The 71,771-nt window shown below is 49.2% G+C and overlaps 3 long non-coding RNA genes across 4 annotated transcripts; all 3 read right to left on the reverse strand.

The window, feature by feature from the left end:
- Positions 1 to 4,895: 4,895 nt before the first annotated feature.
- LOC119088098 lies at positions 4,896 to 25,701 on the reverse strand. 2 transcript variants are annotated; one of them, XR_005091686.1, is made up of 4 exons: positions 25,463 to 25,701; positions 6,199 to 6,276; positions 5,156 to 5,197; positions 4,896 to 4,973 (listed from the first exon to the last, which is right to left on the reverse strand). It is a non-coding gene; the product is annotated as an uncharacterized LOC119088098 (long non-coding RNA). The 2 variants fall into 2 exon arrangements; XR_005091687.1 differs by lacking the exon at positions 25,463 to 25,701 and adding an exon at positions 11,420 to 11,468.
- LOC119088099 lies at positions 16,088 to 19,252 on the reverse strand. The gene is made up of 3 exons (XR_005091688.1): positions 18,483 to 19,252; positions 16,676 to 16,923; positions 16,088 to 16,292 (listed from the first exon to the last, which is right to left on the reverse strand). It is a non-coding gene; the product is annotated as an uncharacterized LOC119088099 (long non-coding RNA).
- Positions 25,702 to 28,519: 2,818 nt separating the features above from the next.
- On the reverse strand, positions 28,520 to 30,855 carry LOC119087975. The gene is made up of 2 exons (XR_005091522.1): positions 30,258 to 30,855; positions 28,520 to 28,719 (listed from the first exon to the last, which is right to left on the reverse strand). It is a non-coding gene; the product is annotated as an uncharacterized LOC119087975 (long non-coding RNA).
- Between the last annotated feature and the right edge of the window lie 40,916 nt (positions 30,856 to 71,771).

Below are 71,771 nucleotides of genomic sequence, written 5' to 3' on the forward strand. Positions count from 1 at the left end.
GCACGCCTTTAATCCCAGCACTCAGGAGGCAGAGGCAGGCAGATCTCTGTGAGTTCGAGGTCAGTATAGTCTACAGAGCTAGTTCTAGAACAGCTAGGGCTGTTACACAGAGAAACCCTGTCATGAAAAAAAGAAAAAGAAAAGAAAAGAGAGAAAAAAAGAAAAGAAAGGAAAGAGAATCACTGTAGGGAAGTGGCCAGGGTTGGTTATCCCCAAAGCAGGGGACAGAGCCTCCATGGGTTCCTCAGACCGCGGTGACAAGCTGCTCACTGACTTGGTCGATTGTCTATAGGACTGTCATTTCCCCACGAAAAGCCCCGGTGCCTTCCAGGAACTGCACGGAGCGCCTGTTTCCACTTCCCTTTGCCGCCAACACTGCAGCCCGGCTTATCTGATGTGAGCCGCGGTTCTCTTGCAGGCAAATGGGATCCCATGTATAGCCAGTTGACTTCTCCCTGCTGTTGACTTGCTGAAGAGACACAACGGGCAAAGCGACAGGCTGCAGAAGGGTTAACACTGGCTTTAGCCTGTAGTGAAGGGATCCCAGGTGAAGACACAGAGGAGGGGAGGACCCAGGCTCCCCCTACTTCTGTGAGCCACCCTGGAAGTCGGTACAAGAAGCCAAAAGGACCAGCAAGCTATCAGGATGTTCCGTGTGGCCTTGAAAGAACAGTCACTATCAACTGGACTGGAATGCTTCTGACGCCTTCAGGGTTGAATGGCCCCAGAGACTTCCCAACACCACCCTTTTAATATTTATCGAATTGACATACTCACTGTATGTATTTATGCTGTACCTGTGTACACAGTGTAATGATTACACCAGGGCAATGGGCCTACCTATCACACAAAATATTTATCATTTCTGTGCAAAGGACCCTTCAAAAACCCTCTTTTTTAGCTATTTTGAAATGCTCAACACATTGTTTTCAACCATGACCACTCTACCACGCTATACCAACTGTACCCCAGCCTGATTAACCACCCTCCCCCCACCCTGACTCCACCCCCATTTTCCCAGCCCATAATAAGGACCATTCTATTCTCTATTTCCTTGAGCTCAGCTTTTCAGCTCCAACATGTGAGAAGATGCAGTATTCCTGACTCTAATCTTTTAGATTGAATGGATAATATGCCAGTCTGCTAAGCAGGCTATTACAAAAATATCTGAAACTGGAGAGCTTAAACAACACGAGGAACTTATTCTTCATAGTCTGAGACTCCAAGCCCAAGAGCACAATGCTGGCTGATGCTATTCCTAGCAAAGGCTCTCTCCCCGGTTTGCAGAAGAGCACCTGGTTGTGTGTCCTTGTGTCTTGGCCTGCTCCTTGGGTGAGGACCTACATGTGCAGGATGGGGCTTCTGTCCTGGGAGCCCTTCACTGCCACCCGAGGATCCTGAGGGCCTGGCCCAGGCTCCCCACCCTCCCATGTGAATGCCATTCAGGTTTTTTTTTTTTTTTTTTTTTTTGTTCATTGTTGCCCGCTGGACAACGGGGAGTGTTTTCTTTGGAAAGCCCAGCGATCCGGCACGCTGCCCTTCCTCTGTACTGAACAAGTGTTGTTTAATGGGCGGCCTCGATTGTTTTGGAGATAGGCGCCTTTTCGAAAGAGGAGGAGGCTGTGAGCCTTGATTACTTTGGCCGCCTTCCTTTATTTTTTCTGGAAACCCCGCTCCATGTGTGAAGATGGTAGGCTTCACGGACCTGTAACAAACAACCATTCAGCGTGCAAGACCCTGGCCCTGGGCAGTCTAGTAAGGCTTCATCTCAGGGTCCTGAGGGGGCCCAGAGAGGGAGAGGGGGAGGCAGCCGGGCCTGGGAAAGCTGAGCTTGCGGGCTGTTTGGGGGCCTGCAGACAGGGGTCTGTAAATTCCAAACACAGTCCACAGGCCTTTGGCTTTCCTCGGGCCCCTTCCTTCCTGTCCCTCAGCCTGACCCTCCCCTCCTGGCAGGCCCTTCCTGTTTCGGGGAAGGTCAGCTTGTGGTGGAAGAATGGCCATTGTTCCTCCCTCCCCTGGTCCCTGCTCACATCCGGTCCCTAGTCTCTAAGTTCCCCTTCAGAACAGCCAGACTTTCCTTCTCCTGCAACCTGAGAGACTAGGGCATTTCCTGCCTGGCCACCCTGGTTCCCACCCTCCACTGCCCGAAGGCCTACCAGGCCATCAGACTCCCTGCTCTCTGCATCCCACAACCCTAACCTGTGACTTAACGTGGCGGCTCGGGTGTCTTCTCTCCTCATCTCCATGCTCCACCCGTTCCAGGATATGTTTACCTGGGACCCCATGTGAAAAGACACAGGGTGAAGTCTGTCACCAACACCCTCATCCTTCCAGCCGGGCGTCATCCTGTTCACAGACCAGAGATGCCTCATCTGTGGCCTGGGGGCTCTCTCCCATGACTTTTGGGCCAAGCAAGCTCCAGGCCTTTCCGGCTGGGTGCTTTCGATTCCACCTACTTGCTCCCGGCTGCTTCTGCCTGGGGGAACCCTTTCTTTTGGCTCCATACACTACGGACAGATCCAGGTCCCCTCCACACTACCGGGACATCCTCTCTTGGTACTCTCTTGGCTGCTCAGCACTCTCCCTCCACTCATTTCTGCCACTGGCCACGCATCCACAACTCACAAAGAGCCAGGGTCCTCTCCAGAGTAGTCAGAGTGACCAGAGTCCCAGGAGCTATCTCTGAACCCCTCCCCCATTCCACAATTTATTCAGAAATAGTCCCCCTGAGCCGCTCATTTAGGAGGTATTCACCCGTGGATCTGTGTGAGTCCCTTCACATATTGGGGTCTGGCTAGCTGACACCATCTCCCCATGATGGAGTGACCCTGGAAGATTGAAGAAACCGGGCAGGAGTCACAGGGGGCACCTGAAGCTGGGGACAAGATTTATTTGTGGCAGATCAGTGAGTCCCCTCTGCTGCTATTAGGGGCACACACATGGTTACATATGCCATCTATGTACCCACAGAGGTCAGGATGGCAGGTCTGCATTCAGCTTTCTGCCCGGTCTTGTGGGTGCTGGACCCACCCGAGACAACACTCAGCAGGGATGACACCCAACTCGGCCGCACCGTGAACCTTCACCAGTTACACACATACGTCAACTTTCCCTCTGGCCCAAGGTCTAACAGAAACATAGTCTCTCCGGCGGCAGCGAGGATTAAGTCGAAAGATGTGTTGACTGTCCACAGAGCAGCTGGCAGGTGCTCACCAGGAGCACCGAGGCCGGTCACCGTCGTTTGTCCTCCGTGGCGTGACAGTGCACACAGATGTACTGTGAACACAGCCACTTCCAAGTCCAAAGTGCCCCATTGCTATTATTAGCAATGTGACTAGCTGCAGAGCCAGGAAAAGTGACCTGGCTCAGAGGACTTCAACCTCTGAACAAATGGCGTCATCTCTCTGAGTTCCTGAATCCACTGCCACTAGATTGGGACATTCTCTTCAAGAGCCAACTCCAGAGTCAGATTGTAGGGAGTTGTGCAATCAGTGAAGTTCACTGGAAGGGATGAGTTGCATCTTCTGCACATTGACCCTCAAGTTCCTGGAAGCCAAAAGAGATGAACGTTCTGTTCTTCCCCCCTCCCCCACCCCACACCCTTCTGTCCTCTGTCCTTCAATCAAACGGTGTGTATGCATGTTCCCAGGGGACCTGGCCAGGACGCTAGTTAGCGCTCACATGTCCCTAGAGCACACACACATATATCTTGGGGGCGCTTTCCTTTGAAAACCTTATGCATGACTATTCCCTGTCAGATCTACAGAAGCCAGAAGCCTAGGGGGGAAAAAACAAACAAACAAAAACAAAGCAAAACAAAACAAAAAAAAAAAATTGGCTGGAACAAATGAACCAGTGTCCTCTGAGAGGGGCCATGGTCCAAGGCAGGGAGGGAATGGGGACCATCCTTCCATTACCTTTGGAAGATGCTGATGCATAGCTAGAGATGCTTCTCTGTAGGTCCTGGGCAAAGTGGGCCGGATACACACAAACCTGCACCAGATGTAGGGTTCACAGGACCAGGGTGGGCAGCAGTAACAGCCCAAAGGTGGCATTTGTCAAACAGGGGTGGGTGGAGGAGAGAAGGTCTGGGGAACAGCTCTGTGATGAAGGCCACTCGGGACTGTTGTGACTTGTGGCTTCCTCAGTAAAATATGTTTGAAAAATGGAGCTGCACTTTCAAAATGGCCCCACTTCATCCCCTCTAGTTCCTCTCCTTTGGCTAAAACCTTTGTCAGCTTAGCTTTCTGCCCCCTAAATGAGAAACTAGCCTGATTTTTTTTTACTTTGTTTTGAGGCTCTGCTGTGCCTACATCCACTTGCCAAAGCCTCTGATGATAAACTTCATCAAAACAGCATGCATGTGTTACAACCTCTGTCCTAGAAACAGGCATTCACTAGGGCCTGCGTGTGTTTGCAGAAGGGTTTCCAAACTTGACCTGTGTTCCCAAAGCTGAGATCACCATGGAGAGCTGTTACTACATTTCTGTCCCGCCTCAGGCGATACACAGAGGCCAGAACGTTGTGTGCTTGGGAGCTCTGCCATCCCGAGGCTCCTTTTGCCCTTACGATCGATGCACCCCCAAAATATGTGGTCACTGGACACCAGAAAACACAACATCCTTGTGCATTACTGCTTGAGAGAAAATAAGAAGCCGGGGAGGGTCACTGCTGAGATCTGCCTCTAGTCCCTATCCACAGAGCCCTTCCTCTGTCAGAGGACTGACCGGGCACTTTCTGTTGCAGGTGACCTTCAAGTGTCCTTGCCTTCCTGCCACACCTGCACCATTTACCAGCCTAAGATGGCTTCCTTGGCCTCATTTAATTCTCTAGTCCACCTTTGTATGAATCTATTTTCCATTGTTATAACAAATTACCAGAGCCAAGGTTCTTTATTTTTTAAAAAAGAAAAAGTTTATTTCACACAGTGTTGCAAGTTGAAGAACATGGTGCCAGCTCTGGAAAAGGCTTCCCTGAATGTGTCAGATCACAGCAGATGGCATCATGGGAAGATCACGGGGAAGACAGACAGAAAGAAGTGGGAGAGGGACAAGTCTTTCTCTTTTATTTAAAAACTGTTTCTCAAGAACCAAGCAGGTTCTCAGGAGAAGTACTCCATCTCCTCCCCCAGGCGAGACCTCCACTGACCACTCACCTCCCATTAGGTCAGGTCTGCAGACTTGGGTGGTGACCTAGACTGGGGTGAGGGAGAGAAGACTGTAAGAACTGTGGAGTTAGGAAGGGGGTGGATAACTGAAAAACAAACTTCTAATGCATGAACTTATGTGGACACCTTCCGGCCATCATCAGACCAAAGCACCCCGCCATGCTTGGCTTTTCTGTACTGTCCACTTTGTTCCCTAGCCTACACTCTTCAATGGCTCTCCATGTGAGCCTCATCTTCATCCTCTTCTTCTCTCCCCGGCCCACCCTGCTCTGTGTGTCAGGGTTGGGAGGGGTGCTGGCCTTCTTTAATTCAAGCCTCTGTCCACAGCTAGAAGATCACTTGGCCCCTGATGCTGAGGCTCACTGTGAGTCACACCAGGCCTAGGCAGAGCAAAATGAGCAAGAAATGCATTCCCGCCCTGCAAAAGCTCAGAGGGAAAATCTAGGCGGTGAAAACATGGACCAAATGCGGCCATCATCTGTTTTTGTACACAAAGTTTCACTGGAACACAGGCACGCCATCCACCCATGGCTATGTCACCACACAGGGGACACACTGAACAGCTGGGACCAGGCATGTGATCTGCAGATCAGGAAACATTTACCACGTGGTCCTGTGCAAAAACAGTCTGTAACAAGTCTTTCTCTGTCTCACCAGCCAGCTCCCAAATAATGACATGGAGACTTATTAATTATGAAAGCTCCGTCTATAGCTTAGGCTTGTTCCTTACTAGTTCTTATACCTTAAATTAACCCATTTCTGTTAATCTACGCGCTGCCATGTAGCTCGTGACTGTTACCTCTCCTGCATGTCTTTGCTGGTTCTGCATCTCCTGGCATCTCTCTCCTGTGTCTTGATTTCTCTTCCTACTTCCTCTCTGCCTATACCTCCTGCCTAGTGATTGGCCATTCAGCTCTTTATTAAACCAATCACAGTAATAGGTTTTCACACAGTGTACAAATATCCCATAACAACCATCTGTCTGCTCTGCCCCGGTTAGGGAGCCCCAAAAGATGGGTCCTTTTTCCTACCTGTGTCCCGGGTACTGCCACCCACGCATCCTCAGCAGACAAACCCTCAAGGCCCGGAAGTGCCTGAAGCCAGGTTCTCTGGAGGGCAAACACAAGGAACCTTAAGAAGAGAGTGGAGCTGGGCTGAAATTCAGTTGGTAGAGTGTTTGCCTAGCATGCTTGAAGCCCTGGGTTTCACCCCCAGCCTTGCATAAACCAGGTATGGTGGCTCATGCTTCCAATCCCAGCACTCAGGAGGTAAATGCAGGAACATGGGAAGTTCAAGGTCATCCTTGGTTACATAGCGAAGCCAGCCTGGGCTACCTGAGACCATGTCTCAAATGAACAACAACAAAAAAAAAAAATTGGAATGAGGCAGGTTGCATGGTGTCTGCACTATCCTGACAGCATGGGACTCTGTTGCTGTCTTACCTTGTATCAAAACTTCCATCAGAAACAGCATCACCTTCCCCTGGACCGTGAAAGCCTCCTGTGTTGGCAGTGGTCAGCATTGTCTCAAGATGAACAGGATAGCCCTAGACAGTCACTCAGCTGTGCAGGACACAGGCTCATACCTTCCAGAACTCTGCCTGATGGCCTCATTCCCCTCCAAGCCCATGCCATGTCCCACCTGCCCCTCTCTAAAACAAGGCAATCGCTCCCAGGACTACACGCACATTGAGCCCAACCACACTCCGCTTCACTGGCGGTTTTCATTGTTCCCACAAGGGACGTGACTGGTCTCTTGGCAGAGAAGAAGCGGCAGGGAAGGCAAAGAGGCCTTCAGGCTCGGTGCCTTCCTGCTCCTCAGAAAGTTGTTGGTTTCCACTGTACTTCTTATGTTCGTGAAGGCTCCTTAAAAACCAAAGCCTGCACTGAGAACCCCCTGCCCACCCCAGCCGTGACACAGGAGCAGGGATGTACCTGTATCTGCTTGACCTCTGAATGATACTTCTGTGCTGCCCTGGTGCGCTTCTCCTGGACCCCTCTGCAAATGCCTCTCCACCCCAGAGAAGTCACCCACCTGCAGCCTCCCCTGGCCAGGGTCACTCTGCACAGACAACCCCTTCCCACGCACCCCAGTCTGACCCTTCTGCTGTCTCCAGATGCCCTAGGGTCACCTGTCCATCGGCTGACATCACCCCCCAAGTCCCACTCAAGCTACTCAGCAGGGTCCTCCAAGCCTCCTGTGTCTGTTGCTATCTGGTCAACCTCCATCCAACTGACTCAGGGCCTCGATGACTCTGAGACGTCTGTGGGTCCATCTGTTCACCTTCAGAATACCTCCTCCCACAAGAGGGGATTGTTTATCCATTGCCAGTGGGAATGTGGAATTGTCCAGCCGCTATGAAAGTCAGTGTGGAGGTTTCTCGAAAGCCAAGAAACAGGTCTACCGTATGTCCAGTCACTCTCGAAGACTCACCCAGAGAGCTCTAAGTTAACACATCACAGAGACATCTGCACATCCATGTTTACTGCATTACAGCTTCACAATGGCTAAGCTATGGCGCCAACTTAGACATCCAACAACAGAGGAATGAGTAAGAAAAATGTCGTATAGACACAAGAGACCTTTTTTTTCAGCCATGAAGAAGAGCAAAGTCATATCATTTGTGGAGAAAGTGATGAAACCTGGCACAATAGAATAAAGTCAGTCTCTGAAACGCAGATACTATTTTTTCCTCTCATATGTGATTGCTACATCTTATATAACCACATCAAATCGTGTATGTATATATTAAATGACAGTAGATATGCAATTGTCTTGTGGAACAGAGGGTACTAATGAGGGAGGAGCTAATGAAGGGAAAACAGGGGAGCAGGGTGAGGCAGAATATGCCCAACATGTCATATGGAGCTGCAAGAAAATTTAAGATAATTAAACAGGAGGCTGGAGAGACAGCTCAGTGGTTAAGAGCACTGGTTGCTCTTGCAGAGGACCCGGGTTCAGTTCCCAGCACCACATGGTGGCTCACAACTGTAACTCCAGTTCCAGGGGATCTTACACCCTCTTCTGGCCTCCACAGACACTGTGTGCATGTGATACACAGTCATGCATGCAGGCAAAACACTCACACACACAACATACAATAAATAAATATTCTAATAAACAAACAGAAAAACGTCTTCCCATTCAGACCTCTTCTTTCCCATGCCCAGTGTCGTCCCCCCCCCCGTCCCTCCCCCATGCCAGGCTCTGTCCCAGCATCTGTCCCTGTCCTCCCATGCCTCACGTGCCCTCTTCTTCCTTCTGGAAGGTAGCTCCACCTTACTGAGCCCATCACCACCTCTGGACCATGCCCTGCCTGGCCTTCCAGGACTCTACCTACCCAATCACCTTCCAGCCTTCCTTTTTGTCACGCTCCACCAGGAAGCCTGGATGCCCGCAGACTGTCCCCACCACTGTGAACGTTTCTCTCCACACCTCCATGCCAGCTCTACTCCACTCGCCTGTCCCTCTAATCTGCCCAGTCAGCACCTCATCTCAGCCAATTCCAGGCCAGGTCCTGTTGTCACCTTTCCAGACTCACCAACAAGGCTCTCTGCCCCCCGCATCCTGTCAGCCCATCGCTCTGTACACTACCGTGATGACATCTTCATGCATAAAGATGTGGCCGTTTCCTGGACTTCTGGTACCCATCCCCAAAGCCTCCCTGCCAGCTCACATGCTAACTCAGAACAAGTTTCTCTTCCTTCCAAACACTACCTCTCCGATTAGTGTCACACTAGATGTGCACATATGTCAAGCTTGGGGTGAATGTGACCTCCAGAATGGAGAATGCCAACCTGCCTGGATCTTGCCCCCCAAGATTTAAGTGACAGCATTGTTTTCTACATCAGCTCTCCAGGAGGCCATGGGCCTGGCATTTGTACTATAGGCTGTTGCCCTGACTCTGAGCCAGTCAGCTGCCTCTCTGTGCGTCCCTCCCCCTCTCCGGGCCACTTTCTTCATCTGCAAAAGAGGAAGAGTGGTACTACCTCAGCAGCCAGTTTCTGTGAAACATGTGATGTGGCAGAGATGTGTCTCACAGATGTGACCATTGGTGTCCCTTCTGCTGTGGGTTGAATTTGAGAGTTTCTTCCAAATGCCTGTATTGAGAATCAAACCCCCAAGGTGATGGGAGGAAGATGAGGCCTTTGGGCATGATCAGATCATGAGGGTGAGGCCCTAATAAATGAGGTGAGTGTCCTCATGAAAGGAGTCCTGGGAGAGAGGAAATGGGGAGGAGCCCACTCCATTTCCGCCACGTGGGGCCACAGCTAGACAGGTTACCATATAGAAGAGGCCCTCACAGAACTAATCTGTGCTGACACATTGGTCCTTAGATGTTTAGTTTCCAAAACTGTGGGAAATAATGTCTTTTCTTCACACTTCGAGATCCCCAGCACTTCGTTACAATTGGGCTGAGACTGTCCTCCTGCTTGAACAGGGACGGGCGAAATTGAAAACTCGGGAGATTGGTAAGAGCCAACCTTTAATACACTACATTACCAGGTGCTAGATTGGGGGTTCCCACAGCTCTTTGGGTATCTAGCAAATGGTTCTTCCCTAGTGTCTTGCCGGGTGATTGATGTCTCATGTTCTCACATAGCATGACTCTCTAGCCCGACCCCCACAGTACATGAGACTATAGTGGCTCCAGGCCAGAGTCTGCTGCTGTGCCTACCTGCTCCTTCCACACAGTTTCATGTGAAAAGAGCCAAGAGTCAGGATGCTGACTCAGAGCTATTCCAGCTCCCACTGGGGGGAAGGAAGTGTCCCACGCATATCAGGTCCCAGGGGTTGGGGCATGATCTCAAAGCGTGACTCCAGCAGTCCACGCTGTTCCTCCAATCACAGTCCTCTTTCAGGCAGGACTTCCTCCTCAAGGTCCTCTGCTCCTGTGTTTGTGCCAGCAGAGTGGGGGTGACAGCATCCTACTCTCCTTTGAGGTGGCTTTCGCATCAGTGGGCTGAGACCCCTGGTAGACAGCCAGAAGGAAGAAACAGGAGAACCCTACAAGCTTGCAGGTCAGCTAGCTTAGTATATGCAGCACCAAGGAGCCCCTGTTTCAAACACTGACACCCAAAGTTGTGCTATGACCTCCACAAGAGCACCATGGCATGAAGCCCACCCACATACACACATGTATTAAGATAAAGAGAAAGAATGAAAGAGAGAGGGGAAGAGAGGAGAGCCCCCTTCCTCCGTCTGTCTGTCTGTCTGTCTGTCTCTCTCTCTCTCTCTCTCTCTCTCTCACACACACACACATACACACACACACACACACACATATGCACGCACAGAACTGTCACCTCTTAGAGAAGCTTGTGTTCATTAACATTAACCCTCAACTAAATGGAATCGCATGCGAGTTGAGTCAGTCTTGGCAACTAAACCCTGCTTTGGACAATAGGAAACAGAAGGTTATGTGCGCATGGCGTCCAAAAGGAGTTCCAAAGAGGAAGAATGAGTCCTGAGACTCCCACACACCTAGAGAGCAGGAGCCAGCCTTTAAAATCTGGGCCTCCTGGCCACTGAGCCAGACCCACCACCCTTAACCAATGATCATCCCCGGGTCTCTCAAAGCTAGCGATATGTTCCCACCACTTCTGTTTTTAACTCATGAAACCAAATGATGGTTTTGAAGTCTCCCCCTCTACAGCAGGGCTGTGTAAGAAGGTGCCAGAGTGTGAGGAACACGAAAGCCTCCTTGGGACTCGTGCTCTCGCCCGCAGTGGCCTAAGGCTGGCTTCGATGTTCTGATCTTCACTCTACATTGCATAGCTTGCATGCACAGGGGAACATTGGCTGGGGACAAGAAGGGCAACACCCTGGATGGTGAGCCCAACAGGGCACGAGTGCTCCCGAAAAGTCCTCTCAGGGCTGTCTTCACTAGGACCCGAATTTCTAGGACTTTACAGAAGTAAGGAGGCCGGGTGCAGTGAAGCAGGCCTGTAATCCTAGTACTGGAGAAGCAGAGGCAGGAGGATCACAAGTTTGAGGCTAGCCTGGGGCTATCTGAGAGCCCCAGGCTAGCCAGAGCTGCATACTGCCACCCTGTCTCAAAGCTAACCAAAACATAAAACTAAAAGACAATGGGTGTACATTGATAGTTATACATGAATTTGACTTTTTTCTTATTAGTAAAATTTGTAAAAATGCAATTATCATAATGTAGTTTTTGAAAAAAACAAAAATCTCTTGACTACTGGGAACAAAATACCAAAAATTATTATGAAGGCATGGTAGTTCTCATACCTGTAATCCAATACTCTGAGAGCTGCCACAAACAGTTCAGAGTAGACCTGTCTCAAAAAAAAAAAAAAAGGTTACAACAGGCCAGTTTACGTGTAAGATATAAAGATTCTTAATGCCAGGAAAATAAAAGATATGCCTGGTTTTCTTTTATTATGAAATTAAAAAGTATCATGTACACTGAAAATCACATTTTTATGTAGTTGTAATGTGTATCAGATTAGTAAATTGTCACGTGCTGTTTGGGCTCACTGAGGAGCTACCTCGGGAAGCAGGGTAGACACCTCCCCGTTTCAGACCCAAGTGTATTTGTCTCAAAGTGTCCTCTGAGGCCCTTGTCTAGATAGAACTGGTCCCCCTCACTCTGTGAGAGAAGAGATCAACAAAACAGCCCCCAGAGGGAAAACACTGCGTCCTTGAGAACTGCCAGGAAGAAGGCATTCTCAGTGAAGGTAACTCATCCCACACTATACAAACGCCCACAGTGGGAAGGAGAAGTCGGAAGCTCAGCCATCAAGAGGAAGTGTGTCCAGGGATCTAGCTGTCGGCCTCAACTTCTCTAGTTTGTTTCTGCTGGATTTGTTGAGCTTTAAATCAGAGGATGTTTTCCTGCCTATTTATCTCCCTAACTATTGATTGAGGCTAGGCATTTTAATCAGCTCTTGGAAGGCAGAGGCAAGAGGATCTCTGTGAGTTCAAGTCCAGCCCGGTCTACATATCAAGTTCCAGAACAGCCAGAGCTACATAATAGGGAAGTCTGTCTCAAAAAAAAAACAAACAAAAAGCCCCCAAAACAAAAATAGCAACAACAACAAAAACTATTGGTGGCTAGTTATTGCTTTTCTTTGTTTTTCTATCTACTTAATAAGCTCATTCATTCAAAACCGAAAGCATGGCTACTGTAGACGATTCTCTAGACCCTACAGATCAGTCATGCTTCAGCTTAGTAGAATGTGTCATTCAAATAAGGGAAAAGCCAAAGGTTGTGAATATTCTAGAGATTTCACAGAAAGAAACTCTCAGGGAAAAAAACATAATCTAGAAACGCTATTTTACTCAAAATCACTTTTTTATTGAAACAGGGTCTCATGCAGTTCAGGTTGACTTCAAACTCACTGTGTAGGTCAGGATGACCTTGAACTCTTGCCCCTTTCAGGTGCTGGGACTGTTGCCACACCCTGCTCAAAATCATACCTAAAAAGGAAAGCATGACTCTGGTTCCTGGGAAGTTTTAAGAGACGTTAGATGAGGCTGGGGCTGTAGTCCTATGATGAGGACTGCCTAGTGTACACCATGCCTTGGCTTTGCTATCCAGTGCCACATGGAAGATTACATGGAGGCTCTCCCTAAAAGTAGGAGAAATTGACCTCAGGAACACTCATCAGATCCAGGTCCCAGTCTTAGCTTCTCCAATGCCAATTTGTGTTTTTGTATGTATGTATATATGTATGTATGTATATATATATATGTATGTATGTGTACGTGCATGTGGAAGGCAAAAGACAACCTTGAGTGTCATTCCTCAGGTTCTATCCTCCCATACTTTTTTTTGAGGCAGGGTCTCTCACTGATCTACCTATAAGCTAGAATGGCCACTGACATCAGTGATCTCTGTTTACATCCTTTTTTACAAGGGTTCTAGGGCTCAAACTTAGGTCCTTGTGCTTGCAAGACAAGTATTCAACTAACTGAGTGATTCTCCCAGTCCTACCTTTTAATTTCTTCTTTAATAGTCTTATTTTGGGGTGGGTGGGAGGCTTTCTCAAGACAGGGTTTCTCTGTGTAACAGTCCTGGCTGTCTTGAAACTCTTTGTAGACCAGGCTGGTCTCAACTCACAGAGCTCTGCCTGCCTCTGCCTCCCAAGTGCTGGGATTAAAGACCACCATACCCTGCTGAATAGTCCTATTTTTAAGGATTGATACTACTTAACTTCTATTTTTCCTTCAAAATTTTCCAAAGACGGAAAAAGGAAATCATTGTTTTTATTACAGTAGGACTTGCTCTACATCATTAGCATGGCATGCATCTATTAGACCCTTTTATAGATCCCAGCTACTGGTGAGGTCTTGGGGCTCTTATTTTTCCTACACCTTGAGACAGTTTTGCTATTTCATCTTGGATTAATTATATCATGGTTATTGCTGATTAGACTAAAGGACAGAATGGCAGAATGACTTAGACTTGGATGCAATAGGGAACTACAGCACCACGACCACATTATTTTTTATTTCCTTATTGCCTGGGCAGAAGTGGGGCTTCATCATTAAGTGGTGTGAATGAAGACTGGCAAGTCCATCCCCACCTTTAGCTTAGATGATGTAGACAGTCATTCAGAACTTTGTTTTTAGTCTACTGTGGTAAAGACAAAAAAAAAAAGTAGAAGATGTTTCAAAGTCTTAGATGAATCAGAAAATTGATTCAACGAGACAGCATGCCTCTATACCTACTCCAAAATAATATTTTGAGTTCTCGAAACTCTTCAATGGGATGCTACTTCATGTATTCATTCCTCGCCTCCATCCATTCTTCCCCGAAAGGACTTTCCTAATGGAGGACAGTGGAGAAGTAGGGAAAGAGGAAACATACTGTGGATGCCAGACACTGTCTTCCAAGAGAACTAGGAAGTGGGTGAGCCAAGGTATGGCCAGGTGGTCTGCGCTCAGCTGAGAGCAGAAAATGAATAACCAAATTGCCAGAGCACCAGCCGAACGTATTCAGCTGTGTCTGATGGGCCAAGAGGGAGACAAGCGCTTGGCATGTCCATGCTAGCAGACAGGTGTGCTGAGCCTGCTGCCTGCTCGGAGAAGGGCTGCTTTCCAGCTGAGAGCCGCTAGTTTTTCAGGACAACAACAGCCAGCATCCCCCACCTTTAAGAGCAAAGAGGAGGAAGTAGGTCAAAGCAGAAAATGAGTGCAGGGGTGTAGACCAGATGGCTGCCCGGAACCCAAGAGACTGTTCAGTAAAGATCAGGAGAAGTAAAGGGATGAAGCAGTTGCCTAGATAAATTAAGCAAAAATAAAAAGAGGTGATGGTAGCTGGTGACCCAGGACAGTTAGTTGTCTACACCATTAAACTACTAGACAGTTAACCAGATGGCCCACCTTGTGAGAAAGCAACAGCAAGCTAAGGCTGAGTGGGTTTAGAAGTTCATGATTACTTCTCCCTTCTTAGCAGCCCTTGGCTATGAAGTCAAGCTATTCAACCAGACAAAAAGAAAGCAGGAGTATCAAGTCAGTGGCCACTTGTAATCAGTAGGCATTAAACAGGACAAGATTGACTAGACTTGATCTTTTCCTTAGTGAATCCAGTGTTGGCATTGGACATGGAGTTAAGAAAATGATGCTGTATTCATTTATTCATTTGATCGCTAATCTGTGAGTACTTGGGGCTATATTGATTAACTAGAACTGAGCCTTGCTCTTAAGGAACTTACATTCTGAAACAACATTTTCATTAATGAGTTGGACATGGTGGATCATGCCTGAAATCCCAGTACTCAGGAGACTGAAGAAAACAAAATATAACAATTACTGTGAACTTGAGGCTAGCCTGTGCCATATAGAAGACACTATCTCCAATATGTATTATATATATTTGTAAATCTTTTACTCCCATCAATAAACTAGAGAGTTAGTAAGTGTTGCTCCCACTTTATGGCTAAGAAAAACCAAATTCAAGATATGTAAACATTGTGCGTAGTGTCCTAGACAGAACCTACATTTGACCCACGTCTCTCACTACTGAAATACACGTTTCTAAAATATACCCTTTTTTAAGGTTTTGTTTTGTTTGTTTTTTAGAAAGGAGACATTTGAATGAGTCCTGCAAAGTCTATGGGAATGAAGAAACAGAGATGAAAGGAAAAGGACCTAGTATGAGAGACAAAACAGATGCAGGGATGCAGTATGATATTCTGGAGGGGGGGTTACAAGAAAGAGGAAGTTTGTGGGTGGAAACTATGAACTCAACTTTAAGAATAATTTTGAATGGCTTCTAGGACACACGGAAGAAATAAACAGTGGTCACTGAGAAACGCAAACGTGGAACCCTACTGAGTGGCCTTAGCCAGAAAGCTGGTTCTGGGTATCAACAGGAGTGATGGGAATCACCATCAGAGGGCAAGGAGTCCATAAAGAGAAATGGGAAGAGAGGCCAAAAGGAGGCCAAGGAACTTCGGGAAGCCCCCCTCTTTAGGAAAGAAGCAGAAAGTGAAATGGAATGAATGAGTAGTCGGGTGGCCCTACAGTCTCAAACTTCCCAACAATTCAGAAAGAGAGAGGTAAAGCTACTGCAAAGTCTTCAAAAGACTGGACAGGAAATGGACCAAGAGAAGCCTGTTGTAGAGCTGGGAGTGGCTTAGATAGAGCCCCAGGTTCAATCCCCAGCACCTCATAAACCAGGCATGGTGGAGAATGCCTGTAATCCCAATACTTGGAAGGTAGAGGCAGAAGGATCAGAATTTCAAGGTCATCCTCAGCTACATAAGGAGCTTGAAGGCCACCCTGAGCTACATGAGACCCTGTTCTGTTCTGTTTTGTTTTTTAAAGGCCTGTGTGGGCAAGTAGGGTGGTTCTCACACCCTTTAAAGCCAAGTGTGTGCTTGAGTAATGGAAACAGCAAGGCTGGCTTGCCCGGTCAGATATGCTGGCAATTAAGGCAGGAAAGAGGAGGAGCCAGGAGAAAGTTTTTATGGAACGTTCCGGGCTGGGCTGCATAATTTCAAACATTATAAACCTCTTCCTGCGTCTCTATTTTTTCCATCCGCACGCCCTCTTCACACTTCTCCAGTGATGTGTAAACTTGTCCTGGCCAAGCTAATCCATCAAGACAGGGACACTTAGAAGCACTGGTCTAAGCAGGCTTGTCACTGTGGATCTGGAGGGAGAGAAAGAAACACAGAAGTTGATAAACTGTTCTAGCAAGAACTTTCACCAAAAATAGCACCATCTAGGTCAGTGATTGCAAAAGGTGGAAGGCCGTAGAGTTAAAAAAAAAAAAAAAGGTGGTTGTGTTTGTATAGAAGACAGCTGAATGTGTTTGTAGGGACGGTTCTAGTGTCCAGGGATAAATGGAAGATGATTTACAATTCCAGATGCCCAGGGATAAAGAACATTTCTTAGTCACAAAAGGTCAATGTAACATTATAAACTTGAACAGATTTACCTTGAAAATATAAAAAAACAAATAGCAATGAATCTACCTATAGATAACCCCACAGTCACAGCGGGAGACACTGGCATATCTCTTTCAATACATACCATGACACACAGTCAAGTCAGCGTGACATGAAGGATTCCAAGATGGCGAGCAGCCAGAAGCTAGTGGGCCGTCGAGGCTCCCAAGCGGCGCTTAGGAGTAAACTGCAAGGAATATCTATTTGTATCCATATTTTGATGGCAGAACAATATAGAAAATCAAGGGCATTTTCCTCTTGAGTCAGGGTGGTGATGTCTGCTGGGAGGACAGACGGGATCCTTGGGGAGGACAGTCCTCATTCTCGACCCCGCTGAGAAGGACATGAGTAGTCATTATCTTGAGAGAGATCTTGGAGGAGGAAAAGAAGGAAACCAAGGCACAGAGCTGGCCTCAGTCTTTTAAATCACACATGAGGCAAGGCCTCCTGGAGAGACAAAGAACTTGAGAGCCCTGGGCAAGCTATAGAATGAGAAACATGGCAGGCTACAAGTCAACTAGAGGTGGGAGATGATTGCAGGGGAAAAAAAATCCAACTTACCCAGGGCACAAACTAAAATGTCTGGAAGGAAGGATCAGGTCAGACACTCCACCTGTGAGGTAGTTTAGAGGGTGAGGAGGGATAAGCCCATTCATCAGTAGTATCTGATCCCCAGTCCCAAAGTCTAGACAGTCATATTGGATGTAGTGATGGTGCAGCGTGGACAGTGTTCCGTGCAGGGGCAGCTGCCTCTTCGTTCCAGCCAATGAACACCCCAGGCAAGCAATTACGCAGTGGTGCTGGAAGGCAAGCTAACAATCTGGGCCTTTAAAAATGATTTTTGGGGGGTGGGGTGGCTGGAGGGGGGAAGAGAAGGGGATCTGTGGTTGGTATGTAAAATGAATAAAAAAAATTCTTAATAAAGAAAAAATAAATAAATAAAAGTAATTTTCTGTTTCTTAAATGTTAAAAACTACATCAAATTATTATAAATATGCTTCAGGGAAATTGAGGCCCACTCTATGGCCCAGGTGAGTTTTGTGGTGTGAGTATGCTAGCTAGATAAGATAATAGGACTGAGGTAGAATGTGTCCCCTTAGACGGGACCTTCTCGGCAGCCACACCAGCACTCAGTATCAAATTTGGGGTGTGGCAGAGGAAAAGAGGGTCCATAACTATAGGAGAGATGACCCCAAAGTCTAGAAGGGCCTAAGGACCCAAGGACTTTCTATGGAAATACAGAGAAGCCGAGAGAGACAGAAAAGATAAGATAGAAAGTTGGGGACTGGTAAGATGACTCAGCCAGCAAAGGTGCCTGCTGCTGAACCAGATGACCTGAGTTCAATCCTTGGGACTCAGATAGTAGGTGGAGAGAACTGATTCCTACAGTTGTCCTTACACACACACACACACACACACACACACACACACACACACACACACACACGGTGCACATGGCATATACACAAATAGATAAATGTAATAAAAGTTGAAGGAAAAGAAAGAAGAGAAAGAGGAAGAAGAGGAGGAAGAAGGAAAAGAAGAGAAGAAAGATGAAGAGAGGAAGAGGAGGAGAGAATGAGAAAGAGGAGAAGGAGGAACAAGAGGAAATCGAGGATGAAAAGTCTGAAGAATGAGTTTCAGAACGCAGGGTCTCCAGAAATAAGCCATTCTTTATTACCACTGGTCTTTACTTTCATCCTTGTTCTTTCTCTCTCTCTCTCTCTCTCTCTCTCTCTCTCTCTCTCTCTCTCTCTCTCTAGCCTTCTGCAAGGAGCTTCAAGTGTGAGTCAGGCAAAGCTACCCTAGGGCCCTGGAGCCATGCTGCTCACGCATGCTTGCCCCAGTGGCCTCAAAAGTACCAAGCTCATCCATTGTGTCTTTCTGGGTACCTTGGTGGTGAAGTCAAGCCCAGCAGGTCATGGCCAGCACAGGGCCTGTATTCCATCTGCTGGGCCCCATATGGCCACCTTCCAAGAAGTAGGTGCTGGAGCTGAGGAAGCAGAGAGAAGTGTGAGAGAGGCTGGTCAACAGTGGAGCAGCTGGAGGGAGGCAGGCTGGGGAACAAACAGCAGACCTCAGGGAAATTGGGCTTTGGCTGAACAAAGTTCAGCCTTGTTTTCTCGGAAAGCAGAGCTGGGGTGAGCCACCCCCAAAGAACAGGCAAAAGAGCAACCCAGCTGAATATTGGCTTCCAAGCTTCCCAGGCACGACAGGCTTGGCCACCCAAATGTGACCAGGGTTGCTGTTGCTGTGCGCCTCAGGGAAGAAGAGAGGCAGCAGCAGCTCTGGGTGAACGAGAAGAAGGACGGGCAATCAAACCAAGACTGAGCTGGGAAACGGCTCAGTGGATAAAGTGTTCGCCATAAAAGCATGAGGAGCTAAGTTCTGTTCCCCGAGATCAGCATGGTGGTGTGTGTCAGTAACAGCCCCAGCAGGGAGAGAGTAGGCGAACCCCGAGAACTCAAGGGCCAACCCATGTAGCCCGTCCAGGAACTTCAGATACAGCAAGACACCCTGTTTCAAAAACCGAGGTGGAGATCCTGACAAATGGCTGAATAAAGACCCGGGAAGCCTGACAATCTGAGCCTGATTCCTGGGGCCCACATGGTGGGAGAGGGCTGATTTCCATAGCCTGATTGGCAGTTCCCCCACCTCACCCCCCAAGAGGCTCTGGGGTCCCTCTGCTTTCCTCTCCCGTGCTGGGATTACAGGTTGTGTTCTACTGCGGCTAGTTTCTTATGTGAGTACTGGAGACCCAAACTCAGGTCCTCATGTTTTCCCAGCAAGGGCTTTACCCACTCAGCTGCCAGCCGTGGCCCCGGCCCCCGGGGCCATCTATTTTCAAGTGCTGTGTGGAGTAGGCTCAGCAGATGAAAACTCCAATGAGATGGGACAGCGTGGCCTGTTCCCCATTGGGTGCGCACAGCCCACCTCCACAGCTGCCTCCGTTACTAGCCCAGGCCTTAAACTCCACAGCTTCCCCTCCCCCAGGCCCTAAATCACTCCCAGACCCTTTGTTCTTCTCCACAGCTGCTCAGCAAATTCCTTGATTTGAAATTATGATCACAGGTTGGAGAGCTACTTAAAATAATTTTGCCAAATGCTCCGTCTCTGCATTGATGAATATAATGGAGGAGAAATTTCAAGAGGGAAAAAAATTTAAGAATTCACTTTGTTCAGGGGAAAAAAAAAAAAAAAGGAAAGTCACAGCTTACAGCACAGTATTAGCTTACATCTAAGGATTCTTTCCCCTAGGAAGTTGACTGTATGCTGCCCTTCAGTGAGCCAGCGAGCCCTGTGCCAGCCCAGGTGAGAGAGGGAGCTGCTGGTGGTGAGAAATCCTGCTTGCAGATTCAGGGAGCAAGGGTCGGGGGTGGGTTGGGTTTGTTTAAGCATGAGTCAGAGGAGCTGGGGGTCGATCCCAGGTCTCCGATTTCCAATTTCCTGTGTAAGCCACTGAACACAGAGTGCCCCGTCCCAGCAGGTTTTTATGCTACCGCTCCATGGAACAAAGGCAGATACTGTATGAGGCCACACGCATAAATAACCCAGTCAGGCCGCCGCTTCCTTCTCTAAGGGAGACATCTGTGGAATCCGGAATCTGCAAGAAACCGAACTCTAAGGGAGGCAGGGGGGAAAAGCCGACCACTGTCTGGCTTCTTGGTCATCAGAGGCCTTAAGCATTGCTATTCCATAGGAGACCTGGGCCCTTGGCCAGCCCCAGCCGGCCTGTGGTCAGGGGCTAGCTATTCCTTCAGGACAGCCCTGCAGCTCAGGATCCAGGCTAGAGAGCACAAGGGACTGACCACGAGTCAGAACAAGGCTCCTCTGTCACTCCACATTCTCCTTCAGCAGGCTGGCCCCGAGAAGGACCTTCCTCCCATTTTCCTGGGATTTCCTCAAGGCTTGGGACTAGAGAAGAATTTGGGAGGCATAAACCCCGAGGGAGGGAGGGTGGCTCCACACCTAAGTAGCTCCCTGGGAGTGAGGAGGCCCTTGGTAGAGTGAGCCTCAGGGTTTGGCCAGCCTCTAGCAGGATCCAGGAACCAATAAGGGGCACGTGTCTGCTGGTCACCTTCCACAGATATTGCACTAGGAAGCTCTGTCTGCTACAGCACACAGGGAAGCCCCACCCTCTGAGAAGGGCATTGTCTCTAAAGGGTCTGGAGTGGCATACTTTGACGCTTCTCATAGAGTCAGGCAGGGTTGTGCTGAATACACTAAGCTGGTCCACTGAGTCTGGGAGGGGGACCCTGTGCACCCCCTAACATAGCAGCTGAAATGACCCCTGCTACCTCCCTCAGTAGGCATCACCCAGAAATTCCAGGGCCTTTGAGGTGCAGTGACAACGGACATCAGGGCTGAATGAGTCTGCAACTCTTCTCTTCTGCTTCCAAAGCAGAAAAGGTCCTTGGCCCTTGTCTGAGCCTCTGTTTTCTCGTCTGTTGAATGGGCACAGCTCTATTCCCCTCACTAGTTGAGCTGGAGAACGAGACAAATCTGCCTCGTGGGTAAGCAGCAGTCTGCAGGACAATGGCCCTGGAAGAGGCCAAAGAATACCGGGGTAGGGGTGGTGTGGGCAGAAGAGATGCTCTGAGGGTCTGGATGGGAGAAGACAGCATCTTTCTATGCCGGGGTCTGTTGGTCCTAGTTTACAGGGCTGTCTGCTACAGGTCTACTAACCTGTTTTCCTCCCAGGGGACCTGATCTCAGGCTCCACTCCAAACCCACTCCCCCTCCCTCTTCCTCTTTCCCAGGGGACTCTTTGACCCCTGGGACCCTTGAGTACCTGTCCCCTCCAGTCACCGCTGCCGGAGACAGGAAACAGCTCCGATTCCTTTGTCTCTGGGTCTTTGCTCTGTTTCCCCGCGTGCCCTGAGAGGGGCGGAAGGGCCAGCTGCCCAGAGGAGGAGATTTTATCACTAACACTGTTTGGAATTACTACTGGTTGGCAGTTTAAAGTGTAAAATGCAGCATGGCCTCGCGCCGGGGTTGTGACAGTCTTCTAAACTCTGGGGGACAGCACGCTTCTCATGGGCACGTAAGGCAGACCCAGCATGCCCACTTCTGTGGTTCACCTAGGTGATCCTCCCCGTCTCCTCTTATGCCCTAGGCACAGGAGGTGATTGATTCTGTCGCTCATGTCTCTGTGGGTCACCCTTAGGGTATGGCGAGGGTCCACCGGCCTCTGCTTTCCTCCGCTTTCCTCTCACAGTTTGTTCCGTCTTTGTGGATGACTGGATCTGATGAGGAAGTGCTGTCAGCAGAAGAGCAAGGAAAGCCTTAGCCAACACCCCCGCCCGGGAGCCAGTCCCAAGTCCTTTCCCTGCGGGGTGTGAGGCCAGGGAGCTCAGACCTGTCACCCTAGCTATTCCAGAAGAGCTGAGGTAAGAGGATGATGAGTTCAAAGCCAGCTTGGTCCATTTAACAAGATAAGGTATTGTCTCAGGTTTCTCAAAAATAAAAAATAAAAATAATAGCAAAAGGGGGGCCAGGGATACTTTTAATGTTTAGAGCATGTTCTAGCAAGTTCCCAGGTCCTGGATTTAATCAATCCCCAGTAATACACACAGACACAGACACAGACAGACGAACAGACAAACACACACACACACACACACACACACACACACACACACACACACAGTTCTTTGACTCTGGTTCTTTGTTTGTTTGTTTGTTTGTTTGTTCATTTTTCAAGACAGGGTTTCTCTGTGTAGCTTTCTGCCTTTCCTGGAACCCACTCTGTAGCCCAGGCTAGCCTCGAACTCACAGAGATCCACCTGCCTCTGCCTCCCAAGTGCTGGGATTAAAGGCGTGCACCACCACCGCCCGGCTTTGACTCTGGTTCTAGAAGGAAGACTCTGGAGAAATTTCTGGAAAGAAAAGACAGAGGCTCTATTCCACACCACGTGGTGACTTGTGACAGCAATCTTGATGGCGTGCTGCCCCTGGGTTTGTTGCACACCACATTCACCTCTCATCTGTTCCCTTCTGGGATCCCAAAGCAGCCTAGGAGCTTGGTTGGTTTATCTACTCTTATTTCACAGCTGAGGAAGCTGAGGCCAGAGGTGTCTGAAGTCAGAGTCATTCATCTCCCACCCTCCACAGCAGTGACCACTGTGCCCTGTGCCAGTCAGGATGCCCTTCTGCCGAGGATGCCGCCACACCTGGTTGATGGAGAACCCCCACCTGCTCCAACACCGGGAGACCAGCCAGCCCTTTGAAAGCAAGCCCGGATCCAAACTCAGGGTTAGTTAATGATAAAGCTGAATAACGTAAGGACCGGCCTGCCCTCCCACTTTATCAACATGTGACTTAGATTTGAGTGCCAAGCTAACCCTCTCCAGAGCCACATCCTTGGCGGTGACTTATTAAAGAGTAAATCAAAGTTTGCTGGACGAGAAGAGTCAATACCCACACTCCGCATGCCAGGCTGGTCCTGAGCCCACTTCCCGGTTCCACTGTTGACTTGGGCTGTAATCCTAGATAAGTGAATACACTCACTGCCCTGGGCCCAAAGGGCAAGCCTGGGGAGAGAGGCCAGGACTAAGCCTGCCCCCACCCCTTACACACACACACACACACACACACACACACACACACACACCCCTGGCAAGATGCCGGCTCTCGTGGCTTGCTTCAGAGGGGGAAACCTCAGACAAAAGGAAGGCAGGTACGGAGCTCCACATAGAGCGTCTCGTCCTTGTGTCTGTGACTGTGAAGAAGTGGGTCAGCCGCATGTCGCATCCCCAATAGGGACTCTACCATCCTTTGGCTCCAAGCTCACCCATAATTAGCGGGACCGAGGAGAGGAGCGCTGCACTTTGGGCCTCAGATGGCAGGGCGGAGGAATCAGAGCAAAGTTGACCAGAGTCAACTGTAATCACACAGTGAGCATTTTCAAAGAAACAAATAAAAATAGCCAGAAGTGGGTCGTCAGCACTTACAGGAAGGTTGGAGGCAGGAAACTGGGACAGACTTCAGTCCTGCGTGGAGGGGCAGAAGTTGTGTTGCGGGAGTGTGGACTTGTGCTATCTTTGGGTTCCCACCCCTGCCACCGCTGTCCCCTTCTGGGGACACAGGGCCTCAGTTCCAGTACTCTCAGTCCCAAAACCTCTTCCCTGAGGCTGAAGACAAGAGGTGCCTAAAAAGAATTTACCAGGATCCAGGCATGGTAGCACATGCCTGTAACCCAGAGGTGATACAGGAGGATCAGGAGTTCGAGGTCTTCCTCAGGTACATAGCAAGCTCCAGAACAGCTTGGCTATGTAAGACCTTGTCTTAAGAAAAGAAAAAGAAATAAAGGAAGAAGAAAGGGAGGGAGGGAGGGAGGGAGGGAGGGAGGAGGGAGGGAGGGAGGGAGGGAGGGAGGAAAAAGGAAATTAACTCACAGGAGAAGCTGGTAGGAAGAAATACAGCAAGAGATTGCTTGTAGTCTCGGGTATGGCACTTACTGTCAACAGACAGAAAACAGAAGAGTCACATCCTGAGTGATCGACCTGGGTCCCAGCAGGTAGATCTCTTCAGAGCACTGTTTGTACCAAGTGCCATGAAGTACACATATTCGTGCATGCACACACATACAGGCTCCCAGTACATGCTTCTGTCATTGCTTCTCAGATCTGTGGCATCCAGGGCACTACACACACAGGAAGCATGCAAGAATGCATAGATGCATACGATGCACACATAGGACACACACACACAAAGCACATGCATATGGCACACCTTCCCACATGTTCTGAATACTTGCTCATATGTGCATACGAGGGTACCCAGTGGGCACACACAGTCACAGAAGTAGGCGTAGTATCTATTCACACATGTAACTGCATTCACACATTGTAACCACATGAAGCCCATGTATACATACCCAGCACAGTTGGGACTCTGTATCTGAAAGTTCTTCAGCCACAGAGTTAATCAACTTTAAATGGGAGAAGATTTGTGTCTTTATTATAAGCTTTTTTTTCCCTTCCTGCACTCCCTAAAAGGATACAGAAAAATAGCCATTACTTGGCATTTACACTGTCAGGCATGGTAAGTCCAGAGGTGATTGGTGTGCAAAGGGATATGACTGTGATATGTAAATACATCATTTTATACTGGAGACAAAAATCTGCAGATCCCAGAACTGGTCTCCCATGGGTCCCAGGAAGCCCTGAACTCCTGAACTCGTACATTGTGCATCATGGGCCCTGTGTGCACACACAGTAGGCCTGCATCTCTCTTGCTCTCTCTGTCACCTTAAGACTTTGGCAGCTGTCAACTTTCATTCTTGGCAGGGTTGCACTTCCTGGTGGCCTTTGTGACGCGCTTGGGTCAGATTTATCAGGCTTATGTGGGAGGGGCATGCAATCGTCCCAGGTCTGGGTTTCAGGTTCCAGGTCCCCAGGACCAGCACAGAGGAGCTGGCAACGTGGCATGTTTTGGTGAGAGTTAGGCATGCTTGCTAATTTCCTGGAGTCTTGAAATACACACTGCTTCCAAATGTTGTCTTTCAAAGAAGTTCTGGAGCAATGCCCAGGGACTTAAAGAACACATATGTGCATGAAAACAAGCATGTTCAACATGTGGGGCAAAGCACACAGGCACCATGAACATAGAGGATTTGGAGTATAGACATGCTCCCTGCCATTCTGCCCTTCCACCCTGTCTCTTCTTCACGCAGGAAAGAGAGGCAGTCACCCAGAGGAGGGTCACAGGGCCTCTCTAGTTCAAGAACTCAGAAGCAGCCTCTCTTTGGGGGTTAACTGAGCTGCAGAATGTTTGGGGTGCTCAACCAGGCCCACACCTCCACCCAGCAGAGCCTTCCCTGCTGTGGTGAGTGAGTTACAGCACAGGAATAGGGTCTGTTTCCACTTACCCCAGAACTTGAGAGCTCCTGGAGCGTTTACCCTCAGAGCCTCCCATAGGCAGAGACGGTGAAGATTCCAGAAGGAAATGATGGACTCTCCCTGCGCTCTCAGCCTCTGCCCCCAACGGTGGTGTGTGGAGGTGTCGGGCGGAGTGTGTCTTTAAAATATTACATCGTTTACAAAGATTTACTTGTTTATATGTCTAGCCTGAAGGGCAGATTAACCAAACGCAGATCCATGGTGGGAGGTGGGGGCGGGCGGGGGGAGAAGTGTCTACAAGAATTTGTGTTCTTGTCTTCAAGTTTGGGTTTTCAGAGGGTGGGATTTGGGGGGAGTGAAGAGGAAGCCGCTCAGGCCAGATAAACTTAAAACCGTAAGCAAAATTCCCTTTTAGCTTTTCAAAAAATGACAAAGTCACACCAGAGAGGAAATGAAAAGGGAAATTTTTAGACTTCTCATCTGTCCAGAAAGCCCCGGCTCTGTTTCAGAACCCAGTAGGGTAACTGTCAGGCCTGTGGTCACACAGCAATCCCAGGAGGCCTTGCGTCAGCAGCCATTATATCAATAAGGAAATACAATCGCCAAACCACAGCCCCGCTTTTTTTTTTTTTTTTTTTTTTTTTTCCCTAAGCCCACATGTTGCTTTAGGAGGGTTTTAAAACAAGAGACTTTCCTGTTGTCGAAACCTGTGAACCCACAGCTCTTCCAGGTTACTTACGTTATCCCACCTCTTACAGCCACCACAGAGTGGATTTCAAAACTTTCTCCTCCCCCTCCCCTGGCTGACAGGGCATTTGACTCCCCGGAACCCTTATTTACCAAACTGTGCGGCTCACTGCTGACACAGGAGGAAAACACTAGTTGCACATTAAGCTCCGCAGCGAAGCAACCTCGCCAGATGCTGTCCTGATGCGTTTATCCACTGACCTGAAGGGGGACGGCCACAGGAAAGAGAATTCTGCAGAAATGGCCCTGGGTGGTCATGGCAACGTTGTTCAGCACAACCAGGCTATTTTTCCACGCACATGCACACGCTCGCTTGCAAATGTAAGATATCACAGGAGGCCGTTGTTTATCATAGGATGTGCAATCAATCTGCTGGAAATTTTTAACTACAACCTACAGGCAGCCTCAACCACTTTATGAGGGTGCTTGTCTGAATTGCTGGAAAGGGCCAAGTAGGAAAGCGTAGGTGGAAGGCTCTGCAGGGGCAGGGGCGGGCAAACGAAGTCAGCTCTCCAGGACAGCTCCTTTGTGCTGCAAGATTTGTTTTTCCCTTGAGCCCATAGGAAGATGCAGATGAAAGACAGCATTGTGGAACCATGAGCCAAATCCACAGAGAAACATCCCTCTTTTCTGCTCAGCTCAGCAAAGAATGGCTGTACCAGATTTGATAGCCATCTTCCAACTTAACTTCTGGCCTGGACAGGGGCCACTTGACACAGTTCAAGCAACGCCTGTAGACTTTATCCGTGATCCCTCGCCTTGCCTGAAGCATCCGCCCCTGCAAGTCAGGCCTGAAGTTAACAGAGGCCTTCTGGAAGGAAACTCATTCACTTCCGTGGCCAGTTGCACTGAGGATAACTGAGGGTGAACTTTACTTTGCAGCCACAGCCAGTGATCTTCCTGCCCGCTTCAGTCCCCACGCTGCAGTCTTGAATCCACCCGACACTTAGCTAACCTCACACTTTCAGCCTTTTTGGGTTAGAATCAACACTTAGCTCATCAGAAAAACACACATCTTCCAAAAGAGAATCTGCTCTCAGCTTGAGCACATGGGTGTTTTGTTTGTTTTCTTTTATTTATATATTTATTTATTTTTCTACGTCCCAATAAATCTGCCAGTGCTGAAATGTTGGGACAGATACTCTGAAGCCACTGTGTGGGTATGTTTTCCTTTTTTCACGTTTGAGGGCTGACTTTTTCAAAGCAACTCTGATCCTCTTTCTTAGGAATTGTGGGACATGAATGGGGCCATACCCCATACCAAAAAAAAAAAAAAAACAAAAACAAAAACGGTCAGAAGTAAATCGATCCCAGATTATGATCAGCCTATTGCGTCATAGTGTAATGCACCCTTAGGGGAAATTTTTTTTTTCCCTACTAATAATTCCAGAGAATTCTAGACTTCCCACACAGGCCCAGTAGACATTTTTAATCTTAGTACTACTCCATGACAAATGACCTGCTGTCCTGTATGGAAAGGATTCTGTCCTTCCACCATGTCTTTGAGATAACAACCTTGGGAAAGCCATTACATCAGAATGAATACAAAGTAAATGTGGGGTTGCTTTTCGGCCCTTCCCATGTGGTTGTCAGACTCCAAGGCCTGAGTCGTCCTGCCTGACTAAGGCTGAGTTTGCTGGACAGATGCTCAAACCCTCTTTTGCTTTGGCTGTGTAGACCACAGCTGTCTCCTCACCAAGGGGACAACTTTGATTCTTCCCTTGAATGCCACCACCAAGGACACTTACCCACCAGGCATGCCTCTAGGCCTGTGGGGCTACACACACTCTGCCTTCCTAGGCTGGCCAGCTGCATAGGACATAGGACATAGTGTCATAGGACACTAGGGAATGCGTGCTTCTCTGGAAACACAGAGCATGAAGCAGGTTTTCCCATCGCTTCCGGAAGTTCTCCGCCGAGGGTTGTTACCAACCCTGTTGACTAAGATCACAAAACAAGAGGAAAAGGTGTGTGTAGAGGGGGTAATTCCAAGGCCTTTCCTTAGGCTTGTATCCACAAACATGAGTTACCTCATGGAGTTATAGTGAGTTCTCTCATGATATAAAATGCTCTCTCAATTGAGGCAGTGGTGGTGTACGCCTTTAATCCCAGCACTCAGGAGGCAGAGCCAGGCAGATCTCTCTGAGTTTGAGGCCAGCCTGGTCTACAGAGCAAGTTCCAGGACAGGCTCCAGGCTCCAAAAGAAAGAAAAGAAAAGAAAAAGAAACAACAACAAAAAAAGAAACATTCTCTTAATTTACTTTATTTAGAAAAAATATATATATCCTAACAGGAACTTTCTGCTACTTTGGGATATTTATAAAGTTTACCTGGAAGAATTGTTTTTTAAATTTTAATTTAATTTAATTTTTTTTGATTGGGGCGGCAAATGTGCCAAAAGGCATGGGAGAACAGAGGTCATCTTTCAGGAGTCGTTTCTCTCATCCCACCGTGTGTGAGGCTTATGCTCAGGTTTGCAGGCTCAGCGGCAATTGTCTTCATTCACTGACCCATCTTGCCAGCTTTTTTTTGTTGGTTTCTGTTATGTTAAAAAAAAAAAAAAAAAAAAAAAAGCATAAAAGTGTTTGCAGATATTCTTCTTGAAAGCATGGCCTCCATTGCTTTGCAAGATGAGTCTTTGCAAACTCGTTTTAAGTTTTCAATATGGAAATTTTCGAGTCTGTCAAAAGAAAGAAACACAGTACAGCCTCACAGCTGAGATCTTCTCTCCGTGGCTCAGATGAACAGCCTCAGAACTTCTCCAAATCTGCTTTCTGTTTTCCTTCTCACATTTGTCTCTGTTTTGAAATTGTTTTAAGAGAACTCCATGTGGAAGAAGACATTTTTAAGGAGACGGCAAGGTAACTCGGTGGGTAAAGACGCTTGCCACCAAACTCGACTGCTTGAGTCTGATCCACAAGAACCACGTGGTGAATGGGCCGAACCTATTCCCACCAGGTGCTCTCTGACCTCCACACATAGGATCCACGTGTGATGAGATCAGAGGGCCATGCTGACCTGGCCCCACCCTTCGATGGCCCTGGGAAAGCTGGCCCTGCCCCTCATTGGACACTGCAGCAAGAGAGATGGTGAAACTCACGGGAGAGCTGCCTCTGCCTGCCCCCCATGCGCCGCCCCACACCACACCACACCACACCATGAGAGGGCCCCACCCCTCACCCGAATGACCTGCCACCCAGGCCCACATCCAGGGCATTGGGTTGGCCCACCCTAACATCTACCCCATCTATGCCTTGCTGGAGCCCGTGAAGGAAGGACACTGGCAGGATTTCCCTGACTCGGAGCAGCCATGAGATATCTGAGAAGAGTTTCCGTGAGGGTCCAGTGGTGATGATGTGCCAGAGGCCTTGAACCAGACCAAGAAATGACCCATGGCAGCGAACATTTTCACGGAAAGCTGATAGGACAAAAGGGTAGACTGTGTAACACACCACGGCTCCCAAAGCCACTAAGACGAATGAAGAGGTGTTGGAGAGGTGGGAAAGATGGAGGATCGAAGAGGGTTTTTGTTGTTGTTGTTGTTTGGGGTTTTTTATTATGGGGGGGGTACTTGGAGATAAGTGGAATCGGGGTACATGATGTCAAATTCCCAAAGAATCAATAAAGAAATAATGCTTTAAAAAAAAAAAAAAAGCAGTATACTCTCTCAACTGGTGATCCATTTCTACACTCTTGATTTAAAAAAAAAAAATAAAGAAAGAAAACCCCTAGATATGATGGTTAATTTTCCATCGTCACCTTGACTTGGTTTTAGAACCACCTCAGAGACACATCTCTTCGTGTATCTATGGGGTGTTTCCAGAGATGTTCAGCTGGAAGGGAACCCACTCTAAGTGTGGGTGGTCCCACCCAAATGGGTTGGGAGTCCTCAGAAAGAATAAAAAGGAAAAAGTTAGCTGGGCCCCAGCATTCCTCTCTCTCTGCTCTCTCTCAATACAAGCATCCACCTCACGCTGCTCCTGCCGAAGCTGGAACCACAGTCACCACCCCACCCTTCCCATCGTGACGGACTGTACCCCTTACACCGTGAGCCAAGACAAACCCTTCCTTCCGTACCTTTCTTCGATCAGGACCTTCTTTTGCAGCAACAAGAAAAGAACTCACCAGGTCCCATGCCATTTTATGCCTTCACACTTGTCCATACAACCTTAACACAAGGGAGCATTTCCTGGGGCAGCCACACCCCACAAAGGTCCCTTTCAAAAGCAGTGCAGGAAGATGCCACTGTGGAAATCCCAAAGAGAGCGTGGCTTGTGAGGGCTGAGACAACCCTTCTTGCTGCCACAATGCACAGCCCCCCAAAAGTGCTACATCTCAAAGACTGTGGGCAGAAGTATGAAGATGTGGTCTGGAAGACTGTGCTAGGTCATTTAAAAGGAAGCTGGAAAGATTGGGGACTCACTTGTGGCAGAGTATTTGCCTGGCACATAAGAGACCCTGCATTTGGTCCCTTAACAGCATACATACAAGGAGCTAGAGTAATAGAGGGTCTGAATAACAAGTGGAAACTGAGGCAGTGTTTCTAAATAAGCATGTTTGTACATGTAAGTCTAAACATACGTGTAAAATACACTTGATAATAAGAAATTGGACTATGTCACTTACATCATTAAAAATGCATACATTCAGGGGTCACTGAGATGACTCAGTGGGTAAAGGGCTAACTGCCATGCTGGAAGACCTGTCTGATCCCTGAGACCCACCTAGCAGAGGAGAGCTGACTCCTGAAAGTTGTTCTCTGATCTCCACACAGGAGCTGTGGCACACAAACACAGACATACATACACACACACACACACACACACACACACACACACACACACACACACACACGCACACACGCACGAATAAAACTTTTTAAAGTTTATATATTCATGTTAGCCCAAAAACAGACAGGGCTTTCCTAACTACCCATTGGGAAACGGGACATTGCCTCATATGTGGGGTTTCACGCGGCACCTTCAGCCCCTGCCTACTGGCCCCAGCCAAGACTGCTCTTCCTACCCAACAAGAAACTCTTGTGAGGGGTCCACTAGACGCCAGGCAGATAGCTGGTCCTGCGAGTAGACATCCTTAGGCACCTGTGAACTTCAGGAAGGACACACCACCCGCCTAGTGTTTCTCAGGGGAGAAATCTGGGGTTGGAAGAAAGTAAATTCTCTTCCCAAGGAGATAAAGACAGAGCACAATCTGGGCTGATCTTGCCAGGTGCCCCTGCAGCCCTCTCACTCCCCCTCCCCCAGAGGAACTGCTTAGCTCTGTCCTCTATCATGTGGCAACAGCAGCTTCTATTATGTACCTCAATTAAGGAGCACCGAGAGGCTGGAGAACGGCTTAGTACCTCCACAATTGTACACAGCCATTGTTCTGTTTCAGCATGGCCAAATGGTGTCCCTGGCTGGAGCAATTTAGTGATAAACAATAGTTGACACTGTCAGTAGGGTCTCTAAGCCTGCCGAGAACAAAACCACCTGAGGTACTTGCAAAAAAAGGGGGGAGGGGATGGGGGGGGCGGCTGAGCTGTGGGACCAATGAATGCCCTTGAGTCCAATCATGGGCTTGGTGCAGTCTGACAGGAACATCTAACATCTTTCTGGTCAAAATTCCTATCCCCACTTGACAGCTGTTCTCACCACCTCCTCTAATATCAGCCCAACCATAAAACAAGGGGAAGACGCACAGCAGATCCATGCCTACCCAGAGAAGGTGATCTAACGCATGCAGGTTGGGACCCCTTATAAAAGTGGAGAAATAAAATAAAATCCTTGTTGCTCCGTTTAGCCGCAGCACGGGTCTCGGTGTTGCCCGGTGACCCCCAGCAAGTCCTGTAGCTTTACTGCACGGTCTTTATCATTCAGATGTGCTGTTTGAAGGCCACAGCACGGGGAGCCAAATGGCATTGTGCAATTAAGGTGGAAAGCATCACATAAATGCGGCTGAGGCCAAGGCTTAAATAGCCACATATGGTTTCACCAAACGTACTCTGGATCATCAGCCAGCAGTAAAAACACACAGGAGGGAGATGGTCTGGCTGGAAATGAACTGCAAATTGATAAACATGTAGTTGTTAATGCTGTGTTTATTATTTTTTACTGGGATAAAAATTAACTTGTGCAGCCTTGGCCAGCCAGCAGCTTGAACTCTACCATCTGGGTGGCGGAGTAAGCTTGTTTCTGGAGCTCCAGGTTATAAGTTACTATCGCCAGACTGTATTTGTGAACAGGCCCTGTATGTCCAGACAGGAGAACTGAGGGAGGCCTCAGCTAAGCACCATAGAACCTGCCAGGGCAGCAAAGAGGACTCCCAGAAGGGAGCCACTCTTGGTATACTCCGCGTTCTGAATTGGCACATGAATGTGTGTATGTCAGTGTATGGGGAGACCAGAGGCCAACCTCGGCTGTCACTCCTCAGGCACCATCCACCTTGTTTTTTTGAGACAGGGTCTCTCCCTGATCATAGCTCACCAGTTAGGCTAGGCCAGCTGGCCAGCAAGCCCCAGCGATCTGCCTGTCTCCAGCTCCCGAGCACCGGGATTACAAGCACAAGTCCCTACATCTACCTTTTTAAATGTCGGTTCTGGGTTCCTGATCTCAGGCTCTCAAGCTTGTGAGAGCAGCACTTGACCAACTCAGCCCTCTCCCCAAGACTCATTCCACATTTCAAGTCGAGAAAAGGGCTGCCAGCTCCCCGGAAAATCACCTTTACCCTGTGAAAACAGCCAGGCTGCAACATGGTCCCTTCAAGAGGCAAAGAAAAGATTGCAAGGGATGCACCGTGGAGGGTATGGGAGAGGATGCAGAGATCATGAGGGCACTGGGGGCAAGCCTAAGCGAGCACAGCCAGTCACATGACAACCCCAGCAGCTGCCCCAGCTGCAGAGCCGACCTCTCTGTCCCCAGAGGCCCTTTTCCATCAGCTGGATCAATAACTACAGTGCCCTACACAAGCAGGGACTGAATTATGACTCGTGGAAATCCCCCCTGTTCAGGGAACCAGGTAGCTTTCAAACTCCCAACAATTAATGTCCCCCTTGGTCAAAGGAGAATGGGGGTGGGGGGGCAGGCCTGTTCAGCAGGCAAAGCTGTGGGTTTCCAAACAGGCTGTTTGGTTTCTAGTAAATTAGGAGTGGGTGGTGGAGGGACCAGTAATGTTACCCTGTAGAATGCGGTCTTCTTTGACGTCAGCGAGATGTTTCTCTCCCTTTCTCCTCGGGCCCTCCTTTCTCTCTCCTTTCCCTTCCTGCGTCCCTTCCCTCCTCCCAGCCTCTTTCCACCAGCTCAGAGTTTTGCAACACAGCCCCCAAGCTCAGAAGATCCCCTACATTGACAACAGAGCGGTGCAGAACGCAGACTGTAGTGGGAGGCAAGCAAGCCAGAAAGGCAAAAAATAAAAATAAAAAAGTTCAGTGACTCAGAGCAGGAAACAGGACATGCTGCTGGGAGGAGGCGGTCACCACCACAGGCTGTACATTCCTGCTTCGCTTGGCCAGGTCAGCCATCCCCTCCGAGGGAGCATTCCTCTGTGGCAAGCACACACTCTGGTCTCAGGCAGTCCTGAAATAGTATCTTGAAGAACATGTGCTCTGTTCTGTGGCCACTCAGCCTGGCACCCGGCCTGGTTTCCTGGCTCCTCCTGTTTCTGCCACCAAGATATGTTCTCTGCTCATCAAAGACAGTAACAGCTGCCCCTCATGGCAGTCCAGAACCAGTGAGAGTAGGACCGATAGTCTAGCCAAGCACCTGAGGCCCAGCCCAGAAATGCTATTGTTTTCATGTAAATTACACATGTGTGCACTCATACACATACATATATGCACACATATACATATATACATACATGCCTGCACTCACACACATGTACACATGCATGATTGCTTCAACGGAGACACGCTGCAGGTATTGAAGTGGGCCACTTCCTGGTGGCGAATCTTAGCAAGGTTACTTGGTCTCTGGAGTAAAATGACTGTGTGACGTTTTTCTGCAAGCAGCTTCTTTGAAGTTGGATTATATACGTACACCACACACACACACACACACACACACACACACACACACACACACATGAGTATGATGTGGGTCTTTGAAGGCAGAATATATATGGTGTGAAGGTAGAAGTGAGACTATATGGGGAAGGAGATCCTGAAGGAGATGGAGGGGAAGAAGAAAACAGGGTAAAGGGTAGTGAGGTGGAGAAAAATAAAATATCACACATCTTCTCTCATATACAGAACTAGATTTAGCTATAGTCACATATATACACAGCATGAAAGCAGGATGCCTTATTTAGAGGGAGGGGGAGGGGACCAGTGAAGGAGGAATCAGGACAGGGTAGTAGGGGAGACAAATACAGAATAGATGTGTGAAAACGTCATCATGAGATCCATTATTTCATAGACTAAAAGATAATGTAAATTTCTTTAAATATTTAGTTTTAAAGAAGGACAGCTGTATGGGACGAGACATTGACCCCATGGGTTTGTCCTGCTAGTTACAAATGAGGTCCCGAGTGGGGGAGGGGACAAAAGCAGAGACCAGGCCTGGATGTGCTGCTGGTCCCTCATCCATCCTCTGAGCTGGAAAGCAAGGGCATTGGAGGACTCAGAACAGGGAGACTTTGTAAGCCAGTGTCCCAAACACTACAGGCACGAGGTCATGGGAAAAGACACATGCACAGAAAGAAGATGAAGATCTATTCCAAAATTAGATGGGGAACATGACGAAACGTGTGTGCATATGCCCTTGGTCTCGGGGACCCGGGACTGCATGGAATTGTCACGGCAAGATAAAGCCATTCAGTAAGAGCTCAGGCCAAACTCACATCGAAGAGGTATTTCATATAGGGGATAAATGGCTGGCTGGCTGGCTGGCTGGCTGGCTGATGGGCAGCTGAACAAAGAAGAATGGATTGTTCTAGAAAACAAAGAAAGTAAACGTGGCTCTAAGCTTTCTGGAGGGGCTGGACAGGTTGGGAAACAAAAAGTGTGAATTAACAATGGAGAACAATCTAGACCCTGCGTCGTGAGGGGGGTGGAAGTGGCTGTGTCTACCCAAGGCAAATCTGTACGCCTTCCACGTGGGTACAGTGGGCTCTTATGTGGTCCTGGGCCAGAGTCCCACCCCGGCTGTCATATCACCCGTTGGCCACTGTTGAGAGAGCATGACTACCGTCACCTACAATGTAAAGACGCCAGGAGGACCGTAAGAGGCAGAGATCTGGTGCAAGAAGTTAAAGCCAGCCTTCTCCCTTCCTTAACTGGAAAAGAGGGGACGCAGAAGGGAGCTAGGATGAGAAGAAAGGGTGGCCACACGCTTTGAGGGTTGGTCTACCACCTGTGTTCACCCCATGCCATACCGCCTGGGAGCTCTGAGTCCCTGGGGCACCCATGGATGTTTCAACCTGACAGCAGAGGAGGAGGTGTCCTGGCAGAAGGCAACCTGCTGGAGGTTCTGATTTCATCACTGTACCCTCATGGGGCCGTCTTCCTCACTGGGGACACATCTAACTGTTCTAGGACCACTCCAGAGGCACTTCACATTCTGCCAGGTTGCTCTATGGAGCTCTTTTGCTTCCTTCCAAATACAGTTGCTGTGTTTTTTCTCTAAATTGAACCATTCCATCTTGGAGGGGAGCTAAGACTCAAAAAGTAAATGAAGCCTTCAAGGATCCAGAAAAAACAAACAAACAAAAAAAAAAAAAAAAAAACCAAACAACTTACAAGTCTCATGAAGCTCCTAAAACTTACAAGATCCACAAGACTCCTCCCAAAGGTTCTATGAGCAGGAACATTTACTAGGGGGGAAGAGACTCTCTCACCAGCCAAGCAAGTGGTATGGGAAGTTCCAGAGATAGAGTTTTTGGGAACTATGACCCACACTGGGATGGATTTCCAGTGCTGTAGCTGCCTTCAAGTCATCTATGACCCTATAAGTAACTCTTCCACACTTGCTCATTGCTTCACTAAATTACTTTGGTCTGTCATTAGTACCCTACCCAGGGTGAATTTGTTCACATCTCTCCAGCAAAAGTTAGCATAGCATACTGATGTCCTGACCCACAGATGTGTGCTGGGCAGCATGTTCCTGCCAAGGCACATGTTCCCAACTCAAGTCTCATGTTAGACATTTTCCTGAGGGAGGCAGTGAATGAGAGGAGGACACAGTGAGGGACCCAAGCAGAGACCCTGGATGGACAGCCTGTTCCTCAAATCACCAGGACAGAAGGAATCTTGATTCTTCCCACATCCCACGCAGCTCAACACACTGACTCTGCCCACTCACGCATCCCAGTAAGAATATGGACTCTCAGCAGAGTCACGAAATCCACCCTGAGCTTCACAGACATGCCAGTCCCTGAGGAAGGGGACAGATGCGCAGCTGCTGCAGGCGTTCACGTGAGGGTTCCACAAAGCTGTCCACTAACAGCACAAGCACCAGCCTGTGTATTTGTGATAAGGTAGAGATGAAAAGCAGATGTTTTCACGGTCACCCGACCCGGCTCATTGTCAACCTCCCCTCATACAGAGCCATGACCGCCAGTGTCTCCACAAAGCAAAAACCAAGGACAGCCCACGCATGCAGAGCTATATGGCTCTGGTCCTAGATGGAAAGAGTTGGGACGCTGAGCTTGTCCTCTGTCCAGTGAGGGTGATCATAGCTCTCTGACAGGCCAAGGCAGCACATGGGGAGCTCACGGCTTGGCGCAGACCCTCAATAACTGGAGTCCATTTTTTATCGCTAACAGCCATGGTGTTCTCTGCAGTTTGGTCCTGAATCACTAACTATACTCACTGAACAGATTTTATGAGCCAAGTATATTGTGTACGTGTGCTCTCTACCCACACTGACCCTCAAGGTGGGTGTTAGGGTCTCCACTTCACAAATGAAAAGCCTGAAACTCAAAGCAGGTAAGCAGTGTGCCCAAAGTCACACAGGCAACTGGTGACAAAGAGACGCTCATGGTAAAGTTAAGACAGTCTGCTTCCTAAAAAGACAGGTCAGCATAAGCAGAGGAAGGTGTATACTGCAGAGGACACAAAGTGACTGTGCCCTGGCTGCCCGTGTGTGTGTGTGTGTGTGTGTGTGTGTGTGTGTGTGTGTGTGTGTGTTCACCTTCAGCCTGGAACTGTGCTCTTGGCTAGCACATTCATCTACCCAAGGCCCACAATCAAAACCCATCTACTAAAATGCTCTTTTCTTGAGGGATGTGATGACATGTCATTAACCCCAGCACTCAGAAGACGGAGGCGAGTGGATCTTTATGAGTCTGAAGTCAGCTTGGTCTGCATGGAGAGTTCCTGGCCAGAAGAGGACATAACCCAGGGCCAGTCCAGGCGTGAGCACTGTGATTCATGTTTAAGTTACTTCAAAGAAAAAGTTCAACCAGCAGCCAAGGCCATCGGAAAGCACCAGCAGATCTGTCTGGGTAATGACAAATTCATTTTGAGTCATTGCACAGGGGGAGCCAGGGGCTGTGGAGGCAGCTCCGTTGGTGAAGCGATTGTCTTGCATATTTGAGGACCTGAGTTTGACTCCCGGAGTTCACATTTAAAGAGCCAAGTGCGGCATGCTTGCAATCCCGGGGCCGGGGAGGCAAAGCTGGCAGACCCCTGGGGCTCGCTGGTTAGCCGGGCTTGCACACCAGCACACGAACGCACACCAGCACACGAACGCACACCAACACACGAACGCACACCAGCACACGAACGCACACCAGCACACGAACGCACACCAGCACACGAACGCACACCAGCACACGAACGCACACCAGCACACGAACGCACACCAGCACACGAACGCACACCAGCACAAGAACGCACACCAGCACACGAACGCACACCAGCACACGAACGCACACCAGCACACGAACGCACACCAGCACACGAACGCACACCAGCACACGAACGCACACCAGCACACGAATGCACACGAGCACACGAACGCACACCAGCACACGAACGCACACCAGCACACAAATTCACACCAACACACGAACGCACACCAGCACACGAACGCACACCAACACACGAATTCACACCAACACACGAACGCACACCAACACACAAACGCACACCAGCACACGAACGCACACCAGCACACGAACGCACACCAGCACACGAACACACACCAGCACACAAACGCACACCAGCACACGAACGCACACCAGCACACGAACACACACCAGCACACGAACGCACACCAACACACGAACGCACACCAACACACGGACGCACACCAACACACAAATGCACACACACTCATGAAAAGGAAAGGAAGGGAGGGAGGGGAGAAAGGGAAGAAGGAAGGAGGGCGTGAGGGAAGACAGGAAAGCAGGAAGAGGCATGCGTCCATGAGGCAGGAGGCCTTCCTCTCCTTTCTCTGAGGTAAGATGGAAAGCCCAAAAGCCTTCACTGAAGAGAAAGAAGTCAGCCCAGGTGGACCCCCAGTGATCGTAGTGGAGCTGCAATCGAAATGGCCTTTGGGAATTGTGCCTTCTGATGTGCAGGCTCGGGGTGGCCATCAATGCTGCTTTGAGTTATATCTTTCGAGAACTCTCTGCTCTCTGAATGGAGACGCCCCATGGCTTTCCCTTCTTGGCAGAGCCATGTCTGTGAAAGTCAGTATCTTAGAAACCAGATACCATCATTAGAGCAGACCCAACTTCCCATCAGATAATCAGCTGTGAGTCACACACAAGTCACCCAGCCCCTGGAAGGAAGCGAGACCATGGGGTGGTGTTGACTGGTGGCGGGATCCTAGCAAATGCAGAGCATTTCCTGACCGCTGGTCATGTTCACATGCAGCACCTTCCAGACCACTGCTGAGGCTCTCTCGGAATGGTTTCTAAGCATCATTGTTTACAGGAACCCGGCCCATAGCAACCCCGGCAAGTGGACTGGTTGTCTTTAAGGCTGACTCCTGCCAAACAACAAAGCCTTTCAGTGAAGAGTTACTTCCCTGAGTCTTCTTCAGACAGGGAAAGCTTGTGTGACACCAACATTAAATGAAGAAGTGCCACCAGACCTCGAGAAAACCATGCTTAGTAGGAGGGGAAAGGGACTGTGCTGTGCAAACCCCACCCCAAGCACGCACACTGAGGCTGCTCACAGCCCCACTGACAGGCCTGTCCCTCTGGGAACCCAGAACTACACAGGCCAGGACTGCTTAGTCAACTGAGCGCCTGGGATCTCAGTTCCCTTTAAAATCAATGAGCTAAGCTAGTGTTGCAGAAGGAGCCCCTGAGAAGTTACCATCATGACCGAAGAAGGGTGTGATGAAACTATCTGGAGTCCAAGGTTGTAGATAGTACGGAAGGAAAAAGCCTATCAGGACTTCCATAGTAAGCAGGCTTCCAACTGGGTCAGCCTCTTCACAGGCAAGGCAGGTCTGAAGTTGAAAAGTGTCCACAGAGACGGCCCCATGATGAAATGACCTCACGGTTCCCATAGACAGAGAGACCGGAGCTGTACACCAAGGGGCAACTTCACGACACAAAGCGTTGTTTTGACATGGCCCTTATGTGTGCACTCTGCCAACGGCAGCGTGGTGCAGCTGAGGCTCCTTTCCTGGACTTCCGGGCAACATACACACTTGGTCCCTCTGAGGGGCCATGCGTATCTTCTGGCTCTGTACATGTCTGCCTGTGAGCTGAGGAACTTGTGGGGAGAAGACAGAAAGGCCCCCAACTCTGCTTAAGAGTTTGCATCTTATTCCAGAACTTCTGTGGGGTGTCCTCAGTGGGGAGCCTTGGGTTTCATTTCCTACCCACCTCCTAGTTTCTGCTTTCCGTTGGGGATGGGGTGAGGAGAAGCTAACAAAGGAGGGGCTTGGGAGGAGAGCGGAAAAAGGAAGATCGGCCTATTTCTGTTCCACTTGCCCTGTGCTTCTCTTGTCTCTAAATGTTCTAGAACACCTGACACCCGGTCACATGTTGGTGACCTGTTGAGAGATGATGCCCTGAACTCTTCTCTCTTTTTAAGTATTGATTTTGTTTGTGTGTGTGTGTGTGTGTGTGTGTGTCTGTCTGTCTGTGTCTGTCTGTCTGTCTGTCTGTGTATGTGTATGTGTGTGTGTGTGTGTCTGTCTGTCTGTGTATGTGTGTGTGTGTGTGTGTGTGCGTGTGTGTATACACATGAGTGCAGGTGCCCAAAGAAGCATCAGATCTCCCCAAAGCTGAAAAAGTTACAGGCTCTTGTGAGCAGCCTGTCATCCGGTGCTGGGAATTGAACTCGGATCCTCTGCAAGAGCAGTGCTTGCTCTTAGCTGCTGAGTCAGCTTCTCCAGCCCAGTCTCTTCTTTCAAAGACACCAGTTGGATTGCACGGGGGCTCCCTCCAATGACCCCATTTTACCTTGATCACCTATTTCAAGACCCAGTAAGGCCACACTCTGAGGTCCTGGGGTCAGGACTTGCACCCCTACAAAAGAAAAGCAGGAAGACAAGTTCTTAATCGTGTGCAGAGCCCCTACTCCAGGTTTAGGTCTGTGCTGGGCAGCAGAGACAAAATGAGCGGCCAGCCCTCACCGTGACTGAGGAAGGGAGGGACAGCGATGGAGGGGGTACACGACAAGCCGGATGGGTCGATCCCGAAAGCCTTGAAGCTGCTTCCCCGCTTGAGAGAGCTCAGCACGCTCGACACGTAGGAGCCAGGCATGGCAGTGCACACTTGCAATCCCAGCACTAAGAGGTGGAGGCAGGAGGATAGGAGTTGAAGGTCAGCTTTGGCTATTTCTTGTGTTTGAGGCCTTGTTTAAACACACACACACACACACACACACACACACACACACACACACACACACACACATCATGGATTCCTGGTCGCTCAAAGCCACAGAGCAGAACTGAAATCTCCCACACACTCCGTGCCAGGTAACCATGCAGGCAGAGCTGCCAGCCACAGGCCACACACAGCTGCTGAGGGTGAGAGCAGAGCGCCATCCCTGGGATGCTGTCACCTCCTGAAACAAGAGTGAAAGTCACCACATCCTCAACTCCATCGCCTCAAGCAGTCCCTGAACCATGCCCCAAACTGCGCCCCTCAGCGAAGAAGCCCCTGAGGGGAACAGAAAGTCCGACGCCGGTCCCTCCACTACCTGTGCCTCAGACATGCCTCAGACAACCGAGTGACATCACCCAGCTATATGCACTGGGAGTTCTTACTTAATCTTCAAAGAGAGTTCCAAACTGGTGTCTGGTGACTCAGTGGAGGTCAGAGTTCCTCTGACATCAGGCATACCCAGCAGGGGCAGGCCTGGTGGCGATTGCCAGCTCTCAGTGACCATGTGCAAATGCAAACTTTCTGGCGGTGGTGGCGCACGCCTTTAATCCACAAATGCAAACTTGGCTCCTTCCCGCCCAGTGCCTCTCTCAGGCTCCACACACACCCTGGCCATGAGACGGTTTCCCGATCGCCACCAGTCACCATGCAAGCACATATACACATGGGTGCTGCCTTTTATTGTTTTCCAGAACATCCTCTCTCAAATCCAAACATTGCCACATCACTACCACCTCTTGGTGAGGCTGCCCTTTATGACCCAGCCCAAGGCACAAAAGGCATCAGGCTGGTATTTCCTCTGCCCTGTAGGGATTTTTATGGGGTTTTTATTTGGTTTCATTTTTGCTATGCTTCTGAGAATTGTTCTTTTGTTCTTCCGTTCCGTTGTGACATCCACTCTCCAAGGAATTCTGCTCAGAAAAATCACACAGCTGTTACCTGAAGCGTATACCTCCAGAAAGAGAGCTGCACCCACCACCAACACCAACACCACATCCTCCCAGGAAATAATGGCTCAAAGGACAGAATAAGTTCATTCTCATTGCTGGGCTTGGGTAAGCCAAACAGAGGCAGGAAGGCCACATCTTCAAGATGCTGGGGCTCAGGGAGAGCTTCATTGTCTGGATTAGCGGCCTCAGCAATTGCTCGCCTGAGACAGGGACCTGCTCATCACACAGCTGGAATGTAAGCAGCTGTTAGGTTGGCAGGCTCCATACCACCACCATGGAGAGGCCACCAACACTTGCCTGGCCCTAGCAAAGGCCATCAAGGCCATGTTTGGGGCTTTGAACTCTCAGTCACTCCTGGCAGTAAGGCCATGGGTGATATCAAAAGCCGCCATCTTGTGCGTCATCTACCTAGGTGGAGGAAGTCTCTCAAAGACAAGTGATTGAAGTCAAAGTTCAGAGGAAGCTGGAATGAGAGAAAAAGGAGCCCCTGACCGGCCTATCGCTGCAGGTGGCCTGGGTCACACGAAGTCCCCATTAGAACCACCAGCTGCATCAACTCACATCATTCTTACATGTGGCTCCATGTCCCCACTCACTGTGGGGTGACCAGTGCTGGTCCGACATGGGCCAACTGGCCATCGGCCCTGGTCACGCAATGTGTGCATATGGAAGGAAGAAAGAAGTGAGGAGAACGTGCTAGAAGAACACAACACGATCTAAGATGATGGTGGGCAGACACCCAGGCCCAAAGCCACAGAAGCATTTTGTAGAGGGCTTCCAGGTCTCTATCGGGTGGGTAATCTCAGCACCAGGGACTATTGGGCAGAGGCAATTAGCCCCTGGACACGTGGGATGCTCTTAGAACAGGTTTCAGATGGCAAAGGTGACAGCCCCCGATGGTCAGCTCTGGATCATTGATGGCGATCCCTTGTCTGAGACTGTCCTAACCATGCATTTATCCTCCTAGTCCTGCAACATCAACCTAAGGGTTAAATGAAGCCCTTAGTTAAAGGGGTGGCTTTAACTACAACCTCCATCACTCAGAAGGGGTCCTCAAACCTAGCTGCCCCTCCAGAGCATGAGGCTGCCCTGAACTGGGCACAGCCCCAGAAGCCCCAGAAACCTAGCCCTGTACTCTGTCCACTGACCACAGGAAGAGCTCCAGTTGAGTCAGAGGGGAGTCTGGCTAGAGGTACAGCGGCTGGAGGATCCAGCTTAATCCCCTTACTCATCCCCAAGGTCACAAGAGGGCCAGCAGCCTTAGGGAGTAGAGCCTAGTGTTGACTGCAAGTTCAAAGAATCCACAGAAGGCCACACAGTGCCCCCTGGCTCCAACCTCAGAAACGGAGCTGGTCCTGACTCAGAGAGGAAACAAATGCTGAATCACCCTCCACTTCCTCCTCCAGGCCAGCTCAGCCAAGACAAGCAGCAGCTTCCAGGACTGACAGGTGACCACTACTTGGAAAGCTGTAAGGGGCTCCCAGGGCCCACAGACCACCAGACCTAGTTTTACTATGTCCCTCACCCTCTGTATTTTCTAAAGACTGAATAGCCTCTAACAGCCCTGTCCTGTCCTGCCGTGACCTTGGCTGTGTTATTTTTCACTTCCCTGTTCAGAGCACAGCCACACTTTCCAAACATCATGAATCATCAGCGCGAAGCAACGGCCACTTAGTAAGGCAGGAAACCGCTGCACGCCAGGCCTGGACAGAGCAGTTCCCTGCTCTGGCCTCTCCTGCCCCCTTGCTCACTGGGACCCAAGGCCACAGGGGAGGTCCTGGGGACTGTGGCACCCCTGCCGACTCAACCTCTCCACCATCAACCCTTCCACTAGGCTGCACTGGGCAGCATCTTCGGAGTTCAGCCTCCTCCCCTGCCCGAGCTGTCTAAAGTGAAGCTGGTATCTCCCAGTCCCAGAGGGAGGGAAGCAGGTCAGCTCATTCAAAACCCAGGTTGTTAGAACGACTGGATCCAGCAGACAACAGAGCCATCAAGTGGACATGGGGCTTCTTCCTCTTGTAGCTTTTGCAATTATGAACAGAAGTCACATCTGTCATCCAAGCCCCTGTAGACCAGACCATGTGCTCTCTGGATAACATTCAGTGAGTTCCCAAAAAGTGGTCACTAGTGAAGCCCACAAATCAATCAACAATGGGGACTGGGGAAATGGCTTGCTTGGTTAGTAAAAGTGCTGACAAGCATAAGGACTTGAGTTCCAATCCCCAGAACCCACTTAAGAACCAAGGGTAGCACAGCGTTCAGTTCTGGGTAGGTAGAGACTGAAGATGTTTGCCGACATCTAGTCTCTCCAATCTGTGAGCTCAAAGTGCAGTGAGAGACCCTGTCTCAAAAAATAAGATGGAGAAGTGATCAGGGAAGACACCAACATTGGGCCCCGTCTTCCTCATACATATGCACACACCAATCATGTCAAAAGCAAAAGTGACATGAATTTGAAATTTCCCTGACAGGTTATAACTGTCCAAGATAGGCCTTGTGTGTTCTCTGTCCCTGTGGTCTAGGCTCTGGTTAGCTTTCCTGAGTTCTAACGGGTGAATCACACATGTCTACACTCTCTTAAGCAGCCCTCTTGTGGCAGCTGGATGGATCAGGACAGACAAGCAGGGTCAAGAGTGTAGACAGGCATGGCAGAGCTTTCTCTTCAAATGCCAAATATCCAATATGGTAATCAAATCCCAGATTCCAGACACTGGAGAATTAACTAAATTAAGCACCACAGACCACTGTTCTGAGTAGCCAAACCGATCCAAATGTCTTGAAAACATATAAATCATGACACTCGAGCTCTTCAGGTCCGGAAACAAACTTTAGAGCCTTAGAGATAATAGAAGTATCTCCTGAAAACAAAACAAAACAACCCGCCCCTGGGGCTGGAGAGATAATTCAGTGGTTAAGAGTACTGACTGCTCTTGTAGGAGACCCAAATTTCGTTCCCAGGACCTACATAGAGACTCACAACCATCTATAATTCCAGTTCCAGGGAGTCCAATGTTTTCTTCTGACTTCTAAGGGCACCAGGCATGCACGTGGTACACATACACACATGCAGACCAAAAAACAAAAACAACAACAACAACAAAAAAAAACCTTCATCCACAAAAGATAAAATAAATCTTTAAAAAAAAAAAATAAACAAGAACTATTCTCATCAGACATCTGGGAGAACCAAGTTCCAGAGAATCGAAACGGCTTGCTGAGGTCACACAACAGAGCCAAGAGAGATCACATCCTCTGGCTTGTAATTCAAGGTTATTTTTATTTATCATAACTGTCATTGCAGTAGGTAGGTGTGGGAGTCAAATCAGAAGTCCTTCATGCCCTCTGAAGCTATTCTCATGATGCTCCAGAATATTCTACATCAGCCCAAGCCTATGGGAGAGTCCACATAGTACCTGACATTCTTAGTCAGGAGGTCATGAATTTCTTTGACAGGAGTTTTGAATATAGCTACCACCATATTTTCAAAGGACTCCCTTACACAGGAAAAACTAGGAATCAGTGAATTAGAGAATGGCTGTTACTACCCACCAACCCCCAAGCCCCCCACCACCACCAGGGAGCAAATTGGGGAGAAGGGTGACTTTGGATGCACAGTTTGTACCCAGCTACTCAATTCTGCCCTTGTACTGTAAAAACAGTATTGAATATACACAAGCAGACACAGTCTGTACCAGTAAAACTTTATTAACAACATATTATAGGTTCAACCTAGCCCAGCCAATTGTTTGACCTCAACCAAAGTGTGTGATTGGCTTCCTTCCCATCACAGCAGATCCTGTAGATATCAGGGAATGAATGGCCCCTATGTTCCTGCTGTGGATCCAGCCCTCATTCAGGAACAATCCAGGATGAGAGGCATGACAAAGAGTTTGTTTCACTTTGCCATTAAACAATGACAGGTTCTCTGAATTTCTAATTGGAAACTTTCACACATCACTTGAGGTTGCTGCAACTCACTTCCTGCCACCCGCTTACTGTGTATTTTGAGCAAAACTGTGGTGAAGGCCGAGTCTGCCCTTTGGCCTCCGGCGGTTGTCTGGAGTGCACTGTCCTGACTCACGGGTACATAGGAGAGCGGCTCGCACATTCCTCCCTGGTGGCAGAAAGTTCTGACTGCGTTCATAACCGGGGTCTAAACTAAGATCCCGAGACCAAACACAGCCAGGAAGGAAGTCAGCTCTCCCTCCTCTGTGAGTTAGAACTGTGAACCTAGCAGTGGGGCATCTGTCCTTATCTGGCCCTCTTTCTTGTGGGAATCCCTACCCCAAAAAGTTGCTCCATTCTCCCACGTCCGTTCCTGATGAAGAGAGAGAAAGTGACAGACAGGGCAGATCCCTTGAGCTCCGCCCAGCTGCAGTCAGGGGCAGAGGGGCCACTGACAGTGCTCAGCACTGAGAGCTGGTGGAATGTGAGCTCTTCTGTGGCTGGCATCCTAACCTTCCCTGCAGAAACCCCACTTCTGAGACGGCTGCTTCTCCGTGTCGCTGCACACCTGTGTTCACATTTAAGCATGGGGGCATTATAGACACACATCTCTTAGTGTCCTCCCGGTGAGATGGGGTGCAAAGCGATGAAGCAGGGTGCTGAGGCTGTGGGCTACATCTTCTGCCAGGCACAGTCCCATCTCCAGAACGTCTGGGGAGCTGGAGCTAACCCTCTCTGCCTTTTTCTTGTTCCACCACAAGGCTTTTCTCAGCCTTCCCATGGAAAAATCTCAGAGCCGGCCACTTCCTGTTTTTGTTTTGTTTTCCTGCCCTACTGGTGTACCCTTTGACCTTCTGTCCTGTGTCAAAATCCTTGTCCCGAACTGAGAACAAGGCACAGGCATGTGTCCCAGCACCGAGGAGCTGGCTCAGCAACTGGAAAAGGAAAGACCCAGCAGGCCCAGCTCGGTCCTGCCTGCATGCCTGTGGGTTGAGACAATGGCTTCCCTCAAGTCCTGAGTCACTGCCTCATCTAAAAAAAAAGGCTCACGGGGAGGGGTGTAGGAACCCAGAAGGATCTGTAGGCAGTTAGTGGTTGTTTCAGTGGTACAGCTACTGGCTAGTAGCCTCGGCTCCTGCAAGCAACACTAATGAAAATCCACCTCCCACCAAATGAAAAGATGGGAAAGAAGGAAGGGGCCTAGTCGGGCAGAGGAAGGGGCTCCGTGGGAAGGGAAGGGAAGGGGATGAGAGAGGGTCATGGAGGTGACTGTGATAAAAATAACATATATATATATGAAAATATTTATATGAGGCTAGAGAGATGGACCCAACGTTAAGCATACTGCTCTTGCAGAGGACCTGAGTTCAGTTCCAGGCACCCACACAGCCGTTGACAACCCTCTGTTCCAGGGAACCCGGCGCCCCCTTCTGGCCTCTTGAGGCACTGCACTCGCACGTGCACATAAACTCACAAAGGCTCATACCCGTGTAAATTAAAAATAAAAAAAATCCTTAAAAGGTACACCAAGAAAATGTCATAATGAAACTCATTAAGGTATAAAATTAATATATGCTAATTTTAGATGCTTTTAAAAAGCAGATGAGAATACAAAGCTTTAGTTTTGGGCGTACCCACCCACACTAGATGCAAATTTAAGCAAACATTTGTTTTTGAGTCCTGACACTACTTGACTCACTCACATTTGGTGCTTCACGATCTCTTTTCCTTTGCTTTCCCCATTAGCTCCTCCAGGAGCATGTACGTTCCTTCTTTTCTATGACACTTGTCCCCTTAGCCTGGCCCTACATTTTTAGCATGTTTAGAACCCGCAGGCGCTGGCTAGGGATCACTTCTGGTGACTGCTTCAGCTGCAGAATGGATTCTTTGCCTTATTTCTTCCACACCTGCCCCAGGCACAGACCAGATGCAGACAGGACTGCAGAAAACACACCAGCAGAGCCGAGGACAACCCCCCACCCCTACGCATCCCCCCCACCCCCATCCCCCAACACACAGGCAGAAACTCTTGCTAAACTGGCCGGGGAAACCCCAGAGGGAGCATGTAAAACAGCCCGTGAAGGGTTATACAGGGAGTTTCCACCATTTACACCAACCAAGAACGAGAGCAGACAGGCCGCCCAACTCTGAAGTCCCGAAGTTTGAGAAGGGTCCGCCAAGGGAAGCAGCTGAGGGAGGCCAAGCTTTGCTGTTGGCGGTGCATTTTTCCTGCTGGAAACAGCCTGTCTGGGTCTTCCCTTTCCATGGGAAGTTCCAAACACAGTTTTTGCTCATCATCTCCTGAGGCGCCCCTCAATAACGCACTAAATGTCTCGGGGAAGGGAGGATACCTTTGGGAGGTGCCAGAATCAGCTACAGAGAAGGACGGATGCGTCTGGCCTCAGAAACCATGGTGACATCCTGTGCTGAGTGACCTGTGCGTACCTCTCAGAGGGGCAATGTCAGGTTCCCATTGGGGAAAAGAGACTGATTTATTCTGTTAATAACAGCAAAGGCCTTCAACTGTATAAACGTCACCGAGAAGAAAACCAAAAACAAAACAAAACATTATCTTTGGTTGAAAACATTGTCAGCCCTTTTAAAAAGCCAACTGGAGATAAAACAGACAGTCCTCTGGAAAAGTCTCTACAGGCGCCACACCTTGAGATATCTGAAGCTGGCCTTCCTCTACAAACACCTCCCCAGCATTTGCTTGCCTTAAAGAAAATCTAAGAACAGAAAGTGTAAGAGGAATGACCTCAGCTCTGCTAGGCTTCTTGTACTGGTGACCAGATCAAAGTTCTGCACCGTGAAGAGGAGAGAATTCATTTAAGGTGGGCCGGGGAGAAGGCTCAGTGGTTAAGCGCACTGACGGCCCTTGTAGAAAACAAGGGCTTGATTCCCAGCATCCGTATGGCAGCCCACAACCATTTGTAACTCCAGTTCCAGGGGATCTGATACCCTCTTCTGGCCTCCATGAGCACTGCACACAGGTGATGCACAAACCTAGATGCAGGCAAAACACCCAAACATGTAAAATACAAATGATAGATAGATGATAGATAGATAGATAGATAGTTAGATAGATAGATAGATAGATAGATAGATAGATAGATAGATAGATAGATGATAGATAGGTAGATAGATGGATGGATAGATGGATAGATAGATAGATAGATAGATAGATAGATAGATGATAGGTAGATAGATGGATGGATAGATGGATAGATGGATAGATAGATAGATAAAATTATTGTTGTAAAATGTTGTCTTAAGGTGTATTACTTTTGTCTGTGCTGCATTTGTTTAACTCTGCGAAGCTATGTTACTGTACCCGTCTAAAACACTTAATGGTCTCATAAAGATCTGAACAGTCAATATTGAGGCAGGAGAAAGGATAGTCAGGGCTGGCAGGCAGAGAGAATATATAGAAGGAGAAATCTGGGGCGAAAAAGATCAAGGAACAAGAGAAGAAGGAGGAGGACTCCAGGGGCCAGCCACCCAGCTACACAGCCAGCCATGGAGTAGGAGTAAGCATAAGATTTACAGAAGTAAGAGAATGAGAAAATCCCAGAAGCAAAAGGTAGGATAAGTTAAGTTAAGGAAAGCTGGCAAGAGACAAGCCAAGCTAAGGCTGGGCATTTATAATTAAAAATAAGCCTCTGAGTGTGATTTATTTGGGAGCTGGGTGGTGGGCCCCCCAAAAGAGCAAAAACATCAATGACAAATTATTTTTTTAAAGAATGCATTTAAGTATAAAATTCACACAGTATAAAATTCTGGGCTCTGGCTTCTTTCAAAGAAGCCTTGGTCGAATAGTGCAGATGTGGAAGCAACTCAGTGTCCATCTTTGGAGGAATGGGTAAATGAAGATAGGTGGTCTGCAGACAGAGTCTTGTTTGGTCCTCAAAAGGAAAGATGTCTGTCACCTGCTGCTGTATAGATGGACACCGAAGACATTGTCCCGAGTGAAATAAGCCAGACACAAAGGGAAAGAGCAATGCGATTCTGCTTACACAAGGAACCAAAAATAGTCAGATTCGTAGAGACAGAGAGTAGAAAGGTGGTTTCCTGGACTGGCGGGGGCCGGGGGAGGTTGTTTCACGGGTACGGTTTCTCAGTTTTGCAAAATGAAAAGGTTCTAGAGATGATTGGTAGGGTCGAATGTGAATGTATTTAACCCCTCCTGCCTGTACCCTGAGAAATGCTGACCGTGGTAAAATTTGTGTCCTGTGCATCTTACCACAATTAAGAAGGACTGTAGATTAAAATTTTTTGAACACTGTTGGGATAAAGAATGATGGAGGGCTAGGCCTTGCCCTTCTGGAGCCACAGGGGCTCAGTGCTGAGACTTGCTTGCATTTAGAGCCCAACTGTGGTCTTGAAGCCACACACCTGCTTTTCTGCTTCGGCACGATGCTGGGGCGTCCTCCACCTCCATGGGGGTTGGGGGACAGCTCTGTGTTGGGGGAGCAGCTCTCTGCATTGTCTGACTGTCCCAACAGCTCAAAGATGCAGGGTTTATGGAGTCTGCTCTCTGTCAAAAGCTCCTAGTGGACTTGGACATTTTGACCACTGCATGTAGATGAGGCTGGAGGCACTCTGTTTATCCTCTCTGGAAGTGATCTCACAGACGAGACGAGGTAAGCTTCACTGATCTCCTTTGACTTCCGATTGGAGGTCCTGCAGATGCTGTTCTCTGAGCATGCACCAGATGATCAAGGTCTTGGTCCCACCCCTTCACAAGAAACAATGCCATTCACCCAGGTGAATACCTGGGTAGAAGGGCTATGCCAGCCAGACCTGAAGTTTAGGGCTTTCTAGTCATTTGTGATGAGGTGGGCTTGACTTAAACCTCTCTGAGGCTTGAGGCAAGCGAGCAGGCTTCGGTGGTGGCAGCCACAGCATTGGTCCCTACCGCAGGGCCTTCATGCACGCTCTTCCCCTCAGCTGCAATCGCCTAGGCCTCGGAAGCAGCCAACCCTTTCCACACCCAGCTCACGGACTTTCAGTCTCCAGGCCTGGGACAGTAGATGTCTGTTTTTTAAACTACGTGGTCTCAGTACCTTCCTTCAGCCCCGTGAGGAAATAAACACTGGGAGGTGACTGAGGCTCCTGGCGGGCATGGTGGCTAACTTCCACTAGGGAGACACTTTGAGGCTAAAAGGGGCCTGCGCTGCAGAGGTCTGTGGGTGGTGGCCGAGGCACTGCCGGTGCCTTGCTAACACCAGCTAGAGACTCCACTTGACTTGGCAAGGCTTGGAATTTAATGGAGGTGAGGCTCAAGAGCTTTCCCCCAGAACCAGAGTGAATGGCATTGTTGCTTGTAAAGGGGAGAGACAATGACCTTGGTTGTCTGGCTGCATGCTGAGAGAACAGCTCCTGCAGGACCCCTAGTGGGAGGTCATAGGAGACCAGTGAAGCTCACCTCTGCGAGTGCCTGTGAGCACACTTCCAGAAAGGATTAACGGAGTGGAGGACAACCCCCGCCCCAGTGATGGATGGCACCATGCCACAAACTGGGGGCCTGGGGGTCCTGAGTGGAACAGAGGGAAGAGGAAGCCGTTTCACAAATGTTCATTCCCCGCCCCCTCTTTCTCTGATTCCTAGTTGCCACAATGTCCCTGTCACCATGATGCATTGAGTTCTCTGGATCCATGGAGTCAAACGACTCCTTCCTCCCTTCAGTTGTCCAGTCAGGTCATCTTGTCACAGTGGCAAAGTCTGACTTAATGTGACCCTAGAATCCAGGACTAAGATGCCTTAAACAAGAGCCTAACAAAGGACTCTCGGTGTACCCAAAGGATGCAGGGTTTAAAAAAAAAAAAAAATCAGCAAAACAGAGTTAGAGAGGTGGCCCAGTCAGTAAGTGCTAGCCTTCCAAAAGTGAGGACCTGAGCTTGCCTCACAGAACCCACGTAAAAATCTGGGCATCGCAGCACACACTGGGTCTACTCCCTTGGTCAGCCCAGAAGACCCCCTGCATCCCCTCTAATTCCTCTCTGTGGTGGTTTGAATGAAAATGGCCCCTGTAGATTCATGGTGAGTGGCACTATTAGGAGACACGGCCTTAGTGGAGAAAGCGTGTCACTGGGGATGGGCTTTAAGGTTTCAGATGACCAAGGCCAGGCCCAGTCCCTCTTCCTGCTGCCTGCTGATCCAGTTGTAGACTCTTACCTCCTTCTCCAGCACCATGTCTGCCTGTGCACCACCATGCTTCCCAGCCTCACAATAATGGACTGAACCTCTGAACTGTAAGCCAGCCCCAATTAAATGTTTTCCTTTAGAAGAGTTGCCCTGGTTATGGAGTTTCTTCACAGCAATAAAACCCTAACTAAGACACACAACCTTGGGTTAACTCAGCTTCACCAAATCTGTGTCATTGTCCCTTGCTGCCACTGGCCTCAGGCAGCCTGGGGGACATCTCTAAACAGGTCTGACTTCCAGGGAATGTGTGCCAGCAGATTCCAGAAGGATCTAGCTCAGCTGGTTGAGTTCTCATCTGAGACGCATGAAGCCCTGGACGTGATCTCTAGTACCACATAAACCAGGCATAGCATACATGGGAAGCCAGCCCTGGCTTTGTGAGACACTGTATTTTCTTTAAAATTAGAAAGAAGAGAAGCATTCTATCTTCAGTCACCTGTTACCGCATCGTGAGCATGAGATCAATCCACCTTTCCTTATGGCTTCCCAGATGAAGGCCAAGAGACCAGCGGGGACCCCTCTTCCCTCTTCCCACAAGGCACTCCCTCCTGCTGTCCTCGGTGGTGACATCTGTGACATTTCTGTCTCTTCATTTGTCCTCCACACTGTCTCTGCAGTCTAGAGCAAAGAAGGCAGACTGTGACCTCTGCTCAAGGACCCTAGGACACATGCCCTGCTCTTATTCATAAGGTGGCTGAAGGGACAACATGTCACCCATATAGAGTAAAACTTTTAGTGGGCAAGTGGGCAGACACCTTGCAGGAACTCACATTTTGGGGGACCTAGTAGAGTGGCTGCATGGGGGAGGAGACTACCTGAGAGACTGAAATATCAACATCCCCCTCAGGCCAACATGACTGACATTCCAAAGATGATCAGGGTACAGCTGTCCTTCTGCAGTTGTCCCTACAGGAGTGACATTGTAGGAATCAGCTGTCTCAAAGTCTGTATATATCTAGATCTTCAGAACCAAGAGGCCCCAGACCCTGCAGGCTGGCTCCTGGCTGCCCTGTGTTGTGTCCTGGGTCTCATGTCCTGCTTCCTCCACTTCCTGGGTATTGCCCAGTCAAGGGCTCTCTAGGGAAGGCCAGGAGCTGAAGATGCCTCAGATATTGTCACCGTGGATCAGCCTTTATTTGCACCATATAACATCATGGCCTGTTGCATTTTTCTCCCCAACACTTCTAATTCCCCACCACAGTGAAGTGAACTGCCATGGAGAAGTCCCTGCAGCTCCCAATGCCCATAAATCACAGCTTCCTCCCACTCAAAGTGGTACCTGCTAGCCTTGCCTTTGATCCCAGGCTGCTGGGTCTTGGGAGAGTCTCTGAGGCTCACCTTGGCTTCCAAGGTGAAGGAACTTTGCACTATAAATGGTAAAGTTGAAACCTCTGGGTCCCTTCCTGGGTCTACTCCCTTGGGCCTTGGTTCTTCATGTAGAAGTCCGGCCTTACAGCTCCCCCACCTACCTTCCAAATCACCTTTTCTGAGAAGCCAGGTAACACATGCCTGTCACCTCAGTATTCAGGACACTAAGGCAGAAGAATCATCTCAGGTTCAAGACTAGTGTGGCCTGTTGAATGAAAAGGGTCCCACAGGCTCACAGGGACTGGCATTAGGGGGTGTGGCCTTGTTAGAGGAGGTGTGGCCTTGTTAGAGGAGGTGTGGCCTTGTTAGAGGGGGTGTGGCCTTGTTAGAGGGGGTGTGGCCTTGTTGGAGGAGGTGTGTCACTGGGGGGGAGGGGCTTTGAGGTTTCAGAAGCCCAAGCCAGGCCCACTGTCACTCTCTCTTCCTGCTGCCTGCTGATCCAGATGTGGAACTCTTGGCTCCTCCTCCAGCACCATGTCCGCCTGTGTAGTGCCATGCTTCCTTCCCGCCATGATGACAATGGACTGAACCTCTGAACTGGAAGCCAGCCCCAGTCAAATGTTTTCCTTTAGAAGAGTTGCTGTGGTCATGGTGTCTCTTCACAGCCATAGAAACCCTAACTGAGACAAACTAGCCTGGGCTTCATAGTGAAACCCTGTTCCAAAAACAGCAACAGCAACAACAAAAACAATCATATAGAAAGTAACCTGAAGTAACCAGTATTAACCAATTAGCTTATAAAGTCTTTTTAATTACTAATTTGGAGAGTGTGTGTGACATGAGCGTGGACAACTAGCAGGAGTCAGTTCTCTCCCTTCCCCCATATGAATCCCAGCAATCAAACTCAAATCATTAGCCTCGTGGCAAGTGTCTTATCCACAAAACCATCTCTTTGACACCCTACTAGTTTTTAGGCTGGTTAAGATGACTTGTGCCGCCGGGCGGTGGTGGCGCACGCCTTTAATCCCAGCACTCGGGAGGCAGAGCCAGGCGGATCTCTGTGAGTTCGAGGCCAGCCTGGGCTACCAAGTGAGTCCCAGGAAAGGCGCAAAGCTACACAGAGAAACCCTGTCTCGAAAAACCAAAAAAAAAAAAAAAAAAAAAAAAAAAAAAAAAAAAAAAAAAAAAAAAAAAAGATGACTTGTGCCTATAATCCCAGCATTCTGGAGGCTGAGGCAGGAGGATCACTTCCAGTTAGGTCTAGCCTGAGCTTTATAGTATGTTCGAGGCCAGTTTAGGCTACAGAGTGAGATCTCCTTGTCCTGGAGTGGTTCAGTTCCTGGTCTGCAGAGTCTCCACAGGCCCCTCCCCCTGGAGCTGCAAGAGAATCTTTTACATGGCTCCCTTCTGTGGGCTCCATCTCCTTCTCTGCCCACCACAATTGCCTTTACAAGGTTTCCAGCAGATCTAACACACTCACAGCCTGTGCAATCTGCTGTCCTCATTGCCAGATGAGCTCTGGTCCTGCTTAGCCTTAACGTGAGGCCTCAGATGACACTCCCTTGGAGGCAGCCTTCACGCTTTCCTAGTGGTCTCCAGTTCATGGCCACCCCCTCACTGGAGCCTCACCAGACCTTGATGACGTGGGTCACACCACAGGATAGTCAACCCTCGGGAGTGGGAAAGAGTGCCAGAAGCCACAGAGCTAATGGACAGCAGACCTGGGCCCAGAGCCTGGCCTCCCGACTCTGAGGCCATTCCTCTGATCTACAGTTCATCTTCCACTGTGTGAGTCTACGGGGCTGTGCACACCACCACGTGCAGCAGTCAGAGGGCATGGGGTGGACCTGTGGATGCACCCCAAGAGTGAGAAAGACAGAAGAGCCTGTTCTTCGTCCAGTTGGCTAATGGAGTCAGCTGGATTACTGCATACCCAGCTGCTATGGCTTGAGTGACAGATGTCCCCCACAGGCTGGTGCATTTGAACACTTAGTCTGCTGCTCGTGGTGATGTTTTGTGAGCTTGTGGAGCCTTCAAGGGCCGGAGCCTAGCAGAGGGAGTGGGTCAGTGGGAGTGGGCCTTGAGGTTTGGAACCCTACCCTACTTCCCTGCTCTGGGTCCACCCTCTGCCTTTTCGTCCACTGAGATGGGAGCAGGCAGTCTGATGCTCCTGCCTCCATTTTTTTGTCTGCTGGGATAGAATGTACCCTCAGCGCAGGAGCCAAAACTAATCTTTCCTCCATCCTGTCCCTCCCAGCGACAGAAAAGGGAGCTGACAGCGCAGCTTCCGGTAACCTCCATGCGATGCTCCTCTGTCCTTTCTCATTTCAGCCATCAGAGGGATCTGACGGCCACAGGGTGCTGCTGTCCATTCAGGTCAGACTGGCAAAGTTTAGTATTCAACAGAGGACCTAACACCACCTCCCCACACTCCCATCTCCACCTCCAAAGGCAGCAAAGCCATATAACAGCGTAAGCCAAAGTGAGGGTGTGAGCCAGGGGCTTCCTCCCACTGCTCGGCTTATACACAGTGAGCCAGAATCAGAGCAGAGGCATCCTCCACGGTCCCTGATGGTGGCAGGTGACATGTCCCGGGAGGGACTCAGACTTCCATGTCCTGTCAGTGCTAGAAACTGCCCTGATCATCAGCACACATTGCCACCCCTTCACTCACGGGAGGGGCTCGTCTCTGCTGTGACTCACACCCTGAAACCTACATGCTTCTCAAAACTCTGACATCTCTGCCACACAGAAATTCATGCAGTGTTGGCTCTCAGAGGGCACAGGTTTTCTTTCCTTAGGAGGACCAAAAGAGGGCCCAGGTCAGTCACGGCCAATTAATCGGTCTTGCCAAGTATTTTTAAAGAGAGAAAAGAAATGGAGGAGAAGGGAGAATCACAAAGGACAGAGGGGAAAGGACAAGAAGAAGAATCATAGTTTTGTCCACTTGTGTTTCTCTGCTTTCGGAAACACTGTTCCTGTCTGTCTGAGTACTTAACTGGCGGCTTTCAACTGGAGCTTCCTGGAGAGAAACAGAGGGTCTGCGGAGAAAGCTCCCTCAGTAGGTAAACTGATTGCTGTGCAAGTTTGAGGACCTGAGACTGATCCCAGAACCCACTTACAAAAGGCCGTGGTGGCAGCGTGCACCTGTCATCCCAGCACTAACGAGGTAGACACCGGCAGCTCCCTGGGGCTTTCCAGCCAGGCAGTCACATGTAATCAGTGAGTTCTAGGCCAGTGAGAGACACGGTGGACTGAGATTGCCCCAAAAACATGAGCCAAAATAAGTACTGCTCTTAAGTGTTTCTGTGAGTATTCTGGCGCAGTGACAAGAGTAACTAATACATCTTGCTTCAAGGTTTAAATCCTTGTGCACTGTTGGGGGGATGTGAGCTGATACAGTCACCATAGAAAACAGTATGAGTCAGAGTATGGTGGCCCATGCCTGTGATTCCAGCATTTGGGAGGCAGAGGCAGGAGGGGCAGAGATTCAAGACCATCTTCAGCTATATTAGGGGGCTTCAAGGCCAGCCTGGGCTACATGAGAGCCAATGGGGAATGTTTTATGTTGTGTATTTTACCACAATTTAATTTAATTTTTATTATTCTTGTGTGTGTGTGATGTGTATGTGTGTGTGATGTGTATGTGTGTGGGCTCATGTGCCACGGCCTACACGTGGAGGTCAGGGGACAATTGTGGAGTCAGTTCTCTCCTTCCCCCTGCACATGGATTCAGGGATCAAATTTAGTTCACCAGGCTTGTGCAACAAGCACCTTTAACAGCTGAGCCATTTCACTGAAGTCAGGCCTTTCAACTTTTTCTTCAGCTCTTTACTTAACAATACCTAGGAAAACTTTTTATGTAAGGTGACATTCATCACACACACACACACACACACACACACACACACACACACACACGACCCTGAAAGAACACGCACTACTCTCCCTAGGCAAGCACAAGCTTTTTGCTTCCAGCCTTGCTGATCTCTCCTGATCTCCACTCTGCCCTAAAACCTCACAGACCCCTGTGCAGATACCCACCAAAAGCAAAGGCAGGCCCTGATAGTCACACCCCACACAGAGGTCTCAGATCCAAGTGGGCAGGATCTGGGACATGCTCCAGAGCAACCAGTCATCTGGGGCCCTCACAGAGAGTCGGCTCTGGAGACAGCTGGACCTGGGAGGGCAGCCACCTGCCACCTCCCACTCTTCCTCTGTGGATCTGTTTGCTGATCTACAAAAGAGAAGCCACCAATTGGCCAGTGTAGCATGGACTTGTGGCCACACCTGCCATGAATTTTCACAAACACGGTGACGTCATTGGGGCGTGGTGGCACAGGCCTTTAACCCTAGAACTCAGCAGTTCAAGACCAGCCAGGGGTACATGGTGAGATCCTGTCTCATAACAAACAACAAAAATCCCCCAGAAAACTCTGAGCTGGGAAATCATTGTACTTCTTTGTATTTAGCCTGTGTGTGTGTGTGTGTGTGTGTTGTATATATTTGTGTACAGTGTATATATGTGTGTATAGTGCATGTGTATGTGTCTGTAGTGTATATGTGTAGTGTGTAGGGGTTGTGAGGCGTGTGTTGGGGGGTGTTTGTATGTTTATATATGTGTCAGGACATACATGTCGAGGACAACTTGCAGGAATTAATTCTCTCCTTCCACTATTCCAGAGGTTCTCAACCTTTCTAACACTGAGACCTTTTAATACAGTCACATGTTATGGTGACCCTGTCATAAAATTATATTGTTGCTACTTCACAACTGTCGTTTTGATACTGTTGTGAATCATAATGAAAATATCTGATATGTAGGTATCCAATATAGGACCCCCCAAAGGGGTCATGACCCACAGGTTGAGAACCATTGCACTTGTCCCTGGGCTGGAAGTCCAATAGTCAGGTTTGGCAGCAAGCACCTTTACTGACTAAGCCATGTCTCCAGCCCTGAGCTGAAGACTTTTAATTATCCCCCCCCCCATTTTATAGGTAAGAAAACGCAAAGTGCGTGCACGCGCGCGCGCGCACACACACACACACACACACCACATCCTTTCCTGCTGTCATGTAGTCATACAGAGAAAAGCCTGGATTTGAACTTGGCACCCTAGCTCCTGTTGGTCAATATTCATGTTGCCTCTCCTGTTAACAAAACCCCCAACTCCAAAGCTGACAGCAAAGGTCCTAAAAACAACTTGTTGAGTAAGTTGTCTGCAGTGCTGGGCAGTAGGAAAGGGGCCAAGGAGAGCCGCCAAAACCCCTGAGACATGGAGCCCCAGGCACGCAGCTCCCCAAAACTGGTGGTTTATTACAGCTGACTGGTGAGAACACATGGGTAAAGGGCAGAGAACATCAGATAACATCACACATTTGCAGTGGTCTGATTCTGGACTTCCACAGGGACAGATCACCTCACAGGACAGCACCTATGGGCCATTGCCAGGGAAGCACCTGGGCAGCTCATCTGGGAGAACCAGCTAGAAACCAGTGAAGCAGAAGAAGGCGTAGAAGTCAGGGGAAAGCTGGAGCTTTGGGCCTAGAGAAGACACATGGGAGGTGAGGACCAAGAGGAGCCATGCCAAAAGGTAACCCAAAGTGCTCCAAAGAGGGTGAGATGCTGGCTCCCCTGGGTGGTAGTAGCCCAGGAAGACTCTAGACGCAGAGCCAAGATGGGATGCAAAGGATGAATTGCAGAGAGAGGTCTTTCATCCAAGCCCACCCTGTCTGTAAGAGGGCCTGGCTACCAGGCCTTAGGCATGAGGGAGTGCTGGAGAATGTGACTCTCCAGGGGCAGATCCAGCTATCACCATACCCTGGAGGGAAAGGCCATCTTGAAATAGAATTTTAGAATAACACATATTGGATATCAAGCTGCAAACAGTGGAAAGAAATGGTGGTTTCTTAGCTGCCCCGGAGATGACGAGTTAGTGTTCTCTAGACTTCTATCCATGCCAAACTCAGCTGTGTCTTTCTTTTTGAATCTGTGTAGCTTATGTGTGTGTGTGCACATTCATGTGTGTGAACACATGTGAGGAGGAGCATTTGTCCTCACATGTGTGTGGAAGCCAGAGATTGACATCGGATGTCTTCCTCAGTGGCAGTCCACCTGATTATTCAAGACAGTCTTTCACTGATCCAGATCTCACCAGCTGGCCAGACTTAGCTGAGCTGGCCAGCAAGCCCCAGGTGCCTCTCTGCCTCGGCCTCCTCAGCATGCGGATTGCAGACAGGTGTGTGTCACCACACATGGCTCTTATTCCGGTGACGCTGGTGGTCTAAACTCAGGCCCTCACGCTTGCGCAGAGAACACTTCACTGAGCATCCTGCCAGCCCATCTTTACCAAGGTTTTCACTGCATCAAAACGTACATAAGAGAAAATGTACTGTCTCGGCCATTCTGGAGAAAACTGTCTTCAGCTGGAGGCAATACACATTGCCACAGCACTATCTCCATGACAACCAGCCTCTCCCTTCAGCAGCTTTCATTGTGTTCCCAGCCACCCCCTCAACAATACCTGTCCCAACCCTGAAGTTTCTAACATCTTTTTTTCAGAACCCAAGATTTAATCAGGCAAGGTAGCTCACCCCTGCAATCTCATCTTCAGGGGGCAGAAAAACTGGGCCAAGTTTGGGCCAGTCTGGGCTACGTAGTGAAACTTCATCTCGAAAAAACATCAAACAAATAAACTACATTTCAAATAAAGGTGCTGAGGAGATAGCTCAGTCTATAAAGTGTTTGCTATGCAAGAAGGAGGACCCGAGTTGGATCCCCAGAACCCAGAGTTAAAAGCTGGGCATGGTAGCTCACAGTTGGAAGCTTCACACTGGGGAGGAGTCAACAACTGGACCCCTGGGACTCACTGAGTAGCCAGCCTAGCCTACTTGGTAAGTTCCAGACTAGTGAGAGACCCTATCTCAAGGTGGACAGCACCTGAGGAATGGCCTTCGAGACTGGCTTCCGGCCCCCGACATGCACATACACACGTGTGTACACTCAGAAACATGAACAGTCATGCACATGGACACAAAAATGAGAATGAACAGACTATTTAAAGATGGCCTCAGCAAGGGCCTTCTACCCCGAAGAATGCTTACTATAGCATTTCCTATGCTTTTTTTTTTTTTCTTGAGTAAAGAGACAGAGGACATCCAAAGCTTTGTTTCCCCAAACCAGAAAGACTGTGGGTGTCTCACAGAAAGCGGGAGGTTTTGGTGTAGTCCCATGAGCAACTGGGGTTCCCCCACCCCTGCCCTCTGCTTCTTCCTCTCTCGCCCCTCCACGTCCCTCCCTCAGTGAGCTGGGCGAAATGGGAGGCCTCTTTATTTTGCAGCCTGAAGGAAGCCCCCATTTCTCTGTACCCCAAGTCTAGAAAGAGCTCCTGGGGAGCCCACATGAGCCCACCGTCAGGGGTTCAGAGAGAAGGCTGCAGGACACCCCCTCACACACAGCAGCAGCAACCCCTCTTTGAGTCCATGGCCCAGGGCCAGCACGCATGATTCTGCCCAGGTCCCTCTGAAGCCCTTGTCCGCACCTGCCAGCTCCCCAGACAGAAGCTACACTGCACGGTGGAGCATAGAGAACAGAAGGCCGTTAGCCCCCAGTGAATGTTATTTTTAATGAAAGTGGTACATTTTGAGTCATAGCATTGAAACCAGGTCAGGAATGAGTCATCAGAGAATCGACCACAAAGTCCCCTGGAGGTGATCTGCAGATGACTGCCATGTCACCAGCTCTGCACACGCCTCCCTGAGATGCTGTCACACTGAAGCCAGCATGGGGCCACTGGGTGCCATGTCAGCTCAAATGATGCTATGTTGTCACCAATGGGATTCCCCGGCCTGGTGATGTAGCGGTCCCACCCACACAAGGAAGCTGCCATCATCCAGCTATGCCCATGATTACATCATCCTCCTGGCTTCCAGGTAGTGAGTCTCAGATGCTGGAAAGAGATCGAGGGACCGGCTTCTCCCTGACCTGGACTCTAACTAGTGCCCACACATCTTCCTGGCTTTGGAGACGCAGCCCAGGGGCAGGGAGATGGCTCAGCCAGTAAATGGTTTGCTACACCAGCATGAGGGCCTGAGTTTGATCCCTGTAGCCAGAAGTTTTCCTGTGTCCTGCCCGGTCTGCAGCCACTCAGACCCAAGTAAACACACAGAGGCTTATATTAATTAAAACTGCTTGGTCATTAGCTCAGGCTTCCTACTGACTAGCTCTTACACTTAAACTCAGCCCATTTCTGTTAATCTATATGTCACCATGTTTCTCGTGATTTTACCTGTGTGCCATTACATGCTGCTCCCTGGATGGCAGGATGGCGTCTCCTCACTCAGCCTTCCTCTTCCCAGAATTCTCCTTGTCCACTTATCCCATCTATACTTCCTGCCTGGATACTGGCCAATCAGCATTTTATTAAACCAGTGTACAAAAGCATTATCCATTACAATTTAAATGAGTTACAAAAACATAATATCTCAAATGAGAATAGAAATATATATACAGTATAACAAAATTAACTTTAAACTTTAAATTTGTATCAATAACTAAAATCTATAGCAATGTAAAACATTTTAAGCAAGTTGTTCTTTAAAAGTAGGTTCAACAATCCATCATTTTATCCTTTCATATCTATATCCTATATTTTCATATCAGACCCCCAGCACCTACATAACAAAGCCAGACACAGTGGCATGGGCTTGTAATGTTAGCACTGGAGAAGCAGAGATGGGCAGAAGCAGGGGCAGGCAGATCCCTGGGGTTCACCAGCTTAACCTAATAGGCAAGTCCAAGCCTTTGAGAGACCCTGCCTCAATAAGTCGAGGGCTCCTAAGGAGCAACACTCAAGGTTGATCTCTGGCCTCGGAACACACCTGCACACATATACATGGACATGTACTCATACAGGATACCCATGAACACATATACACACACATGAACAAACACATACATGGCAGCTCAGTGTGGGCTGCTGTGCTGGCTAATTTTATGTCAACTTGACACAGGCTAGAGGCATCCGAGAGGAAGGAACCCCAATTGAGAAAATGCCTCCATAAGATTGGGTTGTAAGTAAGCTGGAAGAGCATTTTCTTAATTAGTGATTGATGTGGGAGGGCCCAGCTCACTGTGGGTGGGATCTTCCTGGGCTGGTGGTCATGGGTTCTACAAGAAAGCAGGCTAAGCCAGCTACGGTGAGCAAACCAGTTGCACTCCCCCATGGCCTCTGCATCAGCTCCTGTATCCTGGTTCTCACACTGTTTGAGTTCCTGTCCTAACTCCCTTCAATGATGGATGTGGAAGTGTCAGAACATGCAAGCTATGTTCAGTGTCCAAGGTCATACCTTATGCTGGCGTCCAAACTTGATCATGTATAAGAGTCTCCCAGGTGGTACTGGTTTTGTAGGCAGAGAGGGGTCATGGAGAGCAGCTGAGCTTGGCACTGTGGGAGGCCAGGAGAGGCCACTGGAGAAGGTGCAGCTGGAGTAGCAGTGGAAGCCCCAGGACTGAAGGAGTCACAGAGAAAAGTTGAGGCTTGGCACCATGAAGAGAGCCCAGGAGAGGATATAGGTGAAAGTGCAGCCCAGTTGCAGCAGAAGACTCCAGGATTTTGGAGAAGCCAGCCATGGGATGACCACCAAGAACAGCAGCAGCCGTGGAGTGGAGCCGACTGGAAGCCAGAAGATAAACTGTATGTGCTACAGAGGCAGAGCCAGAGAGGGACCCAAGCCCTTTGGAGGAGCCCAAAAGATCATGAGTGAATCCCATATTGGCCATTGAGTTATTTATACTGTTGGAGTCTGATTTTGTTTTGTTCAGATTGTGCCTGTGCTCTGGTTCTTCTCCTCTTGAAGTGAGAAAGTACTTAATTTATTTATTTTTTATTTATTTATTTATTTTTTTTTTGCAGGAGCTCGCAGTTGAGAGACTTTGAATTTTGAAGGATTTTAGATTTTAAAAGAGACTTTGGATTGTTACAGAGACTGAACTTGGGAGGCAAAGACATGTAGATCTCTGGGTTCAAGGCCAGACTGGTCTACAGAGTGAATTCCAGGACAGCCAGGGCTACAAAGAGAAACTGTCTCAAAACAACAACAACAAAAAGTATGTGTCAAATTGACAAGGGGTCAGTTGTGCGGGATAATTTCATGTCAACTTGACACAAGCTAGAGTCATTTGAGAGGAGCGAACCCTCTTAGATTGAGAAAGCTCCTCCATACGATTGGGCTGTAGGCAAACCTATAGACTAGAGCATTTTCTTGATTAATGATTGATGGGGGGAGGGCCCAGGCCATGTTACATGATGCCATCCCTAGGCTGGTGGTCCTGAGTTCTATAAGAAAGCAGGCTGAGCAAGCCATAGGGAGCATGCCAGTAACCAACACTCCTCCATGGCCTCTGCCTCAGCTCCTGCCTCTGGGTTCCTGCCCTATTTGAGTTCCTGTCCCAACTTCCTTCAGTGATGGACTATGATGTGGAAGTGTAGGTCAAACAAACCCTCTCCTCCCCGACTTGCTTGTGGTTATGATGCTTTGTCACAGGAAGAGTAACCCTCACTAAGAGCTGCAGAAAAGAGCACGGCTGAAAGTTGGAAGACCTGGGCTGAGCCCAAGGAACCTGGCAAAGCATTGCTTCTTCTACCTGGCAAAGCATTGCTTCTTCTACCTCCTCAGCCCGGGACAGAGACATTGCTGCCTATCCATCCCTGGGAATACTGGGATTACTGGATCAGCAGCAGTGGCCAGAGGGTTCATCCACACAAGTACACCTGTCTGTCAACCCTACGGAGAACTATCCTGCCGCTGAAGTATGGCTGTGGGATGCTTTAGGACCCTCGACTGGTAGCCTTGCTCTAACAACCTTGAGAGGCCAGCTGGTGAGGAGAGTGGGTCTCCTGGCTTCTGGGAAGTGTCCAAAGTTGAATCCACTGGATCAGGAACCAGAAGAAGAGGGGGGAAAAAACCCCAAAAACCCTGACAACACAGGACCAACCCAGCAGGATAATGACCCATTGGCCCATCTAGCAACCTAGTCACCTGGAAACTCTGGGCTTAGAGGGTGAGATTTGCTGGGAGGAAACCGTCTCATGTGCAGGAAAGGCTCCACAATGTGGGCTAAGGCATGTGACAAAAAGAAATTCCCACAGAAGGCAATGAGCTCATGAAATCTGCAAAGGCCTTTTGCCAAGGCCTGGTGATGCAGGACTGCCAACTACTTGGGAGGCTGAGGCAGGAGGATAGTAACTCCCAAGTCAGTCTGAGAACGTTAGTGTTCAAAAGTAAGAAGCGAAAAGAAGAGTGGGCATATGATGCAGTGGCAGCGAGCTTGCCTGGCAGGTGTAAGGCCCTGGGTTCAATCCCTAGAACCAAAGTGGGGGAGGGGCACTGTTTAGAAGAGTCACTCGGGCAGGTACAGCTTCTGTATGTCAGCGTTGTGACCAGGCCCAGCAGTTGGAAGGAAAAGCAAAGCAAAAACGGAGCAGATACGCTGTCTTCCTGTGGGCTTAGCCACAGAAGAAGGTACTGTCTGATATTTTAACTATCAGCTGTGCCCCTCAGCACCCCCCTCCCCCGCAGTCAGCACCCCTCTGCTCAACTGTGGCCTGGCGCGATTTCCAGTCCCACTGGCACCTGGCTCGGCTGTGGCCACAAAATGTAGGTTTTCAACTAAGTCTCTGTCATTCTACTTACCAACAAAGACTAGAGAGTCAGATGTTGGGGTGAAAACCTGCCAGTTCAGGGAGGCTGAGAAGCAACCAGACAACGACCTTTCTTTTGGCCAGAGACCCAGCAAGAGAAGCCTCTCTCCACTTGTTCCAAACCAAAAAGACCTCGAACTTCTAAGTCCCTCTCTACTCCTTCCTGTGCATCTCTCTGTCCATAGTCATGGCTCCTCCTCAGCCCTCTCTATGGCTAATTCCTGTCAACTAGTTACTGGCTCCATCCCCTGATTCAAGGTTAATTTTATTAACACAGCCTCAGAGTTTCACAGTGCGATCAAATATCCCGCAATGTGAATAGGCTTGGGAATACGGCTCAGTGATAAGGTGCTTTCCACACAAGCATGGGAACCTATAAGTCAAACCAGAGACTTGGATTCAAATAAAATAGAAGGTGAGAACTGGCACTCAAGGTCATCCTCTGGCCTCCATATATGAGCTGTGGCATGGATTTGCCAGCACTCGGGGGCGGGGGGGGGGAGCCTCTGCCCTCTGGTTTCAAGTCCTTAGACAGGCTGAATATTGTCCCTGGCCACTGCTGCTTCAAAGATTCTCTCCTCCTAGGACCACACTGAGGGTGAAGTGGAACCCGCCACACCGAAAACAGAAGAGTTAGTTCCCTTCCGTGGGAGCCGCCACAGATCACTCCTTTTTGGTGAGCTCTCTGCTGGCACTCTCGGCAAGGACTGGAGGCTCTTTTCCGGACCTCTTGGAATTGGAGCCAGCCTGTGAGTTGCTGTAGCCGATAAAATTCCATCGAGGTCACACCTCCTAGCAGCACCTGCCTGTAATCTCAACATTCAGGAAGCTGGGGAGGAGGAGGACTACATATTTGAGAGCAGTGTAGGTTACTCAGTAAGACCTCCTCTCAAAAAAAAATCAAGAAAGAATAAGGCGGTGGCAGCAGCATGTGACTTCTACGCCCTTGCAGCTTCTGTTTGTGCCCTCCTGGAATGTTGCCCCGGGCCACCAAAAGGAAGCTAGGCAGGAAGCTGGTCGGGCTGTGGAGAAGTGGGTGCCCTCAACCCTGCCTGCCAACACCAGCTTCCAACACAGATCTGCCAGCCCCCAAATCTCCACCTTGCCACGGCCCCAAGTGAGTGCTAAGAGAACAAGAAGCACCCCAAACAGCAGTTCTCAACCTGTGGGTCTCGACCCTTTCACAGGGGTCGCATATCAGATATCCTGCATATCGGATATTTACATTGTAATTCACAACAGTAGCAAAATTAGTTATGAAGTAGCCATGAACACAGTTTTATGGTCGGGGGTCTCCACACATGAGGAACTGTGTTACAGGGTCACAGCGTTAGGAAGCTTGAGAACCACTGACCTGGAGGAAGCATGGAATCACAGTGAACAATGAAGCACCTTTGGTTGATCTAGCAGGCAGCAAATTCTTCCCGGGACCCACAGGAAATACCCTGTCCAGTCTGGGGTGCTGCACAGTCCTAGGGTACCTGCCCGGGCTGTGAAAGGCTCTAGGTTTCCTCCCTGGCACTGCAAACCATGATAAAGAGAAAGCCAAATGTCCTCTGAACAATTGAGTTTCCCCTTAGTCATACATGCCTGCAGGTCAGCTATTGGAAACAAAAAGCAAATGAGGGTGGACAGGGCAGGAGCAAGGGCGTGCTGTGAGAGGCGCCGTCCATCAGCCAAACCGGCACTGTCTTCCAGCCTGGGCTGCTACTTACTCTCTGCCCCTGCTGCCTCCCTGCCTCCATAGTGCTCACACGTTCTGCCACTGAGCACACAGTTCCAGTGCACGCTCTAGATGATGTTTCTCTATTCCCCTGCTCCGTTTCCATCCCACCACCATTCTCCTTAGTAAATGAGGGGATTTTAGAATACGTGCCTCCTGAAGTGTACATTCTGATTCGCATTTGAGACATCAGTCTTTAGAATATGTGATAAAAGTCAAGAGAAACAGGAAAAGTAGGGGTGGGAAATGAACACAAGGGGAGGGGGCAACCCAAGAAGGTTCTAGAGACGGCAGCACTCACGTCACCATTTGTGGGCTATAGGTGATAATTCCCCGAGACAGAGCCTCTCCTGGAGGACTTCATGAGAGCTTGGAGGCCAGTGGGCTGAGACATGATAAGCGGGGGGGGGGGGGGGGGGGGGGGGGGGGGGGGGGGGGGGGGGGGGGGGGGGGCATATGATATAAAATGAGCTAAGCAGGAATCAGGGATGGGGAGACATGCAAAGGACATGCAGAGCCCTTCGTAAAACTACGTGAGGAAATGCGCTTTTGCCTAGACGTATGAAGCCACTGAGAATCACAGGAAGAGCATCACGGGATCTGATGCAGGCTTTTAAAGGACCATTCTGCCTAACACATTGAATACAGACTGGAGAATATTCTGGGATGATTGCCTATAGCATCGTTTTTAACACCTCCAAATTCCAACAAAGATAAATAAGTAATACAAGTAACAGAGAACAGCAAGAGCAAAACTTCATAGATGATATGCCCCACATAAACAGCAGACAAGGGCGGACAAAAGGGCTGAGATGGGTGGAGGCACTTGTCACCAAGCCTGATGACCCAAGTTCAATCCCCAGCAGCCACATGACGAAAGGAAAGAACGACCTCCTGAAAGTTGTCCTCTGACCTCCACGTGTAAAACGTGGCACACTCACCTGTATGCATCCAAATAAACAAATAAATAAATGTAAATAATTAAAAGGTTCTTTACATTAAAAAAAAAAAAAAAAAAACTTTAAATAGGCAACCAGGGTCGGCCATGGTGGCACACACCTGTAGTCCCATCACTTGCCACGCAGAGGCAGAATGGCAAGCTCAAGTCCAGCCTGGGCTACCTAGCAAGACTTCAAAACCCCGAGGCCTAGGGATCTGGATGGGGCTCGGAGGTAACCACACTTGACTTTCATGAGCGACGCCTCAAGGAGGGGAGGGTGGAGACCACAAATGACAGCTAGAAAAACTCAGAAGTAAATTTATAGAATTCAAGAAAGTTTTAAGAAGAAAGGGATAAAAACATCCAGAAATAAGGATTAAGTTTTGGAAAAGCGGAACAAATCCAGAAGATATTGACTTAAGATAAGCAGAAAGTATAAATGGGGTAAAAAAAAAAACACAGCAAATGACAGGATGAGAAATAACTTAGAGGGATTTGAGAGAAAGAGCCAAATATAGATGATGGGCCGAGAAGAGCCAAGAGTCCCCCAAACAGAAAACCAAGCGAGAGCAGGACAAAGTGAAAATCAACCGCTCTGGAAAACCTTTCGGAAGAAATGTCATGAATGTATGAAACTACAGATAATAAAAACAAACACACCAGAATATTTTCTGGTAAAAATTTTTAGATTTCAGAGAAAAGCATGAAACCACTTACATATGCAGGGATGTATGGAGGACAGCTCTAGGTTAGAAATTTATAATAAGAAATGATCTGGGGAGGCAGAAACAGGTGGATCCCCAGGGAACTGGCCAGCCAGACTAGCCTACTTGGTGAGTTCTAGGCCAGTGAGAGACCCTGTCCGCCCCCCACCCCCAAAAAAAAACAAGATGGATGGAGCTTTGAAATTGATGCCTGAGGGTGATCTCTGGCCTCCACACACACGTGTACATGAACATACATATATACACACATGGATTCAGGTAGGACGTAGCAAGGAGGGCTGGCATCTGACCCACATATCTGGGATTCAGCAGGGTAGCCTCAAAAGCCTGGGTGACTCCGTAGCTGGGGTTTGGAGTCAACTGGATGCCTGACCTCTCGGGCATCTGGAACCTGGACTCCGCTGACTCAGAGGCCAAGCCGCTGGCCAGAGCCCTCTTGTGGCTTCTCCATGTGCCTCTGCTTCCTCCCAGCACAGCCACCACAGGGTGGTCAAACTTCCCTAGTTACAGAGACCGAGAAGCAAGAGGCCCCCAAAACAAAACAGAAGCCATACGGCCTCATGAGGCCTTGTTTCAGATACCACATAACGTCACGGCCCCTTTATCTACTGACCAAAGTCATCTCCAGTAGATGAGAAGGGGCGTACACCTCATCTCTTAGTGGGAAAAGAAGCACGAAGTCCCAAGACTGTGTCCTGTGTGTGGCCAGGGACACATTCTCGGTGCGGTGATGTTCTTGTCAACCCTGCCTGTTGCGGAGATCGCTTACTTCCTTCATGTGCCACTGCTGACCCACGCACAACTTGCGCTCACAGTCTCCTGCTTCTCTACAGAGGGCTCTGGATTCGCAGTTGCTGGGGTACATTTGGAGTCTTTAGTAGATACGTTTAACGGCTGCTCTTTATTGCCAAACTGATGGAAATTCTGAATCACCCTAGGAGGCACATCTCTAGGTATGCTTATGAGGACATTTCCAGAGAGGCTTACCTTAAAATGGAAGACCCACCGCCCCATCCCGAATGGGGATGGTCACCAGCCCATGGGCTAGGACCCCAGCTCAATAAAAACAGGAAGGGAGAAAGCAAGCTGAGCCACACACAGCATTGTCTCTCTCTGACCCCTGACTACGGGTGCAGTGCAAACAGCGCTCTCCTCACACACGCCCGTCCACCATGAAGGACTGTGCCCTTCCTGCCCTCCCTTGAGTTGCCTTTGATGGGTACTTTGTCACGGCGATGGGAAAAGCGGCTAAGACAGTTTCTAAACCTGTCAGCCATCCCTCCACCATGATGGATGGTCTACCCCTGTTTTGCAATCTGGTTCCTGTTAAGCCTCTACAGCTTCTTGTCAGGGATCTTAAAAGGGATAAATATATATTTCTGAATATTGGGGGGGGGGACACAAACACACAAGTCGAGAGTTATTAAACAAGTCCACAGTAGCTGCCTCACAATACTGCTTGATTGAAAATAATTGGACAAAGAAAATGAATTCCAGACCAAACTGAGTAGTTGTTTTCCTACATGGAAAGAAATTCTTCTCCTCCCACCATCAAAGCCCCTAAAAATGCCACTAAGGGGTATTGACTAATACTCGCTTGGGACAGGAATTGCATGACTTTAATCCATAGACTTACACCTTTGGTCTGAGCTTGCTGGACACAGAGGATAACAAGCTCCTGAGGGGTGATAATCAAATTCTAGAAGCTTCGTGTGTCACTGGCAACAAGAATTTTTCTTGGGTCAACCCTGAGGCTGGGCACGGAATTATATGAAAAAAAAATGAAAGAGGCAGCCCCACCTCCCAGAGGGAGACCAAACCAAGCTAAACAAAGCCCGAGAAAGGCCAGACCCAAACCCAGATCCCACCCACAGGCTCAAATGTGATTCCGGCTGTCTGGAAGCAGTTCTCAGACAGAACCTCAGGCGATGAATCAGTTTCCTCGGACACGGAGGGGATAAAGCCACTGCTGTGGAGATGGAGTGCGCTCGTCAGGGAAGGGCTGTGAGAATCCAGCACAGCAGGGGTGGGGGTGGAGTGTACAGTGAGAAAAGCCACCGTGAATCCCCCGTCTAGACAGTGAGCCCAGAATGCCCAAGGAAAAGCAAAGGATAAGAATGAAAAGGACAGGTTCAGAGGAACCAGCTGGATGCGCCTCCAAAATGGGGTGGGGGTTGGGGGGGACCTCACAAGACAGCTGTGCAGTCAAGTTGCTCAAAAACACAGAGAAGGGGCTGGGGAGATGGTGGGCTTCTAACGCGCTTGCCTTGCAAACATGAGGATCTGAGTTAGACACCCCAGAACCCACATAAAACAAAAGCCATGGGTGGCAGCATGTGCTTCTAATACCAGCCCTGGGGAGGTGGGGACAGGGGACTCCCTGCAGCTCTCTGGCCAGCCAGCCTAATCTGATCAGCTCCAGGCTCAAAGGAGAGACCCCTACCTAGAAAAAAATATGAAAAGATGGTCTCACACCCATAAATGTGGGAGAGGAAGTATCAGTGGGATCCAGGAGGAGGAGAAGCAAGGCTTTGGGTTGGATATGATAGAGATACATTGTATACACGTATGAAATTGTCAAAGACTACATTTTAAAATTCTGAAAAATTAAAATTAGGTCCTGGAGAGATCAGCTGTTAAGAGCACTGGCTGCTCTTCCAGAGGACACAGGTACCATTCCCAGCACCCACAAAGTAGCTCACAACTGTCTCTAACTCCAGTTCCAGGGGCTCTGATGCCCTCTTCTGGCCTCTGCAAGCACCAGGCATGCCAGCGGTATACAGACATGCAGGCGGGCAAATCACCCATACACATAAAATAAAAAAATAAATCTTTTTAAAAGATTGAAGTTAAAAAACAAGGGGGACAGCATTTGAGGAATAACATCAAAGTTGTCCTATGGCATATACACACATGCACATACACAGAGACACACAAAAAGACCATACGACAAAATCGAGACAATAAAAAAAAGAGAGAGAGACAGAAGCACACATCTCCTTTCCCATTCTGAAATCAAATCACTTTATAAACATAAACAGTGTCTATCTACGTTCCTACATGGGGAGGGGGGGAGATTTCCAAGCAAGTCTTCCATACCAGCCATGGGCTGTTGTCAAGGCACCAAAGCAATACTTAGACATACTTTGTCTAACTCAGGGAGATGGTTTGGGGATTTATAGAACTCAGAGCTAAGAGGCTAGGGGCTGGTTCTGATGCCTCACTGTGTACTTCCAGGGTTGGAGGGGAATGCCTGTCGACAGATAGAAGACCTCCCAGCCCATGAGCACGGATG

Source organism: Peromyscus leucopus, chromosome 5 (genome assembly GCF_004664715.2).
Source record: "Peromyscus leucopus breed LL Stock chromosome 5, UCI_PerLeu_2.1, whole genome shotgun sequence".
NCBI lineage: Eukaryota > Metazoa > Chordata > Mammalia > Rodentia > Cricetidae > Peromyscus > Peromyscus leucopus.